Source organism: Photinus pyralis, unplaced genomic scaffold, assembly GCF_008802855.1.
Source record: "Photinus pyralis isolate 1611_PpyrPB1 unplaced genomic scaffold, Ppyr1.3 Ppyr1.4_LG1, whole genome shotgun sequence".
Classification (NCBI taxonomy): domain Eukaryota; kingdom Metazoa; phylum Arthropoda; class Insecta; order Coleoptera; family Lampyridae; genus Photinus; species Photinus pyralis.
In genome coordinates this window covers 37,110,293-37,175,292 of record NW_022170249.1, presented here as the reverse complement: position 1 = coordinate 37,175,292, position 65,000 = coordinate 37,110,293, and the positions used below count along the sequence as shown (strand labels likewise).

Sequence of the window (65,000 nt, the reverse complement as noted above, 5' to 3'; positions counted from 1 at the left end):
CGGCTGATCAACAAACCCTCAGGCATATCTGATCCTCTATCTGGCCGCTACAACATTCGATAAGAAGAGTAGGAGGCTGCAGATAAAGCTTACCCCTCGATTTAGTACCACCTGCTAAGGTGATCAGCCAATGAAGATCAGAAGTTTCCTGTTTGTGTCGTCTATTGTTCCCATTTCGTGTCTTCCTAATTTACCAATGTTAATGTTTATGTAAATTTCAATTACAACGTACCTGTTTTATAGGTTGTATCAAGGTACACAAAACTACAACTTTTATATAGTCATCCGTCTGAACTACTGCGACTCATTCGAACGTATAGTCAAATCACCTACTTGTGAAGCGTCAACAAGAGTTTTGCATACCCTAGGTTAGGTGACATATTGGGTAGCAAAGATAAAAGAAAGATCTTTCTCGTATCCCCTTGTGCCCTTGCAGTACAGTAACTATTTTTATAGAACCTTGTGTAGCCCGTTGCGTCCTGGTGTATCACTCCTCATTTAAACTAGGGAATTTATTTGCCAATATAAAAACCCTCCCGTTTATTGTTGTTTTATTTCTTGTTTGTAATAACCGAGTTGTCCTACAAACAATTGTTTTTAGAGCGGAGACAGTCACCACGATAACTGAATTACTCGATATTGTATGCTCTTGGCGCCCTGATCCTTTCCACCCTATAATTAAACCCACACCTGCTAGCTTGGGGAGTAACAGTTACTTTAGATCAGGATCCCTCGGATTGTCCTTGTCCCTTATTTGTAGATTTTGTAATTCCTCCCGTTGCAGGATGCCCAAACACTCTTAGCTATGTTAGATGATAACGAACTGTAGGAAGAATGTGAACGTGTGTTGAAAGTGTTAGAAGAAAATTCGGATATAGAGTATTGTGCAGACGATGATAATGAACAAGACATTCCCGTGCGGAGATTAGAATTGGAGCTGATAAGTTATCTGAGAATCAAGAAAAGCACGTAATCAGGAAATGGATATAGATGGAAAGTACTGAACAGTTTGTTGAAAATGAAGAAGTTGAAATACCAGATAATTATCTCGGTTTCTTAACCTGTACTTCAAAAGACAATATTATTGGGAGGCGAAAGAAACTTCACCCTGGTATAACAGACAACGTAAACATCAATGATTTAGTTTCATTAGAAAACAATGAGGTTTTACCTCCAATTGAGTACCTTTTCAGGTACATTCCAGAGCATTTATTTGCAACTGTGGCCGAAATGAACATTTATGCAGTGCAACAAATCACAAGTAATTTAAAACAAACCAATTCCAATGAAATAAAGGTTTTTGTAGGTTTACATTTACTTATGGTTGATGAAACTGTGTGGCTGAACACCTGCGTGCAAATTGACACCTTCATTTCAGTATTCAGTAATTTTTGGCATCGCATGAAGACACTGAAACAATCCAACTGCCAAGCTTTATAAATGTCATCCCATTTGGCAACCTTGACTAATCCTTGATTCTCATAAACAATATCTTTATCTTCCTTCCACGATATCATGATGTGAATTGTAGGTTAAGTGTGATGTTAAACTCATCTCGTCGAAAATTAACATGCAGTATGTATCTAAAGGCGGAAACACATTACTGTCACGTCACGTGAGCTCACGTGCTATCACGTCAAGCATACCTTCGCGTGATGTCACGCTAGGAGACACACTTGTGTGCGCTCACGGTGTCGCGCGGTAGCTGTCGTTGCAATTTAAGATTTGCAATTAGTCATTACTAGCGACGAAGCGAAGTAGAGATTGTTCTTCGTCAAGTTCTTCAGACGAAGAAGAGGATATAGAAAACGTTGCTGCTTTTACAGTGGCTAAGATTCTACCAATTTCCTCCCAAGCTTCTTGTCGAACACTCTGATTCCGGTACTCAGCAGAGGAGTGAGCCCTTCGTGCTGTCTCACCAGTTCAATTATTGACTGGTTCACTTTTATAAAAAGCAGCGTTTTAACAGGTTCTAGGGGCATTTCAGACAACATTTGGCCAAATAGGCATTTTTTACTAATTTGGACCTGCTGAACACGAATATCGATGTTGGCATCTCGAAATCTGAACAGGAAGTTCAGAATTCAAGATGGCGGCCAATTTCCGAAAATGTTGATCTTTTCACTCATGCGACCGATTTTTTCGATCTAAAAACGGATTATAATGTTATTCCTGACGGAGGTACGGCACGATAATAATAGTGAACAAATGTTTAAACAATGATTCCATAGTTTTTCTAACGTCAAAGTGCGTAAAAGTGGAAACCTTTTTTCGTAGTACCTACTGTATGGCTACTGTTTAAATTTGTTTACAGCGTGTAATTATTAAATTATTCCTGTTTTGGCAAGCATTTTGCTCGGCATTTTGGTTCCTGTGCGTCGTGTGATAGATATCCGCGATGTTCCATTACCTCACATTTGGAAGAATTTCCTTTCATTAGAGGAAAACAAAAGAAACGAGTTATTGTCGCATCACCTTGAAGACGCCTCATTTGACGGCGTACTGGTGATTGCTGGAGGCTTCAGTGATGAAAGAAAAGTTTTCTGTAACCGTCAGACGACACAGATTTCCTCCTTAGAAGCTTTTCACAAGGAAGCGGATACTAGGATAACGCTACAGATACAGATGTATTTCTGTTGCTTCTTCATCACTTCGAGAAAATACTGGCAAACTAAGTTTGGTTGCTGACCGGTACTTCAAGAAAGATATGTATTTGTTCCTATCCATAATGATGTGCAGAGGAACTGGCCAAAAGCAGTAGTAACGAATATCCTGTCCTTTTACGCTATCACAGGAAGTGATGTCACGTCATTTGCTGTTGTGAATTTCCCCGCTTGGATGCATTTATTTTTATTTATTTATTTATTCTTGACCTTTATTTTTAAGCAGGGGGGGGGGGTTCAGGCAAGGCTGGTCTACCAACCCAGCCCACTAGACATTTACAAATATCTATATCCGAACCCGGATGTGAACCAGAGAGTGTTTCAAAAGCGTTCATCTTTACTGTTCACGCTGGGTACCATACTCCTCAGCGAGAAGATATATCTTTTGTAAAAATCTTCGTGACAAAACTATACAAGGTTGGTATCATAACTAGGTACATGAAACTTCACTTGTTCAGAATATCGACCTGGCTCGCATATTTTAGGTGGCGTCTTTTCCGCTATTTAGATAGCTGATGCCATAGTTTCCACCGACGGTGCGCGTCCCGCTTAGTTCGGTAGGGAGAAGTGGCTACCAGACGTCCGTTTGGAAGAATGCGCACGTCTTCTCTAGCATTTCATCCATTTCCATAATTACGGCATATTAGGTGTAAATCTCAAGAGGTAGTTCTTTGTCCTTAAACTCTGAAATATCACCCAGACTAGCATATCTATCCTTGATTTTCTGCGGAAAGAATTGAAAATGGCTACACCCCCCTCACAACGTTAGATTAATTTCGAAGGCTGTCTAGATATCGTCCTTTGTGGTTGTAAATAGGATTTCTCGTCAAAACTTTGTAAATGTCGCAAGGCTCAGTTGATTTGTACTAGGTACCTAATTCTCAAGAAGACATTTGACTAACACAATGAAAATAAGATAAATTTGTCTTTACTTTTCTATATGCTTTCATTCTTGAATAATAATAATATATCCTGAGTAACGGTAATTAATATCTAGCAAAATAAGAATCTTCCGAAACATCGCAGTTTAGTTGAACTCCTTCATTTTTTTCATGTGAAAATTAACGTAAAATTCGAAAGATTGTAGTTATCAAAACTTTATAAGGAGAATTATGCAATATAAACAAACGCATGTCGGGAATACTTATATGTGTCAGGATTACTAGAAACAATCGTTTTGCAAGTCCTCCTCTTAGCAAGGAAAGCTAGGTATTCCTTAATTCTTAATTTTACGCATCCTGCCGCTAAAAAACTATTACATTATTGTTAAAATAATAGTTAACTATTATTATTGTGACGTACGTCAGGAATAACATTATAATTAGTTTTTAAATCGAAAAAATCGGTCGCATGAGTGAAAAGATCAACATTTTCGGAAATTGGTCGCCATCTTGAATTCCGGACTTCCTGTTCAGATTTCGTGGTGCCAACATCGATATTCGTGTTCAACAGGTAGCAATTAGTAAAAAAAGCCTTGTTGGCCAAATGTTGTCTGAAATGCTCCTAGGACAGAGAAACTTCGAAAAGTGAACCAGTCTATAAAGTATTTCGTGATTGGTTACCTTAATTGATTTTCTTAGAAAACTTGATGAGTAAGACAAGATTGGCAACTACGGTTTTTACCGCGAAATAGTAAGCTCTTATACCTGGAAGGTTCACAATACAGGCGTCGAACTATTTACAAAAGAGAACACAAGACAATACAGAATTTCTAGAAATACTTAAATAGGTAGGATTATGCTAAAGCTAAGGTAACATGAAAAATATTAGAGGGTTATTACAGTAGTACTAATTTCTTTTTTCCTTTAACAAACATCCATTTGTAAAAGACCTAAAATCCTCCGCACGAAGGCTAATTGCTACATTTTTCTTATTAAGTGAAATTAAAGATCTCTCCATAGAATATAATGAAGTAAAGTTGTAGTACACGACATTTTCAAGGGACCCTGGGCTGGTCAAGATATTACCGACTTCCCTGTAGATTTTGTTAGTACTAGATTTTGTAAGCTTTAGGTTGGTATTTATATTGGCTACCCTGCGTTGGTTTCGCCAATTCCCTTGTTATGAGTTATGACAACCTCATTCTTCGTTCAAATGTTGGCGTTGCTCTTTGCTACTTAATTCTCCGTCATCGCGACGTATAAAGGTACGTTTTCTATGAACCGTCTGACGCAATGCACCGCCTCAATATAAAGCAATGGAAGCATGTTCTAACCTGCATGCGGCGATCCTCTCCAGTTGCATGCGTAAAAGCCACACCGCGTTAGACGCTTCATAGGAAACGTACCTTTAGTGATCCGACAATGCAATTTATTTTGTTGTCTTTCAGACATGTAATTTGTTATTTTTTGTTCCCCTAGGTAAGTTCACTAATGTACTACTTTGGTTTTAGTTTTCAATTTGTATTGATGTATTGATCTGAAAGAACCTTTTTACTCTATACAACTGGTAAGCACAAATTAACAACGCATTTACAATAACGGTGGCAAACTAACATAACAATTAACTTTAACAAATGCAATATTACATAAACCAAAATTCAGGTCATTGTTGTGATAACAGAAACACTTTATATTTAATTTTAAACAACCATTGAGGCAACGAACGTAGATAGGGTGTGAGTGAGTTATACAAAGATACCGAGGAGTATGTGAAGGATCTCTCAAAAAAGGATGTGCGGTGTTGAGGAATTATTAGGTTGTCAAGTTTCCTAAGCATACGGTTATGACACTCTTTCCGAGGAATTAGCATATTTTATATATTCCCCCAAGCATAATTATTTTAAGTAGTTAACCACGCCCTCTTAAGACATCCCCTCCCTCTGGTAAATCGCTGACCTCTATGTAGTTTTCAAAGTAACTACCAGAGACTCCATTAAGGTCGTTACCCTTTGAGAGCTCTAGTTTTTAAAATCGCCGCCAGGGGAAGATGACCTTCAGGAGAGTTGAAAATCGTCTTATGGGAATTTACATGGAGTGAGTTAGTATCAGCTATATATGGCTACTAATATGCCTCACCTTTATTACAAAATTGTCTGCCCACTTCAGAAATGCTAAGCTCTACTTACAAATCAGCTCTGGGTACGGGCCATGATTTTCATGTTAACTCAGAGTTCGAAATTCTTCATTCGATTAATAAAGGTTCTTACTTAACGTGTTAGTAATTTTGGAGTAGACTTTAGTGGAAGAGCAGCCCTATGGCTGAACTACGCCTATTCTAATAAAGGCATTATTATTATAAAGTGGTCGGTTGTTAGACGTAATTGATAGACAGCAAGATTGTAAAAACCACTGGATCAGTTGCGATAAAAACAAAGGTATCGCAAAAAAAGAGGCTTGAGAAGTTACTCATAAATTTGAAAAAATTAAAGTGGGATATTGAACTGCTTCAATGCCATCGACGAATTGAGAAGTTAAATTTAAAATGAGTGAAGAAATTTCGATTATGGGTTTCTCAGACTGGAAGACCTGCGGAGATTAATGGAAACTAAACCAAGGAGCTATAATTGGATAAGTTTTGTGAAAAGTTACTCGCTAAACAAATCATTTGTTACAATTCTTGTAAACATGTAACCAATAAATTTTGTTTGAATGCACCTAATTTACTTATATCAGTTTAAACCCAATAACTAAATTCGCCTACCCAGTAGATAATAATAATAATAATAATTATTATTATAATATATTATAATTATTTATTTTATTTCTTATTTTTCTTTAGAACCCTACATAACTTCACCAGACACAGACACTAATCGTTACTTGATTTTAATCCGTGCGATTAGTTAACCAGGCTAGACCTGAGTTCTCACAAGAAACACCGACAATAATAATAATAATACATATCCTACATGTCCTAGCACAGTTAAAAAACACAAAACTCCTTCTTCACAGAAACACACCACGTTATCACAACCCACTCGTATTCAACCCAAACGCAAAGCCAAAGAAACACTTGCACAATAAACTCCATTTAATAAAAATTACAATTATTATAGATTTTTTTTTGTTTTGAGTGCCCATCAATAGCTATGTTGGTAAGTATGAATTACATACTATCTCTAGATTTCCAATGTGAGTGTGTGAATTTTTATTTTTATTATATTTATTTATTTTTTTTTTTTTAGGACCCTACATAACTTCACCAGACACAGACACAGACACTAATCGTTACTTGATTTTAATCCGTGCGATTAGTTAACCAGGCTAGACCTGAGTTCTCACAAGATACACCGACCATAATAATAATAATAATGGCCTTTATTATCTTACTTGCTATAAGTTGACCTCAGGGCGCAGTTCAATCTCTAGAGATTGTTCTTCCACTGAACCCTGATATATATAGCCTACAATCATTTATGCACTCGTCTATAAATAATTAGTGAGTACTAGCAAAAAGTGAATCAAACATGTAACAATCATCTGCAAATGATGTGGTCAGATGCAGATGCGTCTGAGCTCATAAATGCTATGGGATAAGTCAATCCATACGCTTTTGTATTGTTAAAATACTAATTATTTTCGGACTGTTTCTCCATAAAAGCACCCCATAAGCTAGAAATGCGTGGACATGTGCGTAATAGTACTTCAGCAATACTGTAAGGTTTACAGAGTGTCGTAATCGCCATAGCACATAACATTGTTTAGAAAGGTTGTTACAAACGGAATTAATAACGATTTCCAAGTAAGGTTACTGTCAATAAATACACCTAAAAATTTTTGGGTGTGACTTTGTTGGATGCTCCCCGAGTCAATTCTAACTAACAGACTGTAATTTGGCGGTTGAAGTGAATATGACATGAGGTTTGTTTTAGCGCTATTTCATATTAGACCATTGTTCAGACAATAATCTGTCATTTTTAGGGCACAATTGTTCGAAAGTTCACTAACCGCAGGTACCGTATCCGCACAAACTAAAACTGAAGTGTCATCCGCGAATAGCGTTAAGAGTTCATTATCACTATTAAACATGTGAGTTATATTGTTTAAATACACGACAAACAGTAGCGGTCCTAAGGTACTTCCTTGTGGAACACCCGTGGCAATGTATCTGTACGAGGAAAGATAAGCAGTACCATCTGAAACCCAACTTGACTTGCTGCCTTCGTCCAGTTAAGTAGGATTGTGACCACCTATATGCTATACCCCTTACACCATATGTTTGTAATTTGTATAGAAGCAATTTGTGATTAATAACGTCAAATGCCTTTGAGTAATCGAAAAAAAGTCCAGAGACTTATTTCCCAATTTCTAAATTTTTTACCACACTGTTTATAAAATTAAGAATTGCATCTTGAGTGGAAAGTCCTTTTCGAAGTCCAAACTGACAAGGGTAAAGTATTTTATGCTTGACTAGAAAATCGAGCAACCGCATGTAAAACGCTTTTTCAACAATTTTTGAAAAAGCTGATAACGATATTGGCCGATAGTTGGTAAGTTTATTATTATCACCTTTTTTATGAATTGGGATAACCAATCCAGTTTTAAATACATTTGGGAAAATTCCAACTTGAAAACATTCATTAATTAATTGAACTAGTATAGGAGCAATATCTTTGGAAACATGCTTTAGAATGGCACAAGGAATGCCATCGGTACCCGCAGAAAATTTATTAGCGAATGACAAGATGAGATTTTCGGTTTCGATAACATCGACATGCTTTAAAAACATGGTAGCGTTGCATTCATTTGTGATGTCAATCTTGTCGGTATCTGCACGAATGGAGCTAGTAATGTTTGTAAGTGTGGTGATAAACACGGCATTGAAACTTTCCGCAATTTCCCTGTATCCTGTTACAGAATTGTTAGAAGGATCCCGAAATTCTGTGGGATAAATACTCTTGTTGCACTTAAGATTGGTTTCATTTTTAATGATCTTCCATGCACACTTTGATTTGTTCGATGACCTTTCATACTTAGAGTCATAAAACCTTTTTTTGGCGAATTCGATGTCCTACTTATCTTTTTTAAGTAAGATTTTATATTTTAAGTGTATATGGGGATCACTACTGTGTTTACAAATTCCGGAGATGTATCGTAACAGTTGTCCTCGGTCTAATATTGTCCTATTAATCCATGGCTTACTTCCGCATAGTTTTTTATTGTTGGAGATCTCAAGTGGGAACGCCAATTCCATAATTCCTTGAAAATGCTCTACGAAGCTGAAAAACTTTTCATCCAAGTTTTGTTTAGAAGTGACGATATTCCAATTTTCAAGTGCGACCAACCGCTTGAATTGAGCCACATTAACTTGATTCCTGAAGTTCCTCTTGGTGTGCAAAGGCAACGAAAAATACTTAGATATTTTTGACACATCAATGCTAATAATATATTAAGAAAATTAAGTAGTTTCATAGTAAGTAGGAGTAAATGTGTTACGGTTAAAGTACTCATAATGGTTAATACACGGTGGATAATTTTTGGGGCCCTATGTAATTGGTTATTTTAAAAAATTAATAAACTTATTCATGTATTCCATTTCTTCGCCCAGCCGTCGTTCGTTGAGGCGCGCTGCAGCGAGCTCCTCTTCAAGCCTTCTGGTTGTCTTGCGCGTCTTCATATCGTTGCATGTATACGGGCGCCTTCTGTTGTAACCATGCAAGCGACGCCTTCGCCAATTCTCTAGGTGTTGCCGGTTCAAACCAGGGGGGAACAACGGCTGTTGGAAGTTCAACCGGTTGGATTATTTCTGCAGTTAATGAAGGAGGCTCGGAGATTGTTTCATAGAAACTTTGCTCGAATACCTCCCTCAGAACCTTCATGTCCTTCTGTGCATGTCTGTAACAAGGAGAATAGGAATGTTAGAACTTTCTTTTCATTACACTTTCAAAATAACTTACTGAGATTGCAGACCGACGGTACTCGTCTGCTGTTGTTGTGCTCCTTGTAGTCTGAAAGCAAAATAAATTCATAGAAGTAGTTTTTCTTTTAGGGAATGCAACTTCCTGCGACTCTGACGGTGGTATTACAATATGCTGTAGCACACGGGCGGTCCCCTCTGGAATACTGAAATAAAAATTAAAGTTAGGTTAATTACTCTTCTTTAATGCAACTTACTGTAACTGGTAACTTGTCGATTGCGGTGCTGTTTGAGCAGGCTGTAGGGTGGTGGTGGTTTGATAATGTCTGCAGATATAAGTTAAAGGTATTAAAGGTTCTTCGGTGCGCTTTTAACTTACTGCATGTTATTGATGGTGCCTTTTATGTTGTTGTCCACTCTAAAAGGAAAAAAATATTAATTTCATGTTATTTTGACATTGCGAATGTTTTAACTTTGGGGAGCGTACAAGTGGGGGATGTTTCCATCCAACTGTGATTAAAAAAATTGAAGGAACGTTTGCAATAACACCAAATACCTGCCAGTATATGAAATTTCTTAATACTATAATCATATCATTACTAGACTAGTATAAGTGAAGTCTTCTGTTGCGTTTACTGTTAAATTTTTTTAGAACTTTGTCAATGTCTATGGACTCCGTCCTCGAATGCTCCAAAGCGAGATAAACTAAAGCATACAGCAGTGCTACATCGGAAGGTGTAAAGCACTTGAAACATTTTCTCGCCCCGTTTTCTATCTAAATATGATTTGACGACTGTCATTTCTTCTTGAGTAGGTATTTTTACACCTTAAAAAGTAAAAAAATTTTAACGTTGCACTGAAACCTTGCACAGAAAGCGATAACTAAACTTACCAAGCAGAGCTGGGCAAAATACTTTTGAAAAGTATTTAAATGCTAAATACTAAATACTTTATAAATACAAAAGTATTTAAATATAAAATACTTTTTTCCAAATATGCGTAAATACTAAATACTTAAATACTTTAAAAGTATTTAATTACATTGAAAAGTATTTAAATATTTTGAAAAGTATTTAAAAATTTTGAAACGTATTTAACTACCTTGAAAAGGATTTAAATACTTTAAAACTGATTTAAATACTTTAAAAAGTAATGTGTTTACACACGTAAATACTTACAAAAATTTCCCACTCACTTAAAATATACTTTTAACTCACCGTGACCTTGGAGGAACCAAATGTTAATCACTTGGGGTTATTTTTACACAATTGGCCTTCTCAACGGCAATACTTAAGTTTTAATTTTTCAGATAACGACAAAGCACAATGCAATCACTAACGTGTGGTGTGGTTAACTTACCTTAGAGCTAAGTGTTTCAAGTTTAACGTAGAAGGGCGGAATTTATACACATTATTACTACGCATCTGACTTAAAATAGTTTATTTGTCTACTACTAGGTGATTATGCAGAACATATAAATGACACACAAAAAATATAAGTAAAATTAGTGCAACAGCAAAAATAACGTTTTCTCAATACAAAATAGCTAACAATAAAAGTTCTATTCTTCAAACTAATATATGTAGGCAATTTAAATTTTAGAATGATTATTTGCCTTCGTAAGTACTAGATTTTCAAAATTAATGTCGGATAATGCGTGGCGTGTCAATAAATGTTGCATATGAAAACATTCTTTCCACTGCTGCCGATGAAGGTAGCGCAGTATTATACCTAAAGAACAATTTTTGTACATATTTATATTTATTAAACATCGCCAATTCTGATAGTGGGTCTTGTAAATACTGCAGACATTCTAATTCTGCTTTCCCTGACTTAGAATTTACAGTTATTGGATGGTCACCACCATGGACATCATAATCGTCAAATTCAAAAAAATCATTAATTGACGTTTGTTTCGACAGTTCTTCACCAACTTCACTTTCACTGGCGAGGGTCAATTCCTCGACGGCACGTACAAACAGTCTCTTAATGTTTTCGCTAACTTGAGATAAGTCTCGTTCTCCTTTAAATAAAGTAACCCACCTCATTTTAAAGGCTGGATGAGAAACTGCGGCAAGAATTGCATCTTCGTTTTGAAACGTTAAATATTCTCGGAACCTCCTAGAGATTGATATTAATAAATCATTCACCGTTGAAGACAGATATCTTAAACCTTCAACTTTCAGTTTTTCCAGTTTTATCTTTAAGCTGGCGATAGTAGGTATGACGAATCCATAATATATATTAGTGTCTGCTTGCAAGATGTCTAATGCCGAAGCAAGAGGTTTGAGTACCTTTAAATATTCTACTAAATACTCTACTTCATTTTCCTTTAATAAAAATTGCTTGATTGACAATTTTTCATAAAGCGTTGGCAACTTATCTCTCTCACTCACAATTTGATTTACAGAGGCGTAGTATGAATTCCAGCGTGTAATGCCAGGATAGCTGAGATGGTGACCTAATACTTCTTTAATGATTTCCGCTGACTTTGGGCGACCAGCCTTACACCATAGTTGAAGGCATTTATTAATTATATTTGTATGACGAGTTCGCATTGCTACGGTCTTGTTTATCGATTTCATCATGCCTGTAGTGGCAATTAAATTTATTGTGTGAGATATGCAGCGTTGATGTTTTGGTAGCTGCATAATAGGAAATGGTTTTCATCAATGGTTAAGGTTGTGGGTGTAAAAATAATATCATCCAATTCGTCCGCCGTGACCTCTCCTTCATCCGGTTCCAGTTGAGAAGATAAAAGATCACTCACGGCCGAGACATGCAAAACGGCTTCTCCCCACTCCAACAGACGGCCTTTATAAGGCGAGCCAGCAGCAGAATAAATCAGATGCATCTGTTTCCTTATAGCGGTCATCTCACTAATACTGTGTTGTCTCATAGCCAGTATTCAATTTTTGGCAGTGTTCATAATAGCCTGCCTCACCAACCGGCGTTCACCGAGCCCGGTAAACACAATCAGGTTACCCCAGCCGGCGTTCACCGAGCCCGGCATTCCTACCAGCAGCCACCGCGGACAGTACGTCGCGCCCATGCCACCTACGACGCCCAGGAAGGTGAAACGCCAGCGACGAAACGAGATCCGCCGTTTCTTCCAGAGGAGCCCATTTCCGACACCCGTTTCGCCGCTACCGCCTAGCCCGACGAAACCACAACGCGCCTGGAAGCTACAGCCCATCGAGCAGCCCGTTTCCTACGGCAACATCGATCCCGGAACCGTAGCGCCTAACGATCCCCGCCGGTTCATCGTACGCGACCGTCATCGGAAGCAACTGATCCAGCACCTGTTCGGGGACGACTGAAAATTGCACATACTGTAATATAAATATAATGTTAGGTAAATTTATATAGGACACGATAATAAACATGCACGCATACAACCAAAAGGGTATAAATTACTCTCCTTTTTTGCACTCTATAATTTAAAAATGATGCAAGCTCTATTTAAAAATTACAACTTAATAATTAATATGGATTGGGTTATGGCAAAATTAAATTGTGTGTCCAACAATCTGTTAGTGTGGTAAATTATGCAAAGAGGGCATACGGATTCAGAAATAATGAGCAATTAATAAATTTAGTATGAATGACTATAAACTTACCTCTTTTAAACAGTACCTATCCAAATATCGTGCATCCATTCAAGCATTCCATCACAATTTACAATCGAAAAAGTCTGTTTCTGAGCCAAAAGGCCAACTATTCACTATAATCATGAACAATGTATCAAACTTCGCGCGAGTGCCAGAACGTCATTAATGAAAAAATTTGGCAATTTCCCTCACAACCAAACGACCAAACTCTAATGAGATGAACGGTGAGACTGACTCAATTAGGGAAATTATTTTTACTATGTGGCATGTAATTAAAGTAGGTACTTACAGAGTAAACAGGAATATCTAACAATGGGTCAGGGTCGTTACCTTGAATATTAGGTGGATAATTTATTGCTCTTCTTTTAGGTAATTGATAATTCCTTTTGTTTACATTTTACAAAGAGAAGCGAGGACGTACTTCAACAGTCAACACAAAAGCAAGGTTCTGCTTGGGGTAGATAAGATACCTGTCGCGCGTCGAACCAGTTTATTGACTATTGTTCACTACTTTGAATGTTAGTGTGTAACACTAAAATTACAGGAAGAAATATATTTACGCAAATATTTACAGGGGAGGGGTGTCTTAACAGGGTCCTAGGTCTAGCCAACGCAAATGAAAAGATTGAATCTAAAATCCAACTGTACTGCTCTATAACAAATTCGCACATCCACATTGAATGGTTATCGAATTATAAATAAGTAGAGGCTTTAATTATCAAAACATTTAAATATTTTTAATAGTTTGAAAAGTATTTAACTACTTTGAGTATTTAAATACTTGCCAAGTATTTAAATATTTTGAAAGTATTTGAAATACTTTAATAGTATATTAAGATACAAGTGTATAATCAAGTCTTTAAAGCACGCGCAACGAGTTTAAGGGCACGACGCAAAGCGGAGTGCCTTTAACGTTGCAAGTGCCTTAAAGACCAATTATACACGTGTATCTTATAGTATTTTTTATTATACCTGCAGTATAATTTAAAAATAGGAAATACAATGAAGTTATATTGACGTTATACTCGAATACATGTCTAATTAAGTGGGCTGGGTGTTCGTAATTTCACGATTGCCATGGAAATGTCACTTGACGTTTGCTTATAAAAATCATCGTCTTTGTGAATTAAACTATTTCCGTTGAAAAAGATAATACACCGCCCATTAAATCGATTGTTGTAAAATCTAAACAAACGTTGGTAGGTGTTAAATCCAACTCCAGTAAAGCCTATTATAAAGAATATGAAAAGTTGTTTCCATGGATGAATAGGAAGTTACTTACGAATACAGTATTAAATGCATCCATAATGCTGGCATATATGAAGGAAATGTCAAAGGTATTAAATCTTCTATATTTTGGTGCATTCATTCAAAACTTTAAAGCAATGCTGCGATTAAAAAGTGGAACAGATTTGGAAGCATACCCTAAATTACGCGCGTTTGTGAAAGCTTCAACCAAAGGATAAGTACAAAAGCCAAAGAAATGTTCTGCATTTATAGAAAGCGACCTAAGAGGATTTTTTATTTCATCCAGATGACAGTTTCAAAAGTCATACTTGAAGTATCGTTACTTAGCAATTTTAAAGCACGTGTGTTTTAAAGGCCCTTTTTCGCACGCATTTGAGTGTTTAAAACGGAGATTGTGATTCAGGTATAATAAAAAAGTATTTAAATACCGCCGAAAAGTATTTAAATATTAAATACCTTCAATAGTATTTGTGTTGGCAAATACAAATACTTTTTTAGTAAAATATTTAAATACTAAACGGTATTTGAAACTCAAATACTGCCCAGCTCTGTTACCAAGATCTTTTAAGGCACTAAGTTTTTCAATGTTAAATTCTTCCAAGCTAGCAATGGATTCTATTAATGCACCGTTGTAAGAAAACCTTCTGTGGAGTTCTACAGTTACTAAATCCAGGACTTCAAAATATTCTGACTTAAATGGTGATAATTCTTTATCTGGTTGACAAGAGGAGTGCGATGGTATTACATCTAACATTACGAAGTCTTTCATTCGAGTAGGTTTTCGTGTTCTTTTTAAAGTAGTGGAATGATCTTCACTTGCGTCTGTTGGTAATAGTCCTTCTGCCTGACGCAAAATAAGCTTGTATTGGTCGTCTGTTCTTAGATTTTCTATTTCTGTTTTAACAACTTTCAGAACAATTTCTGTTGTGTCCTTCAAGCCCGTCGTTCGCCCTTGCAAAGCAGCATCTGCAGGTTGTAATAAAGATAACACTTTTTTCATAACACTTGAAGCCATCCGAAATTGCAAATTTAACATAACAGTTTGTATTCCAACGCTTTTTGCCACATCGTCTCCATTAAAATCTTGTTTTGGCACTTCTTCAAGAACCTTTAATATATTTTTATAATTTGTGTAAATTACGTTAGTCACAGTTAGATGACCCGTCCATCGTTGTTCTAAAAGTCTACTTATAGTTTTTCCTTCGTACAAAGCAGCAATTTTTCCATGTTGAAAAAATTCATGTAACGTTACGCACTGATCGAAGTAACGACGGATAAAGGGTATCTCTGATACCATCCTAACGACTACCAAATGTAAGCGATGATTGTAACAATGGACATACGGTATTCTTCGTTGCAAACGTTTCTCAATTTTCGCAGCAACACCTGCATGCTTGCCACTCATGACGGTCGCGCCATCGTAGCATTGGCTAAGAAGCCGGGAAAATAGAATATTATTGTCTTTAAGAACATTTAAAGTGGCTTCTGTGAAAATTTCTGCATCTAATTTCTTGGTTGTTGTCACCGTTAATAACTATTCTTTAATTACGCCATCTTTAACATATCGTATTGCTATTGCAATGTTCTCCCGATTATTTTTATCGCGAGTACCATCTTCCAATAATGTATAAACTAAGGTCATCCGAACTTTATATTTCATTAACAATGTTTCCACGAACTGTTTCTGTCATGATTTCATTTTGTATTTCAGGCGATGTGTACTTTGCATTTTAAGGAATGTGGGAAATAGCAGCTTTTAATGTTGGATCTTTTTTAATGGTATATTGAAACATTTTCTGAAATAAGCTGCGTTCTTTTTGTTCTTCTATTACGTAGCTACCCCTCAGAGCAAGTTCATTCACTGCCAAAAATTGTACAACTTCTATAATAGACTTAAAGTAATATCTGTGTACTTCTGAAACGCTTTGGTTTACCAACGTAGAAATGGCAGTACAGTTAGTGTCTCTTCTAACCTTTTCTTCCCACATTGCCATCGCTTGAACATGCACAGACGTTTTTTCATGCTTTGGAAAACCTGACTTTGGATCTAAAGCATTTTTTCAGTTCTTAAATCCACTGTGCGTATATGTGACCTGTTTGCTTGCGTATGGCTGAAATTGCTGACAAGGATAACAAAATGCTGAACATTGAAGCCACTTGTAGCGTTTGAACCAAATAGATTGAAACGATCTCTTATTTTCGTTCTTAGGGTAGACATTCAAATAAGTCTGTATAATAGGCTCACCTACACGTGCGATATCACTTGGAATACGGTTTATCTGAATTTCACATCTACTATTTGATGGGGTATGCGCAATATCCTCATTTGTGCTAGAGCCAGCGACAGGTGCCTGCAATTTCGAAGACTACTCAAGCTCAAGTCGAGGCCTTTGGATAAAAAAATTTCTAATATCCATTTTAACAATAAACACTTGTCTTTTTCAATACCTATAACTAACACAAGGGTTAAACTATTGCACAGATCGCGATTTTAATTAAATTCTCTTTGATTTAGTGAAAAACCGAAATTGGTAAACACTGTAAACAAGCAGATAACACCTATCTTCCCCTCTCTCCTCGCTACCCCCCTTATCCTGCAAACGTTCCACCCAATTTTTATTTCCCCCTCCTCCCTTCCCCGGCGCAACGGTCTATGCGCATCCCCCTCGCGGTTTTAAATATTCTTACCGCCCTCGGGGCCGCTTCCGGGCAGGCCGCCGCGATCTTCTCCGTTACCTCGTCTTCGGTGGTCACCTCGTCGAACCCCTCGACGTCTATCAGCATCCTTTCCTGAAGGAGCCTCACCTCTTTTCCCTCAATGGCCTTTTCAATGATATCCTTGACGTGCCCCGCTTTCCCCGCCCCCACCCCCATCTCGATGAGGAGGTCCCCACCTCTGGTCGCCCTCACCCGCCTCACATTTGGGGCGTCCAGCTTCCGGACGCTGCGCAAGCAGTCCGAATAACTGGCGCCCTCGCCTACCCTGACCAGTACTGCCTCCGCCCTCGGCACCCTCGAGGTCTCCTCCCCCACCACCGGCGTCGTAATCACTACCTCCATCCTCCCCTGGAGGGAGTACCTCGCTGCCCTCCTCACGGCGACGAGGTCCCTCCTGTCTGTCAGGACCAGTTGTACCTTACTTCGCCCTTCTTTTTCCATGACCACCCCCAGCTCGTCAACGGAGTCGTACAACTCGCCCCACCTGTCCTCCCCTTTCCCGGCGAACAGCAATTTCCCCAGCACCTCACTGCTTTCGATTCCCTTTTTGGGTATGCTTATCCTCTTTATTATATACAGGGTGACAATTTGAAAACTTACCACCCCCCCATATCTTAGTAAATAAACGAGATATTTAAAAAAATCAAAATCCGTTTCGGTAATTTGGAGGGGGAATCACAATGACATAGTTGGCGACGCAACCCCTCCAACCCCCTGCGCTCCAGCCACCCCAACTTTTAAATCTTAAATAGCGACCCCCCCATGTGTGATACGTCGTTGGAAAGCTCTGAAAAAATGCTTTCCAACCATACCAAATAGCATTACATTTAGGTTAGTAATTATCGTGCAAATCAAAAAAAGTGGGGAACAGTACTACTTAACGGATAATAATCTGTTCCCCCACTCGCCGAAAAAAGTGTTACCGGGTAATAATAAACCACTCCAGGCGCCGTTGATGGATGGTGACCAATGTAGTGTCATTACCATCCATTCGGATAACTCAACAGTCAAGTAAGTATCATTACTTTTGCCTTTGAATTTATGTAGCAATGATAATTTGTTATAGAACTCCTGCCAACCTGTGGGAGAATTTTGATGTGGAGTTAGTAATGGCGCAATTAGACGGAGGTGACGCTGCGGACCATTTATACTCCAGCGAACGGTTAGTATAAAAGTTTATGTTTCATGAGATATAATAATAATAATAATGTTTGAAAGTACAAGAACACACCTATATGTCTGTGAAGTTGGCCTGGATAAAATAGCCCGGCAGCATCGCATCATGCTAGATCGTTAGTGGCTCATAAGTTAACATAAGGGCTCAAACAGTTTTCTCAAAATAATTTTTTTTTTGTTCGGGTCAACTTCACGTTTGCCCGGACAATGACTCCAATTTGCATCAAATTTTATAGATCGTTAGTGCTTTGTTAGTGCTTATTAGTGCCTCATAAGTTAACGTAAGGGCTCAAACCGTTTTCTCAAAAAAAATTTTTTTTATTCTGCTCAACTTCACGTTTACCCGGACAATGACTCCAATGTGCATCAAATTTTGTAGATCGTTAGTGCTTTGTTAATGCGTATTAGTGCTTCATAATTCAACGTTAGGACTCAAACCGTTTTCTCAGAATACTTTTTTATTTGTTTGAGCTAACTTCACGCTTTCTCGGACAATGACTCCAATTTGCATCGAATTTTGTAAATTGTTAGTGCTTGGTCAGTGCCTGTTGGTGCTTCATAATTCAACGTTAAGAGACAAACCGTTTTTTTAATTTTTTTTTGTTTGGACCCACTTCACTTTTGCTCGAACAGTACCTTTCCAACAAATAAAATTGTACCTATACGTAATATATCGTACGATTAAATAAATTAAGACATTACAAATTGACATTTGTATCCAAATACAAGAAAGACATAAAGATGCAAAACTAAAATAGTTAATGTGAAGAGCAAAATATATGTAACAATTTCAGTGAAATTATAGTCTATTTTATGCTCCAAATATAGAATTCCACAAAACAAGTTTACCTAACATAAATAGATAATGTGTACCTACTTAATTACATATCGATATTAAACAACAGAAGCAAATACAAATATAATTAGAATTTAAACAATCTAAGAGTCCATCTCCATTAATGAAAAGTGTTGTGGCAGTAGTCAAAGTGGCCTGATCAGTGCCAACTTCCGTTGCCGAACATAAAAAATATTTATTTATTTTGAAATTGACATTTCAGATTTAACCGAGGATTTAACTGTTCAGGTTCTGCGGTATCCTTGGCGGTACAAATTGATATGTACTGTTCATAACTTGACGGTGTTTCTTTAATCTTTCTTTTCTCTAATAAGGTATAACTTCTTAACAAATGATGGTTTTTTAACAAGTTACATGTAGTAATTAGAGAAAAATTTTTAAAAAAGAATAACTGTTTTTGAGCATACTAACTAACTTATTACTATGTAGGTACACAAAAGTGCAGGACGCAGACATTAGCACGCAGAGATTGGAATGGGACGCAGAGATTGGAATGGGACACGGACATTAGGGCGCAGGCATCTGGACGCGGACATTAGGACGCAGACATTACGACGCAGACACTGATGGGGCGCGGACATTAGGACACAGATCCTAGGCTAGGACTAGACGTTGTAGCGCATACACAGATGAAATAAGTAGAATAACATTGGTTTACTTTAGTTATACCTTTTATTGTCCTACCTGCGACCTAATCTCTGCTTTGTATGGTGATCTACATGATGCTTGCGTTCTAATGTCTGCGGTCTATTCCCTTCGCGGTCTACTGTCTTGCAATCCAATGCCATAGCGCCGGAATTTCGTTTCAAAGGCAAAAATTTGTTTGGTAAATTTTAGAGCAAACCGTTTTTTTCATAATTTTTACGTTTTGCGTTTTTATTCAGTACTTGCCTTACATGATATGTAGCAAAATATGTTGTTAATAGTTTTCATCATTTGAATAAGAACTTTCTCGGAGCACTTAGTGTACCGTGTCGTTCTAAAGACTTTCTATTGGCCCATTTTAAATTATTTTGGATATATAATTCTTAACTATTACATTTAGCAAAATAATTAATTCTACTACTGTTTTAATAAATTTTATCACCCAACAATGCTGTTAGTATGTTACGACACTGGCAGGTAAGCCTTGGTGACAAATCGTCACCGTTTTATTGAAAGTATTACCTGTCCTCTCTCTTTCCTAGTCTAAGGCTATAGACATATTCAGGCTACACTACAGCACTTGATTAAGAAAGCAGACTCGTCTGCCATTTTGGAGCCCACTGACAGTCTGTCAGATATAACGCTGTGTTGTTTGATCGTTATGGTGTGGTATGTTGCCAAGGTAACTTACTGTCATGAGAAGCACGTGTTTTGCAAGCGTCAATTATCAGTGGGCTCCAAAATGGTGGACGAGTCAGTTGTGGTATATATAGTAGCTATAGACTACACAATTACGTCACCGTCCGGACCGTCAAAATTTGTAAACGAGAATATTTTACGTTTCGTTGACGATGCGGTAACGGAACGGTGATGGTACGTATAGATGAATCGCGCTGCATGTCAATGTGAAAAGAGCTACGCCAAAAATGAACTTTGTCCCCAACAGGAAAATGTATTTTAAGAAAGCGGTTTGGGTTCTAACGTTGAATTCTAAAGCACTAACGATTTATAAAATTTGATGCAAATTGGAGTCATTGTCCGGGAAAACGTGAAGTTGACTCGAATCAATAAAAAAATTATTCTGAGAAAACTGTTGGGGTTCTAACGTTAAATTATGAAGCACCAACAAGCACTGACCAAGCACTAACGATTTACAAAATTTGATGCAAATTGGAGTCATTGTCCGGATAAACGTGAAGTTAGCCCGAACAAGTAAATAAGGTATTCTGAGAAAACGGTTTGAGTCCTAAAGTTGAATTATGAAGCACTAATAAGCACTAACGATCTAGCATGGTGCGATGCTGCCGGGCTATTTTATCCAGGCCAACTTCACAGACATCACACCTATTTCTTTGTAGAGTTGTCCCAACGCCACATCTATCCGAACGGCAGAAGTCTCCCACTCCACCAGCAGAATTTCGCGCTCCTCTTCCACCTCTAGGCAGGTCGGAAAGTCCGAAGACGAACCGGTCGATCCCAGGGTGTGTGCGAAGAGACGGTAAGGTGTTAAAAAAAAATGAAATCGAATAAACTAAAAATTTGTTTCATCAATTGTTACAGGCGTAAATGCGGCGGAAAAAATCTCGAAACCTTGCTGCAAAACACTCAAAGGCTGGAGGATGGGTACACACCCGAGATGCCGCCCACTTCGGCTGTATCAAATGCTGCAGCGCGGGAGATTGCGTCTTAGGCACATCAACTCCTGCAGAAAATTTTTGAGAGGTATGCCGACCAATTAAAACAGACGCAGGCAAGAAACATCGCAGTTGGAACGGCAAGTGGAGGAATCTCAGATGGAAGAATGCAAAATCGAAGGGGACGTGCGTTATATTTTGAAGTTTTGTACATTTTTGTGCTAGAAAATATACTATAGTTAATAAATAAAAGGTTGTAAGATAATTGTCGTTTGCATTGAACAAAAAATAAGTTCAAAATTTTTGCGCTCCTGGAATTTTTAAATTTGTCGTGGATTGTATGCAGTTTAAAAAATTTTCTCACTTATAATTGCACAAGAGGTTTGTATTTTACCGAGTAAATTTGGGTTGTTTAGGTAATAAAAATCTGTTGCCTAGTAATTAGACGAGAAAAACTGTCAACTAATAAAAATGCGACACCGCAGGTGGAGCATTTTTAGGTTGACAGTTTTTCGAGTTCAATTGCTAAAAGGCAACAGATTTGAATTGCAGCAACACAAATTTACTCGGTTTAAATACAAACCTCGAGTGTAATTCGGCAGGACAATTTAACGAACAAGAAATTCACATAACTAATCAATTACTGACAGACGTCAAACTAGTCATATGGGAAAGGATAATGCGATAATTGGTTCGAAAATGAATAAGTGAAAAAACCACTAGTGCATTTGTCGCTGGAAAAGTTGCAGGTAACTTTTGCCGCTGTCAAAGTGACAATTTCACTGCGGCTTATGCGATTTTTTATACATGAGTTGAATTGTCAAAGGCAAATGCATACGTCGAACAAATACGTGTGCATGAGACAATTTCACGCTTAATATTTTTAGGGAAAACACAACATGAAAAATTGCAAATATTTTTGGTACGAAATCAAGCCAAAAGTTTACAATAAGAAAGTCAAAGGCAAAAGGGGGAGAAAGCCAAAGCTGCAGCAGCAGGTCTCGCAGGAGTCATCAACACAGGTGGTCGTCGTCGAGGCATGTGGAGATGGTGGTGATCGTGCGGCAATGCCGAACATAAACATTAGCACGGTTGAAGAAGCACCACACGCGCCGCCCACGCAGCCCGTCACAGAAGTGCTTGCGCATCACGGTGTTGATGGGAGTTCAAGTTGAGGTCAGAGGGTGGTGGTAAGGCCCGATTTTGATGAAATCATATCGGAGAGTCAACAATCCAGTCTACCTTCGGCTACGTCACCGCCACCTTCTTTTAGGCCACCACCTGCCGCTCCATCCGCACGATCACCACCATCTCCACATGCCAGTCCATCCACACCGCCACCACACAGCCCACCACCTTCACCCCGTCGTCGCCACGGCCCAACGGACACGTCACACCATGTATACCGTAGAGCTGATTGATAGGTACACTATCAACGTCAGGGCTAGTGTGGTCCAACCTTTCAAAAGAAACAAGCCGTTGTCCCCTTTTGTTAAAGTAGGAAGGAAACAGAGGCAACGGCTCCTAGAAATAATAAATGGGCTTCCCCAATGAATAAAGAATAGAAACCACTTTTGTACAAGTCCTGAAACGCTACAATTAATACTGGTGGCAACTTTATTCAAACTTTTTACCAGCTGTTCTTTCTTGACGAAAAGGATTTTATTTGAGGTTACGTGTCATCATTGTAACGTGCAAAATCGGCGTGCGCGCGGAAAATTGGAGGGAGAAGGTTGATTGGGAAACAGGCGGCTGTGTTAAGGAGAAAGAGGGAGGGAGAAGAGAAAAGCTTGAGAGAGTGTAATGAGCGGAGATTAAATAACTACGTTTAAAGGGACAGTATACCCAAATTTCATGTTTTCGTCTAAAGATAGATTAAAAATATGTAAGAGTAACGGTGAAAACCGCAAGTCGCTACGCCATTTCGTTATTAAATGGCAAGGTGTCGAATGTAAAAAACGGTCGTTGTGACGTCATCCCGACAAATGGGGGTCGGTGGCGCGCTATAGCAATATATGGATTCGATGACGTTTGACGTGTTAATTTGAGACTGGTAGTCGGTGATCTGCATTATTTTCAAAAATGCCTAACTTTGTGTTTTCTGCTGCAACAATAATTTGAAAAATGCCAATGTTACATTGCAAATTTTCCCCGAGAAGAGGAGGAGCCGTGTCGAATAACGTCTGAAAAAGCAGAAAAACCGCTGAAACATATAGTATAGTCACGTCGTTTGCAGTGTCCACTTTCAAGATGATAATTTTTTTGGAAGATACAAAAGGGAAAGGACCCTGTGCCTCAGCATAAAGTTTTGGGAAGGCTGACAATACTGCAATCCCTTCTTTACATCTCACAGGAAACAAAGGTCCCAATAAAGCTATAAAACGTCAGTCAACTTATCGAAGAAAGTAAGATTGCTTATTGTGCGTAAACGATCAATTTCGTAGTGGAGAAACCAGTTCAACATCAAACATATGCCACAATCAAACAGAAGAACTGGATCAAATGATATCAATACCGCTTACTGAAAACATAGGTATCCAATCTGAGCTGGGTACAGAAATTTATTACAAATATTCAAATTTATATGAGGATATATGTTCGGATGATAGTTCAGTAAGGTTTTCTTGTTTATTTTCAAAGGAAAGCGAAATAGAATATGAAAGAACCGACGCGTTCGGACTGCTTGGATCCGTGCCGCCGCACCTACGATGTTGAAATGACGTCACATGTTCTGTCTTTCAAATTTTCATCGTTAATAATTTGAAAACTACTCATCGTAGAAAACTCCGGTTTGAAATTTTGTTCTTAGATTTTGTTCTACACTTTTTTTGATTTTGGGTATACTACCCCTTTAAGAGAAGTTGCGAATCGACTGGGGCTCGAGAATCTTAAAGTTTCCCCTATTTCTGCGAATCGACGTGCTGCTTGTGCTGCTATTGTTGGTTGTCTCAAGAAAATAAATATACTTAATAACTAACTTTTTCGTCGTCTAGGAGTAGCCTGAGCAGAGCTGCTGCAAGAAGAGGAGGTTTTAATAGTCTTGGTGGGGGAAGACTGTCTTTGGGAAATTTGTCTGTTTTTTAATTTTTTTTCTCCCATCAAAAAAGGAACTTAAGAATAAACATGTAAGCAATAATAGATCACTGTCAAAACTTACAGAAGAGTAGGTATGATCGTCCACACAAGCATCAGTATCACTTCTGGTGATTCTGGTTGAGCCACACGACTAGTGCTAGGTGGAGGTGATACATTGTGCTGTGCCACATGGGTGCGAGCTTGTAATGTGATTTCATGCTGTGTCATATGGCTGGTACGTGGTTGTTCAGGATCAAATTGATTTACATCCTCACTATCCAGGCTTCCTGAGTGGTTTCGAAGCCATACACTGCAGCCTCTCCGATAATAATAATTATCTTTATTTCGATATCGGTTAATGTTGTTTTTAAGTGTGGTCCTCCTCCTGTTTGGCCCATACTCTTTTTTATTGCACTGGCCTTTTTTTAACCTTATTTTTCAAGTCAAGCCATACCTAAAAACAAAAATTATTGTTGTACTCGCTCTTCCCTTTTACCAGACCATTTAAAAGTCTGAAATACAAGATCTCAATGAGTATTTACTCGTTGCCATTTGTGGCTTATTTTCTTAGGTCCTATTACACTATTCAATTGGGTTGTCAAAATGTCCCACATGGCTTTTCTGTTTTGTTTCCCTTCATTCCCAAGAAGTTTGCCTTTGGCAAAATCTGGATAGTCCTCCATAAACTCTACCATTATGGTTTTTTGCTCTGGGGCCCTATTCTTGGCCCTACGTATTTATGAAGGTCATTCGTTTTTTTAACCAAAACGATGAACTTTGATCAAGTGGTATTCTTGACCGTTCGAGAGTATTTCGAATTCGTAAATATCATGCGTTTTTACAACGAGCGGAATAAACCACTCGAATTTCTATAAATTGTTTTAAGATAGGTGTCATTTGACGTAACTTGATTACATTAGAATGGATGACTTATTTTTTCTGCATTTCCTAGAAAATTTAGAAAATGATGAACATGTCCGTCGTATTAAGAATGTGTCTAAAAATCCCTTTGATGAATTTAGTGATGAACAGTTTATCAAAATGTTTCGTTTAACGAAGCAACTGTGTTTGTATTTAATTGATTCCTTAACACCACATATGAGGCCACAACGTCGTGCAACTGATTTAAGTATAGCGAACAGGGTAAGTGCACACCTCATCTACGCATATTTACTCTTTTCGTGAAGATTTTGGTGGCTGTACGATTTTTTGGGAGCGGCAGTTACCAATTAGATATTGGAACTTCTACGTATTTAGCTGTTTCGCAACCCACCGTAAGCAGATGTATAAACGAGGTTGTATCAATTATAAATTTGCCAGAAATTTTCAATCAATGGGTGAAATTTCCCAATACTGTTAGAGATCTAGATTCTTTACGACTAAGGTATAAATAACTTGGTAATTGTTTACCTTACGTATCTTTGGTTGTAGATTTTATCAGGAACATAACATTCCTGGAGTGGTTGGATGCATAGACTGCACTCATATAGCCATATTTCCCCCTAAGCGTGATGATCCTGAATATCCGGAACATATTTATGTAAATAGAAAAGGATATCATTCCATAAATACTCAACTGGTAAAGAAATTTGCTTTTATTACTTTAGATTAATATATTACTTAAAATTAATATAGATATGTGATACGAATTTGAAGATTTTATCAGTCAATGCTTTATGTCCTGGGAGCAGTAATGATGCATTCATTTGGAGTAACTCTAATGTGCAACATTTTCTCCGAACCTTACACGATTTAGGCCATACAGATTATTTCTTACTTGGTAAGAGGGAAAGTATAAGTGCTATACTCTGTTTGGTATTTTATTGATTATACAGGCGACTCGGGATACCCTTTACGGTCTTGGTTAATGACACCATTAGCAGAAGAACCGCTGCCAAACACACCACAATACCGCTATAATCAAACACACAAACGGACGAGGTCATTAATTGAAAGGTGCAATGGGGTTTTGAAGATGCGGTTTAGGTGCTTGTTAAAACACCGAGTTTTACATTATAGTCCTGAAGTAGCATCAAAGATTATAAATGCCTGTGTTGCACTGCATAATTTATGTATCGAACACAATGTACCCGTTCCAAATGACAATGACGAAATCGAAGAAATTGATTTTGGTATGCAGCCCATTCAGATAATTCTCATAAGTCCTAATTTTTTTGATATACAGGACTACTTCGTGATAGAGGTCTTGATGAATTGTTGCTTGAGAATGTTGGACGAGTAAATCCAGAATTAACAGCTGGTCGTAGAGCACGACAAAGACTGATAAATACGTTCATATAAAGTCAAAACAATGGATACCAATACGTAAAAGTTAATTAGGTATATGAGATGTACATTAAATTATACGCATTACTTTAAACATCTAGCCGAATACTTGTATATGTTTAATAATATACATACAATAAACAGGACCAATCGTCTTTTAATTTTATCACTGAAACTAAATCTTCACGTAGGTATTAGATACACTAATTATTTCTAATGCGTCTGCTATCCTCTCTTTTGCTCTTGCACTCCGCTCCTTTGATTCTGCAATTTTTTTTAGAATTTCCAATTTGGCTTGGTAGTAGTTTTCCTTATTATAAACTTTCTCGCCGTATGTTTTTTTAAAAAACTCCATAGCAGCTGAAGAATTTTCCATAACTTTTGAACGTCGCTTTGGAATTTTGTTGGGTGTGCACTTTTTAGGTGTATTTGAGGGTGTGTTGTTGTCGTTAGGAATGGGAATTTCAAAATTGTGTAAGGCATCTTGGTTAGCTTCAGTGTCAATGACAGTTTTGTTAGTCTTGTCAATTTCACCAAATTCAAATACCACATCATTTTCGGCAACAGATTTATGCCCCTCTATCGAAACCAGTTTTATTATGTCCAAGATGTCCTCATCTTGTTTTGTTAAAGGTTCTTCGACATATGGTCCTCCACCAGTTCCACCTCGATATTGGATATTTTTACTTTTTTTAGTTTTCGTTCGGGATCTCAAATCTTGCCAAGTCTACAAATGTATAGTATAATAATGCAAACATGATCATAAAACAAATAATTGAGAGACTTTTCTCCAATTTTTCCAATCCTTCTTGCAACCGGGAGTGCTGTTTAACAAATCGGCTAACTCGTTCCATTTTCGTGCAGCATCTTTAAATGTGAACGAGTTACTGAACTTTCCACTGGTCAAATCTGGATTTTTCTTTAAATATTCCACCATTATTTCCTTTTGTTGGTTTGTAATGAAACCTCTTTTCGTTTTTTGCTCCATTCGGCCAAACTTTGTTGTAACACACTTATGAGAAAGCAGTTGTATAAACAAAACTATTGTCAAGGAAACCTTTCGTGTGGCTAGCAATTTCTACGTTGCCAAACGCATCATTCGAATTGAAATGATAAGGGTTACGAAGGGTACACATGAATAGCGAATGATAGTCGTATGCGAATTTTCATACATCGTTTTAAAACGAATACGAATCAATTCGAGTGAGGTCAAGAATAGCACCCCTGGCGTCATCTTCGTTCCACCTTCGCGTTCATCTTCTTCACCAAACATTTTGCTTGCAAATATGACGAAACAAACTAAATATACAATATGTCTATAATAATTACACTAAATAAATAAATTTACTACACTAAACTAAAATAAAAACGGGCTTCTTTCTAACACAAAAATATTACAAGTTCAACAACAACGATCAACAACAGAAAAATAAATATAAACATTAAACCGCCATCATTAAAAAGTAGAGCCAATACAATACCTGCGCAGCGCCAATATCCCGTACCAAATATCCCTAGATGGAACTAAAAGTCGAAATGATTGTGTATAGCAAACGACACCGACTGTCATGGCGGAGTCGCTTTGACATTTCGACGTCGAAATGAAATAGAATCAGGGGTCCTATTCTTGACCCTACGTATTTATCAAGGTTATTCGTTTTTTGATCCCAAACGATGAACTTTGGTCGAATGGTATTCTTGACCGTTCGAAAATATTTCGAATTCGTTAATGTCATTCGTTTTTACAACGAGCGGTATAAACCAGTCGAATTTATGACATATGCCATTTTTTTTACCTTGACGTAACTTGTCCACCGTATTCAGAATGTGTTTAAAAATTCATTTGAGGAATTGAGTGATGAACATGTTTCATTTAACGAAACAACACACCAAGAGACATTGAACGTAAATTAACGAAGGCCTGCAACAACGTCCATCTGTGGCTGAAACTCTCACATGCACGTTAATGTTAATTAACGCACTTGCATGTCTTAAGACAAGTCTCTTGGTCTGTCTGGCCTTACAGCTACATACGCATAGTCATTCTTGTGAAGGTTTTGGCGAGGGTTTTGGTTGCTGTACGATTTTTGGAAGCGGCCAAATTGGATGTTACAAGTTCCACTGTTCCACTTTTCGCAACCCGTTAAGGGCCCCACAGAAGACCGACTTGTTCGTCCGATTTGCACAACGTGTAAATCAGTTGGCACGATCGGACAAAGAAATCGGAAGTGCATGGTAAAATCGGGCGTACTTGTACGTCGTGTAAAATATCAACATCCGACTTTTTGCCTTCCGATCGATCAAACACGAGGTACGTGGAGTCTGTCGTACTTGTTCGACATAGGTACCATCCGATTTACACGTCGTGCAAATCGGACGAACAAGTCGGAAGTCTGTGGGGCCCTTAATCACTTTTTGTAATTTGCTCAGTTATAAGAAAGTATATAGTTGTGTATACAAACTGTTGTCAAGGAAACCTCGTATGAAGGTATTTACTACTACCAAATTCAACGTTGCCAAACATATCATTCGAATTGAAATTACAAGCGTTACGAAGGCTACACATGAATAGCAAATGATAGTCGTATGCGAATTTTCATACATCGTTTTAAAACGAATACGAACCAATTCGAGTGAGGTCAAGAATAGCACCCCCCGAATTGGTTCGTATTCGTTTTAAAACGATGTATGAAAATTCGCATACGACTGTCATTCGCTATTCATGTGTACGCTTCGTAACCTTTAAATCACAATTCGAATGATATGTTTGGCAACGTAGAAATTGCTAGTAGTTTCCTTGACAACAGTTTGGTGACACAAATGAACTACTTTCTCATAGCTGCGTATTGCAAAAAGTGCTTAAAATGGTTGCGAACAGCGAACTCTATTATAGAAAAATATAAATATTTTTATATATATATATATATATACTACTATAAACAAGGGTGGTGACTTGCGTAACGCATCATAGAGATTTCAATGTAAAATTCATAACATGCGATTATTGGCTCCCCAAATTATTTTAGAGTAAAAATGTATTAAGGTTTTTTGTAGGAAAAATTTTTTTACGTCAATCAACCCTATTAGTTTTCAATTTTTTGCATAATAAAGACGGAAAATTGGAAAATAAAACCCCCATCTTTTTCAATAATCTGCGATCCCATGGAATTTTCTAAAACAAAAAGATATCCAGTTATCAATTAGCAGCAGTTCGAAATGGCTTTTATGATCGACTTGGTTACTGTATTGCAGTTAATGGTGACTTATTCAGACATTTATTGTAAATTGTTATATTAGGAAACCGTTTTTAGTAATTTGGTCTTTCTTTATGTTGAATTCGCTGTTCTAAATATAATACTTTTTGATAGAATTTGATTTGTTTTATAGCGGACATTCCATGGCATGACGGATATTGGCGTAGTTTTTGTATTATAAAATTCCATGGCATCACAGATTATTGAAAAAGATGGGGGTTTTATTTTCCAATTTTCCGTCTTTATTATGCAAAAAATTAAAAACTAATAGGGTTGATTGACGTAAAAAATTTTTTCCTACAAAAAACCTTAATACATTTTTGCTCTAAAATAATTTGGGGAGCCAATAATCGCATGTTATGAATTTTACATTGAAATCCCTATGATGCGTTACGCAAGTCACCACCCTGTATATAAAAAATATAAAACGAATGATATTTACGAATTCGAAATATTCTCGAACGGTCAAGAATACCATTTGACCAAAGTTCATCGTTTTTGTTGACAAAACGAATGACATTGATAAATACGTAGAGTCAAGAATAGGGTCCCTGGGGTGGCTGTACAGCAGTTGTTAGAACGGTAAGATGTGATGTGGTGTACTTCATATACACCATCTCACGGATGATTACTGACGGAGTGGCACATCGTCACGCGGTTGACATCGCAAATGGTGCCATTTGTTCGGTGGGTTGGTGACGAGGTCCATCGTAGCTCGCCTTTCTTCGACGAACGGCACCCCAGAATTCGCCCGCCGGTGAAGATGAGGCTACAAAACATGCTGGTCTCCAAGAAGATAATGAAGGCATATTCTTGGAGAACGGGATTTGTCGTAACACAGCTAATATTTTTGAGATGAGTAGGCGAATGTCAACGAATGAAAATGTATGAAAAATAATAAAAAGTCATTTCAATTAAAGTTGTAAAGTTTTTTAAGAGTTGGTTGGTTGTTATATTACTACCAGGTTTTCCTTGTGTTTACTAACACTTATACAAAGCAATATTTTCCCGACCAGAATCGAAACGGTGAATTTGATCTTCGGCGGGATAGAACAGGATTGATCTGTCGCCGTTATTGGAGCTGCTGCAATCTGTAATGTAAGATTTGGGTTTACATACCTCCCACCCGGGGAGCACATAATTTATATTACCTTTTGCAGGAAATCATCTAAAAATGAGGTCACACCTTATCTGCTTGTACCAATTGTTTATTATGGTTGTAATTTAACATTTTGCTGACAAATCACTTAGGGTACGTTCATAATGAACGCATAGTGTGACACTCCTGCAAAGTGATTGCAATAATGCGTTCATAAATACACACTAACGGCAGTGTTACATAAGTAATATCATTCATAAATGACACTCTGAGAACACACTGAGTGCTCGAAAATCGCCGGCCTCCAATGGTTGGTAAAAAACACTCCGCATGCGCCGTGGATAATTTCGCGCTAAAATTGACACCTCTCTAATCTAAACCAAAAGAAAACCATTCTTGCAAATTGCAATTGTACTTCTTGTGTAATGGAGGTCACTGAAATAACTCCGGATAAATTTACAATAGTGACTCTTGAAAATGGCGAATTGTTTAAGTCTGACGATGGCCAGATTTGCATATCTTCAAATTCAGGTAGGCAATTATGTTTTTACTTATATTTCGCATTCACTTCTATAGATGGAACATTGTACTTTGTACAACCATCAGAAGCCCTCTTTAAAGCATTTAATATAAGTTCATGTTCTTTGCCAGCTACTATCAATGTTTTACCCGCACCATTCGGTGCATCTACGTTACCAGAAAGAAGGGTATCACTGAGTTAATTGAACTACGAATGCACTTTGATACAAAATTTAAATCAACATCTGTGAAAAACGATCTAGTATGGAAAGAATTATCTGAAAATATGAAACGGAAGAGGTTTAATGTAACCTGTACACAATGTAATGGCAAATGGAGATATTTAAAAGGACGTTATGCTGCAAAGAACGGTAACCAAGGAGCACGGGGTACTGGCGAAGCACCAATCGACTATTGAAATATTTTGAGATAATGGACAAATTTCTGGGAAAAATAGTATATTATATACCGCGGGACTGAAGTAGTACTTTTAATCCCGAAGGTAAAGTTTATATATATATATATAATTTACCTGAGGGATTAAGACCACTACTTCAGTCGCAAGGTATATACGATATTTTTCGTACTTCCGAAACTGAAACACTTAATATGTATGGAGTTTGAGAACGCGTTCTTTCAAAAAATCGCTGCTCAACAAGTTACCATAGGAACTGTCATTGCGAGTGTCATAATTTTGGTGGTGGGTGACAAACGTGTATTTGATATTGGTAAAAAGCAACCAAAGTAGGTAAAGAATTGATACTACCGAAATCCAGAAACTATATGAACAGCAGTACGATGCGTTTAAAAGCCGCTTTACATTAGGCAATTTTAGTGCAATGCAAGGCTTGTGCTATGCAATCTAAAATTGCCTTGCATTGCTTAAACGGTTTTACATTTATGCAATTGTGTTGCAACTTTTGTGCAAGTTCAGAAAAGTGTTGCAGTACTGACAACATATTTTTCAAAATTTGAAACTTTTCAGTTTGTTTACACAGATACCATTAGGTATGAGCAAACAAAAGGAAATTAAGCTGGCTACAGCTTGTTATGTGGTGGCGCTTGCTATTAAAAAAAAAAGAAAAGAAAAAGCGGAAAAAACAAGAAAATGCTGGGTGAAATCATGGATGAATTGTGAGAAAGGGAATATTAATTTAGTTGAAGAACTGGTAGATACTGATATAAAAAGTTTTAAGAACTTTTTACGAACGGACGAGCCAACATTTGAGAAGCTGTTGTCAAAAATACAACACAGAATCGAAAAAAAAGACACATGCTTGCGACAAGCAATACCACCAAGAATGAAACTAATAGTTGTACTTAGATATTTAGCAACTGGAGATAGTTTTCGATCACTAATGTACAATTTTCGGATATCTGAGAGTACTATTTCACTGTTTGTTCCAGTTGTTTGCCAAGCAATTTACGAAGAATTGGCAGTAGAATATTTAAAGGTAAGACAGTTAAATAACATTAATATGATTATAGAACCAAAACATGAATTTTAGGTCCCAAATACAGTGCGTGAATGGTTGAGAATTTCTTCCGAATTTCAAAAATTGTGGAATATGCCAAATGTTATTGGGGCGATGGATGGCAAACATATACAAATACAAGCACAAGGCCAAGACGGTTCAGCTTTTTACAATTCGCTGTTCCGGGAGAACAATGACATAACTGCTAAATTGAGGAAAACGATTTTATTGTGGAATTTGTTTCAAAAACGCATTATCTTGTGTGGGGGAACAATGACGCATCTGTAGTTAACAATTCCAGCCGCTAGATGGCAGTTGTGTCATTGTTGACGTAATCAAAATAGCTGAACCATTCCAGAAGAATATCGGTGTAATAGTTATTTATGTGGAAGTTTCGGCGTCTTGTGGTATTGCTGCGGTGCTATAACGACGTAAGTGTACTTTACATCTAACGTTATTGGTGATTGTGACAAACGCTGAGCGTAAGAACGACGTAACTGTATTTTGTGTCATTATTAACCTAGTGAAGAGTTTACTTTTATGACGTAATTGTTCTTTCTGCCATTGTTGCCACTGAACCTAAGCGAATGCTTACATTTATGTCTTACTTGAATTAGTAATAAATACTCAAAATGAGTAACCGAAGTCATCGGATTATGGAACTTGCATTAAGTTCAATGGAAAATCAAGCGAATTTCAATAACAGTGCACAGAATCCAGACGTTGCAGATCCTGAAGATGAATTGCAAAACATCAATAATGAAATGATTACTCAGAATTCAAGCACGTACGTTGTTCAGAGTACAGGTACTATGAAGATGAATTTTACAAGGGTTCATAAAACATCCTCTAGTCCGAATACTTCAGAAGATGGGGATTTTTCATCTGGTTCTAGTGATAATTATGCACCATCAAGTAGTCGGGAGTCAAGCTGCTCTGAACAATCCTTTGATTCTGAAGCTGAGAATCTAGAACCAGCTCAGAATGGACCTGATTCTCCAGCTAAGAAAGGAAAAAAGAGAATAAGGAATGTTGAAAACTGGATTAAAGTGAAAGCTAAGACATTGAAAAATTCGGGGAAAAAGTATACATCAAGCGCCGGAAAAATGGTTGAAGCGAAAAAAATGAGACCACCATGCTCAGAAAAATGCATACTATCCTGTACGAAAAAAATTGGTGAGGCATTCAGAATTCAATTGTTCACAGAATACTGGGAGTTGGCTTCTCTGCAACGACAGCGCGATTTTTTGAGTTCTTGCATTGAACAGTTAACAGTGAAGTACCGTCGCATATCATCCACAGAAGCCCGCAAACCTAACTGCGCCTTCTATTTGCTGAATAACGGACAGAAAGTCCGTGTTTGCAAAACATTCTTGATAAACACATTAGGAATAGCTGAAAGAACTATTCGAACTGTCATTGCGTCAAAGGCAACTGGTTGTGGAATTGCACCTGCAGATCAAAGAGGGAAACACAGTAAACACAGAAGAATTGATTCAGAAATCTTGAATTCCATCCGAGACCACATAAACTCAATACCGCGAATTGAAAGCCATTATGTTAGAAGCGATACGTCAAGAGAATTTATAGATGGTGGGTTGTCCATTGCCGAAATGCATAGGCATTATTCAGAAGAAAGGGCTTTAGCTAATAAACCCACCACAACTTACGATACATATGCCCGGATATTCAATACAGAATTTAACATTGGATTCTTCGCACCTAAGAAAGATCAATGTGACCTATGTGAATCCTATAAAAATAATCCAAACAATACTGAAGTACAAAAGGCATACGAAGAACATCAAGAAGAAAAAAAACTTAGTCGTAATGAGAAGGACCAGGATAAAAGCAAAGCCAAAAACCAAGACATTGTTTTAGCAGTTTATGACTTGCAGGCGGTACTACCTGTACCAATGGCGCAAACTTCAATTTTTTTTTATAAATCCAGACTTAACTGTTTCAACTTTACGGTAAGGATACGAATAATAATTTTCAGAAAAGTTGGTACCTACCTATCCTCTTTTCTTAGGTAACTGAAATTGGGAATGACAAAACTTTCTGCTTCTTCTGGCATGAAGGGCTCGGGCATAGAGGTGCTGCAGAAATAGGGACTTGCGTTTTACTCTATCTAGAGGAATTGTCCAAAACCAAACCTGGAGCTGATGTCGTGTTTTATTCAGACAACTGTGGTGGTCAGCAAAAAAACAAGTACCTATGTACCAACACAACAACTATTAAAGTATGAAAGAATATTACCTACCTATAATGTTTTCATTTTGTTACAGATTCTTCATTGGAATGTACTTGTATGCAGTTGAAAAGTTCAACATTAATTCAATAACCCATAAATATTTAGTTAGAGGTCATACACAAAATGAGGGGGATGCAGTGCACAGTATCATCGAGAGGTCTGTAAAAAAGGCAAAGAAGTCGGGCCCTATTTATGTGCCAGATCAATACGTCTCAATTATCAGGAACACAAAAAAGAAAGGAAATCCTTTACAAGTTAAGGAGCTGAGTTTTGGAGATTTTTTTGATCTAAAAGCCTTATTTGAAGAAATGGGGATTAATATTTCCAAAAATACTGATAGACAGGATATTAAAATAAACGATGTAAAGGTAATGAAATTTGAAAAAGGAAGTGAAGTATTTCTTTACAAGACTTCCTTTAAACAGTCAGAGTGGCACTCCGTTGCATTCAAACACCAGAAAGCAACTCGTTCTTCTAATGGAAGAGTAATGAAAGAAGTCAATTTAACACGCATCTACACCAACAAAATTCCACTTTCGGAATTGAAAATCGAACATTTTATGTTTCTAATGAATAAAAATCAGATCCCCCAGTTTTATCAACATTTTTATAATTCTCTCTTCTAAAACACAAATTACTGATGTATCAATATACTATGTATTAAATTTAAAGACTGTTGCACATAAATCTATATTGACTTAAATACTTAAACTTATTTCCTGATTTCAGAAGAACATCGACTTAATATCAAATATCTCCATTGGTTTTAAAAATGAGTATTTATATTTATTACCATTTAAAAATATATATTAAGTGCCAATAATTTGCCCAGTGTGTCTGAACTAAATGGTATTGTTCATTTATTATTTCGGTAATAAAATAAATGAAATCTTAATTTAGCACAAATAAGCGAAGTTGTGGTTTTTCAGTTGTGTCATTGTTCTTCCGGAACAGCGAATTATAAAGGCCAGCACAGTATTGTATTGCTCGCAATTGTGGATGCCAATTATAAATTTCTGTACGTTAATGTTGGAATGAATGGTAGAATATCGGATGGAGGAGTATATAGAGAAAGTGATATATATGTAAAGCCATTGAGCAAAATATATTAAATTTTCCAGATGACACTCCACTTCCGAGTCGAACAAAACCAGTACCATTTGTTATTGTGGCTGATGCTGCTTTCCCTTTATCACAACATGTACTAAAACCATATCCCTTCAAAAATATGACTAAAGAGCAACGAGTATTTAATTATAGGTTAAGCAGAGCCCGTCGTGTTGTCGAAAACGCTTTTGGCATACTGGCAAATCGGTTCCGTGTTTTATTACATATAAATCCGCTAGGACCAACAAAAGCAAAAGTTGTGACACAATGTTGTTGTGTTTTACATAATTTTTTAAAAACAGAAGTACCAAGTTATTATATTGGAGACAATACAGAAGCTGAATTGGATCACACCTATACATTGCAATACGGTCTAAGTGCTCAGGGGGGTAATAGAGTTAAAAATGAAATTTTGGCAATACGTGAAGAATTTAAGCAATATGTTAATCAAGAAGGAGCCGTTTCTTGGCAAGAAAGTATGATTTAATTTTAAATATTCAACAAACAAAATGTGAAGCCTGTATAATAAAAATGTTTAATCTTTTTTTATTTTTTTTTTTCCCCATTGTATAAAGCCATCATCATATCCATTTTTATATTGTCCACTATCTCTTCATTCGGGATTTTCTTTAATTCCGCAGCAATATACCTAAAATTACATTCATTAAGGAAATTACTGAATTTTTTACATTGACATACTTCGCAAAAAAATCCAACTCATTTTCTTCAAAATCGGTATTCATATTGGACAATAAATTAGCTGCTTTGGTTAATACCGCATCTGCAGCATCTGTTTCAACATTCTTTTTTTTTTCTTGTTCTTTGAGAAAGGAACTTCATTAACACTTGTGCTGGAGGATGCAACCGGAGACATTGATCGAAGTTCATCTATTGTGCCCTCAAAAATGACTTCTTTGCATTCCTACGACAAAAGGCCACTATTGGTAAGGTAAAATAAAAGCATTATAACTGTACCTCGTCCTCTTCAATGAATACTTCGTGATTCAAGTTCGATTCACCTTCCGTCACAGTGTTGGTGTTATCCATTAAGAAGTACAACAAATCGAAACACCACAGCTTAGGTGTGTATATGTCATCTGTAGAACATCCACTATTCTTTGACTTTTTCACTTTAGTAACCTCTGCCATATATTGGGAACGAATGCCATGAATTTTCTTTTGGACAATTTCTGTCGTCAGTTCACCATTACAAAGTTTAGTGCAAATTTCATTTAAAGCTCTTTGCCTTACATTCTTGTTATGGTAGTCTTTAGATCTAATATTGTACAAACAAGGGTATTGTTCATAAAGAAGGATCAGCTCAGTGGTAACCGCAGTATTCCATGGGCTTTTTTTGCTAAAAATATAAATAACATTATGAGAAAGCACCATCAAATAGATATAAATACACATACCTGTTGTTATTAGCCATTGTAACAAAATTACAAGTTACATTTGTTACTTAACGAATAAATAAAGTTTTTAGGTTATTAAAAATAACACACGCGAAACCAAATAAATTGTGGTATTGACAAAATTACTAGAAAAGTTACTAGAACTTGCGCCAAACTTGCAAGTGAAATAGAACTTTCTCTATTTATTTTTCTTGCACCTGAATTGCGTATGAACATGCGCAGTAACGTATCTCTTAACTTCCATTGCTCTTGCATTGCACGAAAATTGCCTAATGTAAAGCGGCTTTAAGAAGTAGTGCCGCATACAAAATGTGGAAGAACCTACTGAAATAGCTTTATTAGTAATTTCATCCTTCCGGGATTTCCGTAAAATTTAATCCCGGCGGGACAAAAAGTGATACTTCAGTACTTGTCATAATGGAGTGAAGTTGTCACTTTAGTCTCGTAAGTACGAAAAATATAATATACAACCACACGCAGAAAAAGGTTTCTTTACAATAAATAAATAAATTTTTTCAAAATATATTTTGTTCATTCAAATAAATATCTTTAAGACTAATACGAGGTTCTTCCCTTTAAAGTAATCGTATATTACATTTTAAATCAAGATTTATTTAAGAGCTTTATTTGATGCAAATAATATTTATTCGACTTGAAGGCATAGATAATTCATTTATTTCTACGAAATAAGCAGGAATTTTCTTAGAAATACATACGATGTTTTTTACCTAAACAATTCCCTTATTTGTTGGTAAGAATTCGTTGCTTGCAGTTTATTAATTTAGAATGCGTTTCTTGTAATCAAAGGATTCATTGTTTGAGTTAAAAATTGAATACTTATTCCGCATTTCGTCTTCGTGTTTTACTCCTTGGGCATTGTACCTAAGCGGCTGGAGTATATTCATTGAAACAATTTCAGTGTATAAGTGCATTGTACTTTTTATAAGTAAAGGTGAATAATGAATGTGAACGAATTGTTAATCTCTTGGGGTTTTGAAAACTTTATTATTTCAAGACCTTTTACCCCAACATGCTCGAAATGAATGTTGCGTTATTAATTGGATTGAACAGCAGGGGATTATTTACAAACCAAATCATGTAATCCACTTAATATCAAATGAAGACTGTGTTTTTTATAAGTGTTAGCTCAATTATAAATTTAATTTCAAGATGGCTTTATTATGTATAAAAAACTAAACTGGCGTACAACTTTATTAAAACTATTAAATATAACTATTATCGCAAATGCTACCTATACAACTGATTTCTACGGCGGCCTCAGAGGATCTGTCCCTTTTCGGCAATTTCCGAACACATATGGTCAAGTTTACCCTCTGCGGCCAATACAAAGAAATGCAACGCTACAAATCACATATTACTTAATTTACGCCCAACTACTTTGATGGGATTTCGCCGCTGTCCCACAAAGCAGCTGGTCGAACTTAAAATTATAACAATTCGGCCTTTCCTGACCTGTTCTCGCCCCGAGAATGACAGGAGAGGTCACACAAAAAACAATACTTAATATTCATATACATTGGATAATTAATTATTTCACTTACATACCTATACAATACAATCACTTACCACTAACCTATCAACTACCCAACTAACTAACTTCATTCTCCATCTCATCGTTGACACGTCTTACCTCAGCCGCTAAAGGATCATTTACAAATCCATCTCGTTCATAGGTGCGAATTATGCTAAAAGGTGTTGTTTTAGTTACCTTATGAACCGCATTGTTTATGGCCCATTGTACCTCGCAAACCTTCGAGTCCCAATCACTCCCCTCTAGTTTATTTGAACTGGCCGCTACACAACTTAAGATTACATTATTTACCTTCTCAACCTGTCCATTTGCTCTACACAGAGAAAAAGGTTTATTTACACGAAACAAAAATTATTTGTCATAAACAAATTTGTTGTTTGTATATGGCGAAGCAAATATTTATTTCACTGATCTAAATAGTTTGTTTGATTTCTTCAATAAAATATTATGTTCAATTAATGCTATAAAGATACACGATGTAAATAATTTGGTCTTCGAATAAACTATGCATTTTTTCAACGTAACTTGGTCATCTCTTTGGCGTAAAACCGATATATTTTAATTGAATGCAATTAATGTATTGAATGTAACAAAATATTATTTGAATCGAGACTTAAAACACTTTGTTTCAAATAAAGAGGAGTTTTGTTCAAAAAAATGATTTATTTATTGCAAAGAACCTATTATTCAGCCTATGGGTCAATTTATTTAGCACAAACTTTAAACTTGTTTCAACCAAAGTAATTTTTGTTTATATTAAAAGATATTTATTACTTTTCGTAATAAAATTTATTTCAATAGAAAAAACGTTTATTCTAAGCAAATATATATTTATTTAATGTAATACTACTTATTTCAGTGCTAGGTGGAAACTATACATAATATACAATATTATATAATATATAAAACAAAAATTAAAAACTTAATAACACATTCTTTGGCAATAAAAATAGTATTGTCGTATATAGAAAAAAAATAAAACATGATCCTTATTGAAGGGCACATATGACTTTAGTTCCGTTTGCCATAGTATGAATGTTATGACATAAGTGGTTTGGAAGGCGGTCTATGGGCATAACGATCAAATTTATTGAATCATGCGTTGACATAGAATCTAACACTTCGTATCCACCGATATGAGTATTTAGACCGATTAAATGAAGTGGCTGAATTATTAAAAAAAATATATTTTGCATTTTGTTTCCAAGTATGTATTTTATTGTGCCAAACTGTGGTAGATCCGAGGGTAGATCAGTTTCTTCGTCATTATTAATTTGAGAAGCATACCCTAATTTATATTCAAAACTATTTACTTTTAGCCAAGACGTATGAAACAGATTATCAATTTCTATTTGATTCTTTTCGAGTAATTGTTTCAAAATAAAAAAATCTTTTAATGATGCAAGATCCTCAAAATTTCCACAAGTAATGTTGTCATTAAACCCTTGTCTACTTAAAAATCTATATGAAAGTCTGAGCTGCTGTTTAGTAGCTAATGTAAGAAGAATATTTTTTCTGGAAGTTACAGAATTTGCAGTAGATTTTAAAACTTTGTGAAATGCTTCATATCTCATTGACCAAATATGTCTCAAAGGTCCTAAATTCAAAATAACTGTAGGATAATGGATCATGAAATGGTGTTTTGGTTTTAATGTCTGATCAAATAACTCGCAATATAATCTGTGGTGTTCTACAATTAAAATTTCAAGATACTCTATTGTCTGTTTTGAAATGATTCGACTGAGTAAAATATCTATTATTTGATACAGTATAGTATACAATTCCCAGCAACTGTCCTTTTCTGGAACTAAGTCAGCAATAAGTATGCCGAAATATGAAAAAAACCCTAACATTTGCGAAGCACTCATTATAAGGTACTTTTTTTTTAATATGTTCAGGTTTAATTTCAACCAATGGATTTCCTATATCGACTGCAGCAAAATTAAAATAACAAATTCGATTATTTAAATTATCTAAAGTGAAATATTTTTTTGTCAGTAAGTGGTCAATCAAATAAGCCATTTCATATCGTAGGATACCTTCCAAAATATCGTGCATGATATCGCATGATGTATTCCTAGCTACTGAAAAATTTGGTAATTGATTAAAGATACAGGGTTCTTTTATGCCAGCTGAAAGAGTTTCAACATCTTGGAGATAATTTTCTTCTGTACGAATTTGGGAAGGGTCCTCCACATACAGGGTTCTTTTATGCCAGCTGAAAGAGTTTCAACATCTTGGAGATAATTTTCTTCTGTACGAATTTGGGAAGGGTCCTCCACAAATTGAGTTTTGCTTTCAGCTTTGGTACTTTTGCATATACGACAAAAATTATTTGCCTGAAAACTCTCAGTAAACCCTAAAATTGAATTAAGTCCTAAATTATCACCAAGAACGGTTACAACAGTGAAATACACATTAATTTTTTTGGCATTAAAGTTTATGGTTATGCCTTGGGTTTCAAGAAATATCAACTCGTCCATTAGTTTCGAAAATATCTTTTTATTACCAAAAGCAGTTCGATCTGAAGAGTAAAATAAGCAACATACCAAAATATTTTCCAATAATGTAGCAAGCTCGGGAGGAATACAAGCCAAGGACACATAGGTTGCTCCAATTTTGTATACACCGGCTTTGCTTCCCAGAGGGTTGCAACATTCAAAGTCGTCGAAATAAATTAGTAGTGGTAGTATAATTTTATCATTTGGATACTTTTGCACTAAATTCCTCCATATTTGGCCTTGAAACACACTTGATAGTAAATGCGGTGGAAGTGACATTTCTTTTTGCATGTAGGACATTATAGTTTGAAAAATATTTGGTAATTCTAAAAACAACTTAAAAATTTTCCTTAAAGGAATAATTTGACCTTCTATTTTTTTAAATGTCATTGCAGTGGAATTAGAAATGTCATTTCTTGATCTTAATTTTTGCAATGACGGCTGCTCTCCAATTATAAAAGTTTCTGGTTTTATATAAGTATTCAAATTTGTGAAGTACTTAAATCGTAGGTACTCACTACCAAGTTCTTCAAGAACATTTAATAAATCCGAAAAAACGTTTGAAATTGCCAAAACATGTTGAGATGTTAATTCTAATTGTTCCATTATAGACTTTAAATATGTAGACAGACTTCTCATCATTTCTGTAACACTCTCAACTACAAGTTGAACAATACTCCTTGGTAATGAAGACATACTGTACAGGCGTCCTATTAAAGCAACAATTTCATTTATGAGAGGATTATCCGAGAGAGTGTCGGAATTAAATTTATCATCATCATTGGCTGTGCGCTGCTGTCCATTTACTGTCATCAACACGTTGATATTCCCCGTTCCGACTGCATACAACAAAGTGTCTGATGCTGCCGTTCCAACCATTCGAGGTGTCTGAAATGCTTCGTACGACGCAAAGTAGTGTTTGCTGCCCGTCATGTGATCGCTTGCGCCTGAATCACACACCCAGCCGTCAGCGTTGCCTTTCACTAACATGTTTGCAATGAATGCACCACTACTTGCTAGTTCAGTGCTCAGGTTCGTTTTCCCTTTGTCCGAAGTTTTATTTCTACATTGTTTTGCCAAATGTCCCATCTTGTTACATTTGTAGCACTTGTAGCTTGAATAGCGATTTTTCTTACCGTTACCAGACGACTTCTCATTTTCTTTGTCGCTGCTCTTACTAGAGCCGTCGAGCGATTTTCCTTTATGGCGGAACTGCTTGTGTGTGAGGAAAGCTGCCGAAGAGCCAGCTAATCCACCAGCTTCCAATTCTTGTTCTTTTGAACACAACAATTCTGAAAGAGCTACGAGCGTTTGCTCTTTCCGCGGCCTAGTCTTCCATATGTCTTTGAGTACCGAATATTCATCGCTTATGGAACATAAAATGCGGTAGTGCAGTATTGATTCCGGAATCTGTTGTTTAACTGCCTGACTAACATTCCCTCCAGCAGCGGTTGCGTCCTCTGTCGCCTGACGATTAAACTCGTGGTTGAGATCGAAAAAATCCTTTTTCATCGATGCGATATACGCTGCCATTGATTGTTCAGGTCTTTTCACCGCCGTCATAAATCGAGTTAGTATCGTGTGAACCCGCTGAGTATCTCCGTGCTCAAATGTGTTAGTTAAGGTTGCCCACATTACCACAGACGATCTTGTTGTAAGCACCAGCTGTGCCACATCACTCGTTAACGTACCCGCTATTGTAGTAGCTGCTACAAGATCATCTCCTCGCCATTTTCTCTCGGCTGCCAACTCAGTTTCTGTAGGCTTCTCCGGATCTTTTGGTAGAGGCAGAACTCGCTTGCCTTCGACGATGTCCAGAACACATTTCGCTTGTAGGACCATTTCAACATGCCATCGCCAAGTGGGCCAATTTTCTGCTCCCCTTAATTTCTCTATGTTATATTTTTCGTCGCCTTTAGCTGTTGCCATTTTGTTTGTGCGCCCCTGTATATAGTAGTTCAAATGTCCAGCTATGCGTAATGGAGCCACGTCCAATTAATGACAGCTGACACAAACAAAAAGAAAAAAACCGCGCTAGCCAATAATTGACGATAAAATATACTTAACGTTTCTTTCTATGCAGATCAATCGCCTTTGATACACGTAATCACGTACACATTAGGTACACGCCCGAACAGAATACAGTTACACACTATATTTTGATTCTCATCGATTGTTCTAGTCGCATGCTGAACCCATAACCTGATGAGTTTATTACGTTCACCCGGTAATAAATAAGCAAAAACCCGCGAACTGTAAACTGTTGCTTTATTTAAGGATAAAATAATAGAAAGAAACAAAACTAAACTACATGTCATACCTCTGCTTGACATACATGAACTTAGGTTCACTTGCTTGATTTTAACATTTAACCTACAGAGCACGTCAAAGTTTTTAGTACTTCAACATCAACTACAAGTTGAACAATACTCCTTGGTAATGAAGACATACTGTACAGGCGTCCTATTAAAGCAACAATTTCATTTATGAGAGGATTATCCGAGAGAGTGTCGGAATTAAATTTATCATCATCATTGCAATGTGCAACGGGTGCTTCAGATTGAGAATCGGGATTTGTGCCGGAACTCTGTGGAAGATTAAGTAGTTGTAATGGAATTGCACCTCTAGTCTCATTAGTAATCGGATGAAAATGTGTATTGTTTATATGTTTGCGGAAGCTTGCAAGACTACAAAACTCCCTACCACAGTTTGCTTGCACACATTTAAAGTTATTTAACAAGGAGTGTATAATTTTTAAGTGATTCAATAAATTCTCAGGGGACGAACATGTTTTTTTACATTGGAAACAAACAAATGTTGCTTTAAGTTCAGCCATTTCACTGTAAAAGGTCTTGAATGAAGGGAATTTTTATGTCGCTTGCAGTTTTTATTCTGTAAGAACAAAATTGTAATAAATACCATATATGTTGGCATTCAAAAGGATATTTGACATCCAAGACATGAAATGACTTAAAGCAAACATCTATTGCTTCATTAACAGATAATGTTTTATACATAAAATTATTAATAACAACATACGAAGAAGTGATATTGGTTAATGCAGGACCTACTAGTAAAATATACGGGTGCACAGTAAGACCCATTGCATACATTGCGTCAATTTTCGTCGACTTGCACCTCTCAATATCGCCAGGAGTGTACGCATGTATAAAAAGTCCATTTTTACATTCTGCAGTAGATGGCTTCCAATGGCCTTTGCCTTTCACCCTCGTCCTTCCTTTAGGAGGTACTAACAGTGGCAACAAAGACAACTTCACTGCATTCTGGGAGTCTGCAAATACAATTTCAAATTAGAATCCACGTAGTACGAATGTGAATCGCTTTTTGAGCAGAGATGAGGCAAGTCTCGTCTTATACAATTCATGTATATATGCAATAGTTTACCTGTAGTTAAATTCTCGCCATTCAGCAAATCCAGTAAAGCTGTATCCGAAGCAGAAAAATGCTTTCGCCTTTTTTCTAAAATGTTTTCAAAAAATTCATCGAAATTCAGTTGCGTGTACGAATCTATAATACTATCGAAATCTCTTAGAATCTGTGAAAAATACATTAATTATAAAGTTGTATAAAGCAAATTAGGGTTTAGTATTACCAGTTCTACTGCAATTTGGTTTTTAAGTATTGGCCACTGGTCAAAAAATTGAGTAACAGATTGGTCACTGTGATCCTTTCGTCGAAGTTGAAAGGACTTCTCCCAGTGCTGTATCACTTCATGTAAAGGCTCTGAGTTTAGTTGCAGCCAAATTTTACTGTCCTTTTGACCTTCCGAAATTTCTGAAAAGGTACAAATGAGAAAGAAATTGTTAAAATATATTATGACTGGCTTACCAATACTTTGCTGATTAACACCTGTTTGTGGGGGATGCAGTTCAGTAAACTCTTGGGCACGCCTTAACGCCGTTAATTTATTTCTGTGTTTATCAACCAATTTTCCTCGTGCTACAATTGGCTTATTCAAAGAGGAATGTTTTTTGGGGATTGGGTCTACATAATATGTGGCCTTCTTCTCAGTCGAAAACAATTCTACTATTTTGTCCGCAATAAACGAAAGGGATTCGTTATTCAGTCTTTTCCCCTTATTTAAAAAATGCGTTATTATAATTTCACAAATTACATTTCTGTCTTTATTAGAGAATGTGTGAAGATGTTCAAATTTTTTTAGAAGCGTTTGCCCAATAGCGTCATTTTGTAAAATATCTTTGAGGACAAAGGTGCAGTCGTCCACGGAAATCGTGGAAATAAAAGAGGAATTAAGGCCGCAATCTTCGTTAGAAAGGTTTGTAATCGTGCTAGCAGAAGCCGTGGATGGTGGGTTTACCACCCAAAATACTTCAGGCGTGCCAATATTTTCCGACTGAGGAATATTTTCTTGTTCAGTAGAATGGAACCTTTTTGGTGACACGGATGGTGAATGTTCTATCTCTTCATCGGCAACTCTTTTCTAAAATAAGATGAAATCTTAAAGTCTAATAATAAAAATTAAAATACTTAGTTACATTATTTTCGTTGACAGAAGGGCTCTGTAATTGCAAAAGACCTTTTCGAAAACGAATTTGGTCCCCGATGCGTGGGATAAGGCTGCCGATCTGCACATCAGTAAGAAGTGGCAAAAATTCAATTTCGGTAACGTTCTGTTCTACAAAAAATGAACTAATAAACATATTACTCAAATACAGCATGGGGGGGGGGGGGAGGTTGATAATTGACTAACTATCACAACGTCGATATAATAGCCTTGAAACGAACTTTGATGTAAGGAGAAAAAGTTACAGCTGATTCAAGTCATTTGAAACATTATAGGTACCTATTGCAGGCAAAATTGTTTCAAGTACAATTTCTCAAATTACTTCCAACAGTACCTGAATATACATATCTATAATTTATTACATTGGTTAGAGATCTTCACCAAAGAGCGATGACTGAAGATAAAGTAATATAAAATAAATAGCATTGGCTTTTCACGGTTTGCATTGTATGCATATCTATTTAAGGCTACATATAAGTAAGTTGGAATAGTATTGTTAAAAAAATGTTTCTTACCTGTAAAAGATGGTAATAGATGGTGTAAATTGTTTTTCACTAAAAACTCCTCCATTTATATATAGGTACTTAAAACTTCAAACAAAAACCACAGCTTAAAAACCTCAAGATGTTACCATACGAAGACGCAACGAAATAATGGCGCATGACTCAATCGTTATGATGCATTTGCGAAATAAAGTACCTACCTACTTGTAACAAAACAATTATTTGTTGAATCAAACAAATATTCCTTTGAATTAAACCATAACGCAATTTTCGTTCCTCGAAACAAATGTTTCTTTCCTAAAAGATTTTATAATATCGATCCAGCTCATTAACAAACAATTTATTTCTTATAAACAACGTTATGTTTAAACTTCGCAAGTGTGAGTTAGTATTGTTAAACAAATTCTGAAATCCATTCAAACAATATGATTTTCTTATTTCAAAAGGCAAATGGTTGGGCAAAATAAATGTTTCTTGATTCAAGTAAATGTCGATCAAATAAACGTTTATTTGATTTTTCAATGGGCAGTTTTTTCTGTGTAGGTACCGAAGTCGATACCTTCACGTGTTCAATATTATATAACGCGCAGAAATCCTCAAATTTCTTGGCAGTCAATGCCGTGCCGCGATCACTAATAATTCTATCCGGCCTCCCATAGTGCGTAATGATTAATGAATTCCCTTATGCCCTTTATGGTAGCCGCCGTACCCACATCTGGCACAGCGCTAATGACCGTATATTTACTATACCCGTCTACCACAGCCAAAACGTATTTATTTCCCTCTTTTGTAGTAATAAACGGACCTAAATGATCAATATGCACAACCTGAAATTATGTTGAAATCTACGAGGCGAATGCTGGAGCAGTACTCTCCCCCTCAGGACCCTAACTCCGTTCCTTCCGTTCCCATCCCTAACTTTACCCATCCTTACAATCCCGTTCTCTGGCTGAAGAGGGCCAGGAAGCCCTGAGCAGCCCGCCTCCGGTATCCCTGTAGTCAGGGGTGCCGGAGGAATGAAACACGTTGGCCTTTTCCTTTTTTTACAACCTGAAAAGGAGCATTACCCTTATCAAGTGGGTGCAAGAATCCCGGCTGTTTTCCCCTAGGCGTCTTATAATATAGACAGTTAATACACCTGTTCACGTAACTCGTCACAAAATTCCGCAAGTTGGGGAAGTAATAGTTACGCTTCACTTTCGCTAGTGTCTTGTCAATCCCTAAATGTGACAGAGACCTATGTGCATTACTGACGATGTCATATCTCAAGTCCACTGGTACATACAGCCTCCAGGTACCGCACTTGGCGATTTTGTATAATCGGCCCTTATGTAGGGTAAATTTTGCGCGCACCGCGTCGTCGCCCTCCTCGAATTTGCCAACGATACCCTTCACCTCGGGACATGCCCTCTGTAACGCCGCCACCCAATCCGTGTTAATTTTAATTCCCAAAATCGGCAACCCTTCAATTTCCACGTCTCTCGCCTGCTCGACGGGATTCCTACTTAACGCATCTGCTACTTGATTATGTGAACCCTTGTGGTACTCGATCGTATAATCAAATTCCGATAATTTGACAAACCATCGCCCAATTCGCGGATTCAAATCCCTCTTATGCGCTAGCAACTTTAAACTATTGCAATCCGTTTTAATCACCCAGTATTTTTCTAACGCCGCAACTATCGTAGGAATGGTATTTTGCTTCCTCTGGGGTGGTCTTACGGCTGTAAAAAGATACCGCTCTCGAGGACCCATCGTCCTGCTTTTGCATTAATACCGCACCCAGACCCTTAGAGCATGCATCTGTCTGCAATTCGGTATAAGCCGAAGGATTATACACGCTCAACACCGGCCGGCCCATTAATTTTTCTTTCACGCCCTCAAATGCGGACCTCTGCTCGTCGCCCCATCGAAACGAAACTCCCTTACGCAACAAATCACTAATCGGCCTACATATTGTCGCGAATCCTTTTATAAATCGTCGAAAATATGACGCTAGCCCAAGAAACGATCTAACCCCGTGAACGTCGGTAGGTACCGGAAATTCAGCCAAAGCCCTTAACTTTCCCTCACCTGGTGCAATACCTTCGACTGAAACGTTAAATCCCAGGTACTCGATGCGTTCCTTGAAAAAGTGACATTTACTCAACTTCAGCGTAAGATTCGCCGATCTGAACCTCTCAAATAGCTCACGCAATTTATCTAAACCCCCCTCAACTGTATCGCTAGGTACTACAATATCATCTAAGTAGGCTAACGCTGTATCGTAACGCAAATTATTTAAAACTAAATTAATAAGTCTTTGAAACACGCTTGGCGCATTACACAAACTTTCAAAGCTCATACGTTTGAAACAATAAACCCCATCGCAAGTAACGAACGCGGTTTTACCTTTTGAATCCTTCGACATTGGTACCTGATAATAGCCGCAGCTTAAATCCAAGGTGCTGTAGTAGCGTTTCCCTCGAAGACGGTCCAATTGATCATCGATGTTGGGGAGTGGAAAATGCTGCTTCACCGTCACTTTATTTAAGGAGCGATAGTATATGCACATACGCACTTCACCACACTTTTTACGCACCAACAACACCGGACTCGCGAATGGCGAATCACAATCTTCCACAATGTCCGCAGCCTTTAATTCCTCCATGATATTTGTCACCTGTTCGCGTTCCTTGTACGACATTCTGTATGGTCGATACACAATCGGCTTGTCCTCAGTCAGTTGGATATCCATCTCCATTAGATTTGTGCAGCCCACTTGCGTCATCTTCCGCGCCACGATATCCTTATATTCGTTTAATAGGCTGATCACCTTATCCGCTTCAACCCCTTGCAAATCGGTGTCTACCTCGTGGTCCTCAATTTCTTCGGTATTTACTTCCCGACGACGACTAATTTCTCCACAAATTTCTGCACGCGTCACGTTGCTGTCCTTTCGCATTTCGACGTTCGCGCCGCTAATGTTCAATACTGGCAGAACTGCCTCACCACTTGAGTCTGTTTTAATTATCACTCTTGGGATAAAACCACCAATTTCCCGCATTCCACCTTCAACGTACAAGTCCGTATTTACAACATTTGTTCTCACGGCAATATGTATTCTGTATCTTGGTAATTAATACTTGCCAACTAGTCCAGTCGGCAGGTAGTTTTAAATAGAAAAAGGTCGGAAGTTGATGAAACTTTGGGATGTTGTTCGGGGATGATTAATCAACATTTTCCCAAGTTTTGGACCTCGTGGACCCTGTGCAAAAAGAGGGGAGGGTGAACGATTTGGGGATAGACACCGCTGAGACCAAATCCGTGTATTTTGTTAAATTTGATTAAAAGACAATCTCAGTTTTAAAGGCGCGTATCCACTGGCATTACATTTGTAGCAACATTTGTAAACGTTTGCGAATATTGTTAAACAGCCTTGCAAAACGAAGTACCCACCGATCAGAACATGTTGTTTGAAATTGTTCACAAAGCAGTTTTGAAAGCGTTTGTCGCGTATCCAGGTTTTTTTATTTTGAGGAAAACCGAGAATAGAAAAATTGTAAAAATGTCCCCGTTAAGTAGACAGAAACTTGCCGCCTGTGCTGCATTAGTATTTTGTGCACTAATAGAAAAAGAAAAGAAGAAAAAAAGAAGGAAACATAGATTTTGGGTGTCTCATTTTTTAAAAACTAGAGTTTCTGTGCAGCTGATTTCTGATATCAAAAGTGACAGGAGTAGCTTATTCAAAAATTTTACTCGAGTTTCGCCAAGAGATTTTGATTTTCTGCTCTCAAGAATTTCTCCAGAAATATCTAAAATTGACACGAACTACCGAGAGTGCGTCTCTGCCGAAATTAGACTGGCCATCACACTTCGCTTTCTAGCGACAGGAGATTCCTATGTCAGTCTTATGTACCTCTTCAGAGTTTCGAAGCAGCTCATTTCTAGAATAATTCCTGAAGTATGTGCCGCCATCATGAAAGCATTAGCGAGCTATGTAAGGGTAAGTAAATAACCATATAATAAATTTGACCTTTATTGAGAAAACTAGTTACTGTTGAAATGACATTTTTGACATACGTCCAGTGCGGTTTTACTCAGCGTATAGATCATACCTATCTATGCGATGATATAACTGGTATTTTATTTTTATAAGTAATTAGTATTTGTCTGTGATTGAGATGGATTGAAGTTTGCTAAATAGTTTCCTGCATTCATGGATGCAGATTCTAGGTCAGGATTTTCATCTGGAAAGTTTGTTTCCCAATGGTCATTTTCTTGTGGCTGCTGACAACTGGTGGTATATGTTGCGTTGCTACTTGCATTTCGATGGGCTTCGAGCTGTTGAAGGATTCCTGAAGTTGGCAGAACATTAGTGAGTAAAGTTAAGTTTCGTTGTGGTTGCTGCGAGGGTTGCTGATAGCTGGCGAACGATGCGCTAGTGTTAGCACTTGTATTTTCATGGGTACGGAACTGTGAAGCATGATCGGAATAATGAGAGCTTGAACCAGCAGGTGAAGGAGCAGGGGTAGTTAGTGCATGTGCTAGCAGAAGTAACGCTTCCAGAAGATGACAGATGACCAGAGGTGTTCTTAGGCACCACATCGTCGTAACGTCCCATATCAGCATTAAAGAGGATATTACTAAACATGTGCTGTACCATGGCCTGTGTTCTTTGACTGTAAGTACGTAGCTTTGATGCGATATGCTCCCCATAAATATCACAAGAATCCCGGTCTTGAGCTGACCGCATAATATCGACTACTGCAGAAATACGAGGATCCTCGTTTGGGACGTTTGAATTTTCCTTATTCCGTTTCGCTCGTTTTGCTTTTTGCAATTGTGAATTTGGTAATTCATTTGTAGACGTTGCAGAAGTAGATGGTAATGGTTCCTCTTCTAAGGCTTTTTTTGGATTAAGTTCTGGTTCTGTTCTTTCTCCAATTGGTTCACTGTTTTCATTGTATACTTCTTCGGCAACTACTTCATTATCATCAATAACCTGAAAAAAAAATGCAAAAATAAAAAATGTTTAATAACAAAAATAATTAAAATATGCATATTCTAAATTAACGTTGAGGTGAAACAAACGCATACAAATAAAAAACAATTCTTTCTTTGCAGATGCCAGAAACCGAAGCGGAATGGTTGCAGACATGTGAAGAATTTGAAACGTTATGGAATTTTCCACAATGCATTGGCTCGATTGATGGGAAGCATGTAGTTTTACAGTGCCCTAAAAAAACCGGAAGTGACTTTTTTAATTATAAGTCGTTTTTCAGCATCGTTCTCTTTGCCCTAGTTGATGCTAATTATAATTTTCTATTTGTTGATGTTGGTGTTGGTGTTCAAGGAAGAATCTCAGACGGAGGAATTTTTAAAAACACAGAGTTGTATGAACGTCTTCAAAATAATGCTTTAAATTTGCCATTACCAAAACCGTTGCCTGGTCGCGAGAAAGCTATTCCCTACGTAATTTTAGGAGACGAAGCGTTTGCCCTGGCTGATAATTTAATGAAACCTTATTCAGGAATTTATGAAAAAGGTTCAATACAAAGAATTTTCAATTACAGGTTGAGTCGAGCACGCCGAGTAGTGGAAAATGCTTTTGGTATCCTAGCATCTGTCTTTAGAGTTTTAAGAAAACCAATGCTTCTAGAGCCACATAAAGCAGAATTAGTTGTGATGACTTGTATATATTTGCACAACTTCTTACGCAAAAGTAAGTCTTCAGCAAATATTTATTGTGCACAAGGAGCCCTGGATAGTGAAGTAGAAGGGAAAGTTATTCCTGGTGCTTGGAGAAATGATACTGAAATGTTGTCCCTGATTAATATTAAAAAAGTTCCTCGAAAGTCTGCAAAAATTCCTCAGGAAATTCGTGAAGAATTTGCAGCATATTTTTCCAGCAATGGAGCTATTCCATGGCAAAATGAACATGCTTAGCTAAACGTACAGTGTTAGTGTTTTTGTAAAGAATGAGTTTTCGCTTGTAAAATTAGAGTAAAATAAAAAATATTTCTCACCTCTGAATCTTCTATTTGGGAATGAATCATCTTTTTTGTACTGCTGACAGATTTCCTGCATTTATTCTTATCCATAAGAAATCCAAATGCCTCATAGGCAAACCAGTGGCTTGTGTATACCTCCTCCCGCCCTGCAAATTTTCAGTTTTATTGTTGGCCATCCTTATTAATAGTAAGCCTGGATCCACATGGGTACGTGATCACGGTTTTAAAAACACAAAAAACTGCACTCTAAAGCGATAATGCTGGAAGCTCCTCCAACTTTCATGTCAAAAAATATAACAAGAAAAACAGGTTCACTAAATATACAGACCTTTTCCTGTTCCCAAACTTTGAGTTTCTTTGTTTCTTTCTCTTCTAAATGAAGTTGTCAACGAGTTTATTTTAGCCTTTACAATATCGATGGTTGCATTCATATTTTTGGCTATATCGGCCCAGGCGTCATGTTTCTTAATTTTATTATAATAAAAACCATGTCTGGCATTCCATAGTTCCGGTTTTTGTCTATATAAATTTATTAAGTAAATACACTGCTCGTGGTCCCATTCCGTAGTAATATCCATCGTAAATAAACAAATTAAATAAAAAAATAATGATTATTGTTCGAGTTATTGATCAATCACTTCAACCACAACTTTTAAACACTAAATACAAGTAAACAAACACTTATCGGATCTATTTATCTACAAACGTAGAATATCGCGTCTCCACTGAAATCAGGCAGAAATCCACAAACAAGTCAAATCCTTTGAAGTTACCGACTTTTCGCGGAACAGTGACAAACGCCTGCAAACGTTTGCAAATGTAAGTGACCGACGTATCCACCGGATAAACATCGTGTTTGTAAACGATTGCAAATGTTTCTAAACGTTCCGTTTGTCAGGTGGATACGCGCCTTAATGAACTCTATTAATGTGACAAATGACATCTAAAATTCTAAGTTTACTTGACATAGGCCACCAATTTTACGATAAGTTTGAAGCGACGTAAAATTCCATAAGCAAATCCTTCAATTTAACATATAACATAGTCTTAAAATGATAATTTGTACCAATAAACAAATTAAAAAAAAAATATAAGAAATTAATGCAAATGAACGTAAACAATATGATATTCACAACAGCGTAGAATTTCTGTTGAAACTACGAAATTATTGATTATTTTTCAGTAGACGGTAAGTGATAATCCTGTTCCAGTGGAAGCTTACAAAGGCGATGTACTGCTCGAGTGATAACATGATCGTTGCATTTTAGTTCAACTTGGCGAAGTCTTCCTGACTTGTCTGGAAATGCTCTTAAGATTTTACCCATTCACCATTGCAGTGGTGGTTGATTGTCATCCTTGACAAGTACAAGGTCGCCAGTTTTCAAATTCTCTTTAGGCTGTTTCCATTTAGTTCGTACTTGCAGATCTCCAAAGACGATATTACGATAAATGTTCCAAAAATTCTGGAACATGCTTTGGACTAGTTGAAACCGTTTAAGTCGGTTACATGGAACGGTAGTGTAATCTGGTTCAGGGATAGCGACCATGGAATCCCCTGTGATGAAATGTCCCGAAGTCAATATTTGCATGTCATCAGGGTCATCTGTGAGTTTACAAAGTGGACGAGAATTAAGGCATGCTTCGATCTGCTTGATAAGTGTATAAAATTCTTCGAAGTTTAATTTTGAATTTCCAATTATACGTTTCATATGATATTTAACGGCCTTTACGTTAGATTCCCATAATCCTCTCATATGTGGTGAATTTCCTGGTATATAATTGAATTTGATCCCATCCTCACTAAACGTTTTTTCTAGTGCTTCTTTAGTCTTAACCGAATTGAGCATTTGACGGAAATCCTTCATTTCGCTATCGGCACCATGAAAGTTTGAGCCATTGTCACAATTCATTTCAGCCACTTTTCCACGAACAGCTATAAATCTTCTTAAAGCGGCGATGTACTTCTCAGTGCGGGTATCGGTTACGACTTCAAGATGTACAGCCTTGGTAGCCATGCACACGAAGAGAGCTACATACGCCTTCGAGAACGTCTTGCATCTTTTTCCGTGATGTTGAAGGACGAAGAAAGGCCCTGCATAGTCACAACCTGAATTGATGAAAACCTTTGAAGGCCGACAGACTCTGGATGCAGGTAGATTTCCCATAAGTTGACCACAATTATCAGTTGGATTAACGTGAAAACATTTGACGCACTTACGGTAAACAGATGTTGCAACACGTTTGCCGTTGATAGGCCACCATTGACGACGTACGTGACTTAGTAGGAATGATGGGCCGGCATGGAGTAGAAATCTGTGTTGCGATTCAAACAAAAGTCTTGTGAAGCGGTGCATTGGTGGAAGAATAATTGGGTGCTTTCGTGAAAAAGGTAAATCGCTGTGCTCCAATCTACCACCCACTCTCAAAACTTGATTCTTGACATCGTAGAAAGGGTTACACGACAATAGTTTGCTGGATTTCGCGATGGTAAAACCTTTCTGTAAATACAAAGTCTCTTCTTCATATTCTTGCAGTTGGGCTTGCCGTGCGAAAAGAAGTTTAGCCGCGAACAGTTCACTGTATTTCAAGTATCGTTGCCAACGTAATTCTCGTGCTGCAATGTTCCTGACGTTGATGATGAATCTCTGGACGTATGCAAGAACTCTTACGGCTTTTTCTAAAGTGCTACAACACTTTAGAATGGCGACGATAATTGAATTTGATTTCGTTGCTATTAAGATCACTGGTTTCTGTTCTCCTTAAATTTGCTTCTCATCTTCGGATGTTAAGATTGGATCAGTTTTGATTTCATATTGTCGTATAAGAGTTGTCGTATCAGAGATTGTGGGCCATGCCACCATAATTCACTTTCCTTAAGTATTGAAGTTTCCACCCCTCTAGAGATAGATCGGCTGGGTTTTGGTCAGTAGGAACATGATGGATTTCTTCTTGCTTTAAGATGTTTCTGACTTTTGCAACGAACACCTTCCAGTGGAATGATTCCTTTCTGCACCAAAATCGTACTATTGTGGAATCGGTGAATGCTTTGATTGATGTGAGCGATAAATTTAATGTTTTCTTGATACTTTCCAGTAAATCACTCAGCATCAGGAATCCACAGAGTTCTAGTTTAGGTATTGACTGCGTCTTCAAGGGCGCTACCTTTGATTTGGATAAAATTAGACGTGAAGTGATGGTTTCATTTTCGTAAATTACAATTAAGTAGAGGCAAGCTCCATAAGCTTGACTCGAAGCATCAGAAAATCCGAACAGATGAAACTGTTTTGGGGTATCTGTGGTCACTATACACCTTGGCACTCGTATACAGGAGACTTCTTGCAGATTATGCTTGATATGCAACCATTTAACCATTAATGAGTTAGGTAATTGTTCATCCCAATCAACTTCTTCAGTCCAAAGTAACTGCATGAATAGCTTTGCTAAAATAACGATGGGTGACACGAATCCAAGGGGATCAAATAGCTTTGCAATGTCGGACAAGGTAGTTCTCTTCGTAACCTTTTCATTGAACGGTGTAGATTTGAAGTTGAAAGTATCCGAAGAGGGATGCCAAACAAGTCCTAAGGTTTTGACGGTGTCGGTTGTGTCTATCTTCAGTTCATCTTCAATGGCTCTGAGATGGTCAGGAATTGATTGCAAGACTTTACGACTGTTAGATGACCATTTACAAATATGAAAACCGGTAGATTGCAACATGTCTTGTAATTGGGTTCGTACACCGATAGCTTCGGATTCAGAGGAGGAACCGCTGAGGAAATCGTCCATGTAGAAAGAATTGACTGCAACCTTAGCAGCTAAAGGATACAAATCGGCATTCAACTAGATGGTTTCTTGAATACACCGTGTAGCAATGAAAGCCGCTGGAGTTGTACCATATGTTAGCATTTTTAGTTGATAAATTCTTATAGGTTCTGTAATGTTTGGACGGTAAACTATTCCTTGGAACAACTGATCTCTAGGATGCACGAGGATTTGTCGGTACATTTTTTCTATGTCTGCGTTGAGTGCAATAGGATGAGACCGAAATCGAAGTAGTATATTAACAAGTTCGTCTTGGATGCGAGGACCAGGAGGCATACAGTCGTTAAGTGATATATTTGTGCTGGTCTTGGATGATGCATTAAAAACAACACGAATCTTCTTCACGTCTGCACAGACTTTAAATACTGAATGATGGGGCATAATGTAACGAATGAGTTCCGGTGCTGGAGCTAGCATCATGTGACCAAGAGACAGATACTCTTGCATGAAGTCATGATATTGCTTTTTTAATTCGGGATTCTTGATGAATTTACGTTCAGTTGACAACCAGCTTGCTTCGGCTCTTTTCTTTGCAGTGTGGCCGACTGCCTTCCTCAATCAGCTGCTGAATAGAAAACTGGCATTCATCACTGTTCTCGTCAATGTATGTAAATATCACCTGCATTGCCTCGTCAACACTTGCCGATGGGCGAAATCCTCTTTTCTGCGCTGACTTAGGTGGATGGTAGAAATCTGCAAGGCACTTTTGGTGATACTCAGCTTTGACGGCGACTAAATCAGTGTTCAAATAGGCTAACTGCGTGATACGTTCTTCTACTTTTTTCCCCTTCTCGTCTCCACGCATCTTAGCCTTTTCGGTAATTGTTTTAGCCAGTCACTTTGATCGGAGCATTGCGCCTTTCCACTGGCAGCTTTGCCTGTTTAGCTCTAAAATCATCAGTTATAGATTCCTCACAAAAAAAACACGCATTGACGAAGTCGAATTTCGCAACTTGTGACCGCCGGATAGGTACAGGAGAAGGAGCTTCGGGTGTGTCATATCCACGACGTGCAAGGACAGCAATCAATTTCTCATTGTTATACCTTGTTTGGCAAGCACTGTGCACTCTCACCTCACTCAACCCACGTAGAAACTGTTCATTTTCCGAAAGTTTCCTTTTTACACTTGACTCCAACAGTCTTGCAACTCCTCTGGCTTTCACTACAGTTAGTTCATCAGCTTCTCCGGCTTTACAAATAAAACATAACTCTGATCCACTTGGTGTGCACGCCATATTAAAAATGTAATCTATTTTACGCAATTACTAGAATCAGCAACTATTCTCACAAAATAAATCTCACTTATTTAGCAAACGACTGGGACAAAACTTAACTACACATAAGACATATAAAAACAAATAAAAACAAAACAATGCCATTTTACCTCAAACATATGGTATTTAACAATCTCGATAACGTGGTTAGCAGACAGCTTACCGGCTAAAAGTAACCAAAATATTACAGTTGTTTGGTACAGTTATTCGAAAACAATATTTTAAATGAATCAGCTGGTTCAGACAATATATACTTTCTGCATTTGATGTTTGGGTGGGTAATTTGGTGGAGTAAGTGGGGTATGGGGGTATCCAGAGATGGTGCTTGTAACCAGGAACCGTAATTACAACATTTTGTGATATATTGTGAGTAATAGAAAAAAATTAGATGAAATTCTGCATTTTTTGTATTTTACGTTGAATTTTTCTAAAATTACTTTTTTTTGAAATGCGATATCTCGGTAAAAAATCAACGTAGAAACATTTTTGAACAGTCAAATTGTAGGGAATTTAACGCTCTTCAAAAAAGTAATGCTAGCTTTTTTTGTAGGAAGTAAGGGAAAAAAGTTATTGAGCAAAAAGCGGAAAATTGTCGAAAATTTTAAAGTTTTTTCCCCTCCCCTCTTTTTGCACAGGGTCCACGAGGTCCAAAACTTGGGAAAATGTTGGTTAAACATCCCTGAACAACATCCCCAAGTTTCATTAACTTCCGACCTTTTTCCACCTAACCCCACTTTTTCCGATATATCGACTGGACTAAACATATTAGAACAAGATTAATTGTGCACAATTATTTTTTGAGTTTTTAAACTAAAAAAATTTCATTTTATTCAGCAAGCTGCAGTTGGCGTTATTAAGAACATCCTGTTCCTAATAACGCCAACTGCGATATTTCTTAAAAGAGGACAAAATATATAGGGTAAACATTTATTGAAATTTAACTAACGTTCAAAATCAATACAAACATATGAAAATTTGTCTTTTTTGGGTAATCCTACACATTCCTCGTGTACGTAACGGTTGCAAAAGACAAAGGCGCATATCGCGGATCCGGTCTTTTTGGCAAACAAAACAATACCAAACTCTCTTTAGCTGCAGGTTTTTTCTTTTTCTTCCGATTTACTTGGTTGGAAGACCCAGAACACTCTTTAATTGCAGATTGGCTCCTAATCACGCCAGTAGAAGATTGTTGGCGTTATTAGGCGCCACTTAACCTAAAATCTGCATTACTGATTTTACAAAAATGTTTTTGTTTTAATTGGAACTATTAACTAGATATAACATAAACTTAGCAAACACCACGCGGGTATGAACAAATCTAATTATCAGAGGGTTTGAACATCAAATATCTTGCATCAAAGATGCAATGATGAATGATGGGTATTGCCGCCAAAATCAAGCATCTCATGTGGTGACACTTGTTTCATCTATAAAGAAGATTTTAATGGCTGACTGTCTTCTTGGGTATGAACCTACAATGCCACACTGGCAATTTTTTGTATTGCTTACGTGGTTTTCCAAAAGAGAACGTCTGGCGTTATTAGGAACATGGCGTTATTTGGCTAACATACCTTATAAGTAATTTTAGGTAAATGAATCTTTTGCAAAAAGCAGCACATTTATTCAAAAAGGTGGGAGAACAAATTTTGAACAATATTTCGGATGGAAATCCAAAAAAAACTGCTCCGATGTTGCAGTAAATCCAGCGGGATTTACTCGAAGCGTTTACGATACAGAGGAAGCGAGCAGCGTTCGAATGCGATATCGGTACCTTGTAGGAGTATGAATGAATACAACTCATATGTGTCCGCGGAGTTCGTCTAAAACCCAATAACCTTTATTAGGATGAAGGCTGTCCGCTGTCAATCATCCGCCAGCAGCGCTTGATCGTGGGAGCGCGCCTTGCGCGCTTCCTTTATGCGATCGCCGTAATTTTGTGTACATTACGTACATTGGTAAAAAGCGAGATCGTGGAAGTACGCTACTTGTAGCGAGCTTCTTTATATGCGATCACATTTGAAACTGATTAGAACCTACGAATTTTTTTAATCCGTGGACCGCGAAATTTTTAAACGTAAAGCCGGCTACACACGATCCGGCAGACCTGTCAGTTCGAACTGAACAGTCCGCCTGGAGTCCGGTCGCCTGAGCGTGTATATATTCCGGTCAACTTATCAGTTAAGACTGTTCAGGCGGCCGGAGAAAGATCAAATATATGTTCGTTATCCGTCCGGCCTGACGTACTCAAAGACAAGCCTGAACGTGTGTATGGCACGGCCGCCTGTTGAGACGTCAGGCTGTCAAGTGAAACAGTTCAGTAGTACAGAACCAGAGTACAGAAGTCGTTATCATGTCGCGAGCAAGAGAAAACACGTGTTTAGAAGAATTTATCGCGATTTATCGCAATGAGTCGTGTCTATGGCAAGTAAAATCGAAAGACTATCACGACCGTGGCAAGAAAGAAGCGGCGTATTTAAAATTAATAGAAAAATTGAAGGAAATTGATCCTTCTTGTACGAAGTCTACTGTTTTAAAAAAAATTAATAATTTGAGGAGTAGTTTTCGAAAACAAGCAAAAAAAGTGAAGGATTCAATGAGGACGGGCTCAGGGGCCGATGAAGTTTACCATCCCAAACTTTGGTATTATGATTTGTTGAACTTTGTGGAAGACCAAGAAGTCTCTCGAAACTCTCGAAGCAATATCTCGGATGACGAAGAAAGCGAAAATGAGGTAAGTGACAGAAACATTCAGTAGTTTTGTTTGTTTATTTATTGAATAAACACACATTTTTTTGTGTATATTTCTAGGGTGGTTTAAATTGGACGCTCTTTTATGGGAACACTCTTTATTTGAAGAGATAGGAACAAATGTACCACAGTGCCTGAGGGGCAAACAGGGGTGTTCCCATAAGAGAGCGACCAATTTGGACCACCCTATAAAATAGTATTATTAGTAGGTAAGTTTTTATTGGATGAATCTATCTTGCCAAGAAACTCTACCCTCATTCGTAAAATAACTCATAAAGGCCTCCCTAACTTCTTTTGCTGCATTCGTTGTATTTCCAAATGGTCTTCGTTGCAAGCTAGCCATATTAGAACCTTGTGAATTCGATCCAAAATGTGTCACACCTTCTTCCGTATCATCATAGTCTAAGCACTCTGGAGGAATATATGTTGTTGATGACTTAACTATCAAAAAGTTATGTAACATGCAGCATGCCATTACAACGGATTCAATATTTCGCGGTTCTAAATTAATGCAAGTGTGAAATATCCGAAATCTGGCAGCCAATATTCCGAATACATTTTCCACAATACGTCTAGCTCGTGATAAACGGTAGTTGTAAATTTTTTTCTCCCTAGAAGTCAAGGCTGCCTGTCGAAAAGGTTTCATTAGGTCTACCCTCAATGGAAATGCATCATCTCCTATGAATACATATGGTAGGCTTCTGTCGGTATTCCGGATAGTTTCTTCTCCAGGAATATTCAGGAGATTATTTTGTAGTTTTTCAAAAAATTTGGTATTTTGTAATACACCACCATCAGACACCCTGCCATTTGTTCCGAAATCGCACATTAAAATACGATAGTTTGCATCAACTAAGGCTAATAGCACCATGCTATTAAAACCTTTATAATTATAATAGTACGATCCGCTTCCAGATGGGGGGATGATGCTCACATGCTTGCCGTCAATGGCCCCAAGGCAATGGGGAAAGTTCCAGAGTTCCTGAAATCTCTGAGAAATGTTTCTCCAGTCTTGTTCTAGTCGTGGAAACTGAAAAAAAGACAATATTATGCATTATGCATGATAAAAATATGCATGAAGAATGTCTGGCGATAAATTGTGTATTTTTTTCATTTTTTTTTCATGCTTTCAATTTATGAAATACGATTAAGTAATACAGTTATAAAAACCATAGATATTTCCACACACAAAAAAAAACTAACCAAACTGTTCAAAAAATCTTTTGTTACAGGATAAATCACAGGCCGAAACTTTAAACACAAATGCACACAGCTCTCAAATTGAACCTGAAACCCAAGATTCTACTGAAAAAACTTCAAGTGTGGCTTCAGGTTCGCAGTTTCGCCATAGACCGACACCAAAATCTCAAAAAGCAGATGACCAAACACAGTTAACAAAAGAAGTACTAGCAACCGTCAACAACCACTTCAAACGGCCACGCACAGCGGATGACCGGTTTGACATTTTTGGTAAAAACGTTGCTATGAAACTCAGAGATTTAACCAACGATCAGAGACGCCTTGCAGAGAAATTTATTAATGACGTACTTTTTGAAGCTGAGGGTGGAACATTAACACCACATCATAAACTGGCTTATCAGCCACCTTTGTCTAATCGTTATCATTCGTCCAGTACCTATTCTAGCCGGCCAAGCTTTCAACTCTCCGCAACACCAGCACCACCGCAGCAGTTGCTACTACTAAACTCCCCTTCGTCAAATGAATATTATTCGAATCATTCATCTAGTTCCAATCCTAGCCGCCCAAGTTCTCAATTATCCGCAATATCACCAACACCACCATCGCAGCAGTTGCTACTCCAGAACTCCGAAGCTTCAATTGAACACCACTCCCAGAATAACATGTTTTTTTCCCAGTCAGAAAGTGTTCAAGAAATGGAACCGTCGGCATCATCTCGCCAGTACCAGACCGCTAGTTCTCTTTTAGCTTCATTCACTTATGCTGATAACAACTGATAACTGAACTTGTTTTTGTATTTTCTATGGAAGAAATATAATGTTTTTGTTTATATGCTTAATGTTCAAGAAATTTATAATGTTTTTGTTTATATGTATGTTTAATATTAAAAAAAAATTGTTCTTACCTTCATAAAATCCTTGTGTAGAACTTCCCATATTGCTTCACAAGTTTCAGGAATAATGTAACTCAGAGCTTGAGGTGATATAATAGTGGAAAACTTGAGGTCCTCATAGGTTCTTCCAGTAGCTAGAAACCTCAAAGTTGCCGTCAGCCTTTCGTGTGCTGGGATTGCTTCTCTCATTACATTGTCTTTTCTTTTTATCAAAGGTGCTACCAATGATAAAAGTTGCAGATACGTATCTTCATCCATGCGTAGATAATTGTGCCAATCCTTGGGAGCTAACTTCAGGTCATTCAGCAAATTCACATGAGAAAAAACGCTCCTTTTTTTCAACCAATCTTTACACCATACCGTACGTTTTTTTGGATTTCTTTTTACCCAAAGCAACTACTAAGCCGAGGAGTGCTAACGCGTCGTCGTCAGTAGAGGCCATGATTGAGACTGATATTTCATATTCGCCTGAACGTGTGGAAGGTGGCCAGTCCATCAGGCGACCGGTCTTCAGGCGGACTGTTCAGTTCGAACTGACAGGCCTGCCGGATCGTGTGTAGCCGGCTTAATACGCGGTCTTGCTTCAAGTGCGCTTATGCAATTATACATTCGGTCTCTTGCATTTTGGGTTGCATAACCTCATGTATAACAATATGCGTACCTATTTTTTTACGCCAATGTAGACACCATTTCGTTTAGTCCATGATTCCTGAACACACCACCACCACCAAGAAGAGTTTACGTGTGGACTATCTCCTGCAATTTGGCCTGCATAGCGTAACAGATTACGCTATAAGTATTTTTTCTATCTCAATGTTTTCACACAGACATCTTTTTTCTTGCCCATGATTCATGACTACACCACCACCACCAAGTAAAAAAAGAAGAGTGTATGTGTATTTGCTATTTATTACTTAAATCTATATATACAAAAAACCTATTTACTATTTATTACCTACATAAATCTATATACAGGGTGTCCCTAAAAGGTCTGTACAACGCGCTACCAGGGGTTCTTGGTATCAAAATAGGACGATTTAACCCAACTTACCTCTATCCAAAAGTGCTTCGGTAAGGCGCTATCTACCGCAAAAGATTTGCTTGGGAGCACCATGTCCCCTACCTATCCACTTATTGGGGTATTCCTGATGTAGAAAGTTTCGGACGGCTACAGTAAAATGAGGAGGGGCACCATCATGCATGAACCACATGTTTCCGCGTAGCTCCAAAGGTACGTCGTCCAATAAATCTGGCACAGTATTTTGAATATGTTGCAAGTAACTATCGCCATTTAATCGTCTAGGTAAAATTACAGGACGAACAATAAAAGTATCAACGATTCCTGCCCAAACATTAATCTTGAATTCGTGTTGAGAATGGGTAACTTTACATGCATGCGGATTCTCATCTGCATACACATGTTCATTATGTAGGTTTGTTATGCCCCTTCTTGTAGAGCAAGCTTCATCGGTAAATAAAATGTTTCGGCAAAAATTCTGATTTCGAACTATTCGTTCATTAATATTAGTACAGAAACGTCCACGTCCGTAATCAGCCATCACAGGAGCAAAGCGACCGGTCTCACGGAGACATCTCTCAACAGCCGCAAACGTTTGATGGTTTGGTACACGACGATTTGGAAACCTGTGAGTATACTCTAACGCATTGGCGACCATTTCCACGACAGTATCCAAACACTAATAGCATATCAGTTAACTCTGCGTTACTGTATTGAAAGGCCATATTACAATTTTAACAATGAAATTATAAGTCTTCAAGCAAAACGTAAATTGTTAAAGTTTAAGAAACAACAAACAAACGTTACGCCACTCTAAGGTTTCACAGCCATCGCATGTATGGTGCATGCCATTCATCATGCCTAATTTTTTTTTTTGTAAACCATCACAGATAGCGATATTCATCGAGAGACAAAAAATGCTTGCAAGTAAACTGTCTATCAGTGTCTAAAAATTCAGAACTGTCAAAATAGTAGTTAAAAAGTTTTAGACCTCTTCAGATGTGGATGGTCAGTATTTTACCACCTACATACTACAATCAAAACGATGATATCACAAAGACCCTTTTTACATTAGACATTCACATCCCGAATTTCATTTTAATCGGCAAAACCATTTT

At 37.4% G+C, this 65,000-nt stretch overlaps 6 protein-coding genes across 6 annotated transcripts; 2 read left to right on the top strand and 4 right to left on the bottom strand.

The window, feature by feature from the left end:
• Positions 1 to 11,055: 11,055 nt before the first annotated feature.
• Positions 11,056 to 13,772, bottom strand: LOC116159179. The gene is made up of 2 exons (XM_031472119.1): positions 13,082 to 13,772; positions 11,056 to 12,793 (listed from the first exon to the last, which is right to left on the bottom strand). Exon 2 carries the CDS (start codon positions 12,110 to 12,112, stop codon positions 11,102 to 11,104), a length of 1,011 nt encoding a protein of 336 aa, XP_031327979.1. The 5' UTR covers positions 12,113 to 12,793; positions 13,082 to 13,772; the 3' UTR covers positions 11,056 to 11,101.
• Positions 13,773 to 17,832: 4,060 nt separating this feature from the next.
• LOC116159515 lies at positions 17,833 to 21,585 on the top strand. The gene is made up of 4 exons (XM_031472505.1): positions 17,833 to 18,049; positions 18,105 to 18,200; positions 21,074 to 21,213; positions 21,276 to 21,585. Exons 1-4 carry the CDS (start codon positions 17,994 to 17,996, stop codon positions 21,452 to 21,454), a joined length of 471 nt encoding a protein of 156 aa, XP_031328365.1. The 5' UTR covers positions 17,833 to 17,993; the 3' UTR covers positions 21,455 to 21,585.
• A 12,118-nt stretch (positions 21,586 to 33,703) lies between these two features.
• Positions 33,704 to 35,305, top strand: LOC116160539. The gene is made up of 2 exons (XM_031473762.1): positions 33,704 to 35,030; positions 35,090 to 35,305. Exons 1-2 carry the CDS (start codon positions 33,714 to 33,716, stop codon positions 35,303 to 35,305), a joined length of 1,533 nt encoding a protein of 510 aa, XP_031329622.1. The 5' UTR covers positions 33,704 to 33,713.
• A 4,951-nt stretch (positions 35,306 to 40,256) lies between these two features.
• LOC116167087 lies at positions 40,257 to 42,661 on the bottom strand. Its single transcript, XM_031482327.1, has 2 exons — positions 41,622 to 42,661; positions 40,257 to 41,535 (listed from the first exon to the last, which is right to left on the bottom strand). Exons 1-2 carry the CDS (start codon positions 42,580 to 42,582, stop codon positions 41,198 to 41,200), a joined length of 1,299 nt encoding a protein of 432 aa, XP_031338187.1. The 5' UTR covers positions 42,583 to 42,661; the 3' UTR covers positions 40,257 to 41,197.
• Positions 42,662 to 50,770: 8,109 nt separating this feature from the next.
• Positions 50,771 to 53,797, bottom strand: LOC116158878. Its single transcript, XM_031471732.1, has 2 exons — positions 52,944 to 53,797; positions 50,771 to 51,919 (listed from the first exon to the last, which is right to left on the bottom strand). Exons 1-2 carry the CDS (start codon positions 53,016 to 53,018, stop codon positions 51,377 to 51,379), a joined length of 618 nt encoding a protein of 205 aa, XP_031327592.1. The 5' UTR covers positions 53,019 to 53,797; the 3' UTR covers positions 50,771 to 51,376.
• Positions 53,798 to 60,989: 7,192 nt separating this feature from the next.
• On the bottom strand, positions 60,990 to 63,206 carry LOC116160524 (putative nuclease HARBI1). The gene is made up of 2 exons (XM_031473740.1): positions 62,877 to 63,206; positions 60,990 to 61,802 (listed from the first exon to the last, which is right to left on the bottom strand). The coding sequence occupies exons 1-2, from the start codon at positions 63,120 to 63,122 to the stop codon at positions 60,990 to 60,992; spliced, it is 1,059 nt and encodes a 352-aa protein (XP_031329600.1). The 5' UTR covers positions 63,123 to 63,206.
• Between the last annotated feature and the right edge of the window lie 1,794 nt (positions 63,207 to 65,000).

What these genes read in the sequence shown, in the direction of transcription:
- LOC116159179 (XM_031472119.1), bottom strand. Translation starts at nt 12,112, where the DNA reads ATGCAGCTACCAAAACATCAACGCTGCATATCTCACACAATAAATTTA.
- LOC116159515 (XM_031472505.1), top strand. Translation starts at nt 17,994, where the DNA reads ATGGATGGTGACCAATGTAGTGTCATTACCATCCATTCGGATAACTCA. An exon ending in CATTTATACTCCAGCGAACG is followed by an intron (nt 18,201 to 21,073) that starts GTTAGTATAAAA and finishes ATTTCTTTGTAG; the next exon opens with AGTTGTCCCAACGCCACATC. An exon ending in AGGGTGTGTGCGAAGAGACG is followed by an intron (nt 21,214 to 21,275) that starts GTAAGGTGTTAA and finishes CAATTGTTACAG; the next exon opens with GCGTAAATGCGGCGGAAAAA.
- LOC116160539 (XM_031473762.1), top strand. Translation starts at nt 33,714, where the DNA reads ATGGAACTTGCATTAAGTTCAATGGAAAATCAAGCGAATTTCAATAAC. An exon ending in TTAACTGTTTCAACTTTACG is followed by an intron (nt 35,031 to 35,089) that starts GTAAGGATACGA and finishes CTCTTTTCTTAG; the next exon opens with GTAACTGAAATTGGGAATGA.
- LOC116167087 (XM_031482327.1), bottom strand. Translation starts at nt 42,582, where the DNA reads ATGTCTTCATTACCAAGGAGTATTGTTCAACTTGTAGTTGAGAGTGTT. An exon ending in AGAAGAAAATTATCTCCAAG is followed by an intron (nt 41,536 to 41,621) that starts ATGTTGAAACTC and finishes ATTATCTCCAAG; the next exon opens with ATGTTGAAACTCTTTCAGCT.
- LOC116158878 (XM_031471732.1), bottom strand. Translation starts at nt 53,018, where the DNA reads ATGGATAAGAATAAATGCAGGAAATCTGTCAGCAGTACAAAAAAGATG. An exon ending in CCCAAATAGAAGATTCAGAG is followed by an intron (nt 51,920 to 52,943) that starts GTGAGAAATATT and finishes TTTTTTTTTCAG; the next exon opens with GTTATTGATGATAATGAAGT.
- LOC116160524 (XM_031473740.1), bottom strand. Translation starts at nt 63,122, where the DNA reads ATGGATGAAGATACGTATCTGCAACTTTTATCATTGGTAGCACCTTTG. An exon ending in TACACAAGGATTTTATGAAG is followed by an intron (nt 61,803 to 62,876) that starts GTAAGAACAATT and finishes TCTTTTTTTCAG; the next exon opens with TTTCCACGACTAGAACAAGA.